Below are 71267 nucleotides of genomic sequence, written 5' to 3'. Positions count from 1 at the left end.
AGCACACCGTGGCGCAAGGATAGGGCGATGCGTGTTGCATCCTGTGGCGTAAGGGGCGACGCATTGCTGGAGTTGTGTCGCAAGCGCGACGTGGCTCCAGCAATGCTCGGGGTGCCTCTATGCCTAACATACTGTGTCACTCCTTACCCCTGCTTCAAGCAGGCACAGGGTTTGGACGGAGCATGGACCTAAAAGTGACCGAGTGAAATCTTGTAGATTTCAGTACGTCACTTTTAGGAGGCGTTCCTGCGCCGTAACGCCCACATGAAACCTAACTCAGGTTTAATGTGGCGCAGGGCTTTACAGCGTGACGCATCTCCCTAGATGCGTCACGATGTAAATAAGGCGCAACGTGGCGTATGGTTTATGCAGCCGCTGCGTCACAGAAGTGACGCAACGGCGGCGTAAATGTGGCGCATGGGGCTTGTAAATTTGCCTCAAAATGTACTGATAAGTAACACAGAAACACTAACTGCCTCGAAGAGGCTCAGGGCTCCTGGCCAACTGACACTGGCCCAGACCCAGAGGCTGACACCATTCTTATGTAAGGACTCAAATAAAGCACAGCACAGATGACCACACCCCTTCCTCCTGAGAAAAGAAACAAACACACACACACCCTGGATGACACCACCCACTTCAAACACAGCACAGCACTCTTACACAGAGTCAACTCGCCTAGGGGACAGTTCCTTTCCCCTGTCACATCATAATCACCCCACCCACTGCTTCTGTCCCCAGAGACTCCAGAATGTTCTCTACTGTGAGATGCAATGTGGAGCCCGATAAGAGGCAAAGCTAGGTGTTTACCTGCACAGGCTGGGCGTGAGGGCGTCGGGAGTGGCCCACCGCCAGCGGACTGCACCAGGGACCCACCAGCAGGCACTAAAGACATGTCTACATGAAACATTCACCCCTGACCCGCTGGAACTTACCTGCTGTTTACGTCTAGTAACTTGTACCGTATGGGGTGGGGGGCACTACCCAGGTTCAACACTGCCACCTTGGGTAGCCCCCCCAAAAAACTCCTAGCAGCCATACAGATTCTCCAAGTGAACATGTACATTCTCCAAGATGGCACGTAGGTTCTACAAGTGGCCATGTAGATACTCGAAGAGAACATGTAGGTTTTCCAAGTGGCCATGTTGATTCTCCGAATGGGCATGATTTCATGAAAGACTCAGAGCTAGCATTATTGATATGTCTTTTATTGCTACCCCCCGCCAGCCATTAAAAGCAAAACCTCAAGAACACCCGATATTCCAGTGCATATCATCCTTCTGAAAACAGCTGGCTTTCCCTTTGCATCTGCTCTAAGACTTTCCAGGGAAACCACAAAACTTAAGAATTCAGGACCCCTTAAATTCCCAGAGTTCTTCATCGTCCAGAAAAAACAAAATTACTGAGGTTCTTCGAAAAGAAACAAAACATCAGAAAAATCCAAGTCCGATTGATGGCATCAGCGGCTCAAGGGTCTCAGCGGCTCAAGGGTCTCAGCGGCTCAAGGGTCTCAGCCGCATCACGCCATGGGGGGGGGGGCGAGAGAGCAGGATTATTTAGTTGTGATGAGAAGAAAGAGAGGTTGTGAGCCCTGGGGTCGGTGGGGGCAATTTGCAGAAATATCATAATCCAGAGGAAGGAAGGCAGAGGACGGGGGGGGGGGGACATGCAGAGGATGGGGGGCATGCAGAATATGGGGGCATGCAGAGGAGGGGGGCATGCAGAGGAGGGGGGGCATGCAGAGGAGGGGGGCATGCAGAGGAGGGGGGGCATGCAGAGGAGGGGTGCATGCAGAGGATGGGGGGGCATGCAGAGGATGGGGGCATGCAGAGGAGGGGGGGACATGCAGAATATGGGGGCATGCAGAGGATGGGGGCATGCAGAGGAGGGGGGCATGCAGAGGAGGGGGGCATGCAGAGGATGGGGACATGCAGAGGAGGGGGGCATGCAGAGGATGGGGGGGCATGCAGAGGATGGGGGCATGCAGAGGATGGGGGGGCATGCAGAGGAGGGGGGCATGCAGAGGATGGGGGCAGGCAGAGGAGGGGTGCCATGCAGTGGATGGGGGGCATGCAGAGGATGGGGGGGCATGCAGAGGATGGGGGCATGCAGAGGAGGGGGCATGCAGAGGATGGGGGGCATGCAAAGGAGGGGGGCATGCAGAGGAGGGGGGCATGCAGAGGATGGGGGCATGCAGAGGATGGGGGCATGCAGAGGAGGGGGCATGCAGAGGAGGGGGGCATGCAGAGGATGGGGGGCATGCAGAGGATGGGGGGGCATGCAGAGGATGGGGGGCATGCAGAGGATGGGGGCATGCAGAGGATGGGGGCATGCAGAGGAGGGGGCATGCAGAGGAGGGGGTGGCATGCAGAGGATGGGGGCAGGCAGAGGATGGGGCATGCAGAGGAGGGGGGCATGCAGAGGATGGGGGCATGCAGAGGAGGGGCATGCAGAGGATGGGGGGCATGCAGAGGATGGGGGGCATGCATAGGATGGGGGGCATGCAGAGGATGGGGGCATGCAGAGGATGGGGGGGCATGCAGAGGAGGGGGCATGCAGAGGATGGGGGGGGCATGCAGAGGAGGGGGGGCATGCAGAGGAGGGGGCATGCAGAGGATGGGGGGGGCATGCAGAGGAGGGGGTGGCATGCAGAGGATGGGGGGGCAGGCAGAGGATGGGGCATGCAGAGGAGGGGGTGGCATGCAGAGGATGGGGGGCATGAAGAGGATGGGGGCATGCAGAGGAGGGGGGGCATACAGAGGATGGGGGCATGCAGAGGATGGGGGCATGCAGAGGAGGGGGCATGCAGAGGATGGGGGGCATGCTGAGGAGGGGGGCATGCAGAGGAGGGGGGCATGCAGAGGATGGGGGGCATGCTGAGGAGGGGGGCATGCAGAGGATGGGGGCATGCAGAGGGTGGGGGGCATGCAGAGGATGGGGGCATGCAGAGGATGGGGGCATGCAGAGGAGGGGGCATGCAGAGGATGGGGGCATGCAGAGGATGGGGGGCATGCTGCGGATGGGGGGCATGCAGAGGATGGGGGCATGCAGAGGAGGGGTGCATGCAGAGGAAGTGGGGGAATGCAGAGGATGGGGGTATGCAGAGGATGGGAGGCATGCAGAGGAGGGGGGCATGCAGAGGATGAGACAGAGTCGAGCCAGAGTGAAAACAGAGCAGAGACAGAGCTGAGACAGAGCTGAGCTAGAGTGAAGACAAAGCCGAGACAGAGCTGAGCCAGAGTGAAGACAGAGCCGAGACAGGGCTGAGCCAGAGTGAAGATAGAGCAGAGACAGAGCTGTGTCAGTGTGAAGACAGAGCAGAGACAGAGCTGAGACAGAGCAGAGACAGAGCTGAGCCAGAGTGAAGACAGAGCAGAGACAGAGCTGCGCTAGAGGGAAGACAGAGCTGAGACAGAGCTGTGTCAGTGGGAAGACAGAGCAGAGACAGAGCTGAGACAGAGCAGAGACAGAGCTGAGCCAGAGTGAAGACAGAGCAGAGACAGAGCTGCGCTAGAGGGAAGACAGAGCTGAGACAGAGCTGAGACAGAGCTGAGCCAGAGTGAAGACAGAGCCGAGACAGAGCTGAGCCAGAGTGAAGACAGAGCTGAGACAGAACTGTGCTAGAGTGAAGACAGAGCTGAGACAGAGCTGAGCCAGAGTGGGGACAGAGCAGAGACAGAGCTGTGTCAGTGTGAAGACAGAGCAGAGACAGAGCTGAGACAGAGCTGAACCCGCGCCAAGACAGGGCATAAACAGAGCTCGGGCGGAGCAGGAACAGAGCTGGGGGGGTGGGTGTTGCTTGGCCTTCGAGCCAGATGCCAGCAGAGTGGAGTGAGCCCACAGCCTTGTCTCACCCCTATTCTAATGCTGGTTGAGTATGTATCCTTGGAAGCCTGGCTCTGTCTGCTGAGGCATGGCGTCACATCATCCCAGTGGCCCAGACTAACATGCACATCAGGTACTGAGGCACTTTAAGGGGGCTTTGGATGGAGGGCTGAAGAGTGTGAGGCCTCCTCAGTATGAAACGAGCCCTCACACCTGAGTATCATGACTGCTCGAGGGCAATGTGTGTGGCTCCTGTGATGCACCGAATGGGGTCCTTCTGCACTCAGAGGTGTCTCTTGTAATGCCTGTCCTAGACCCACATTATCAGTGTTTCCGAGGCCTGTCAAACCTGTCTGGGTGGAATGAACTGAAGTATTTTTGTTTTTTTCCAAGCCTAGATACAGTGTGCCCCCCCCCTGGCCGGAAGCGGTGGGGTGACTCAGAGCGTCTCCTGCGGTTAGGAAGGCCCTGAGTCACCCACCCTGTCACTTTGTGAAAGGAGACAGGGCAGGGGGGCACTGGGGAGAGCCCTCGGCTCCAGAGGGGGTTAAGGTGATTGACAGACATGAACTGGGGTGTGTACACCCCCTGAGAGCTGGGGGCGCGGCGCAGCAGCCCCCAGGGATGCACTTTACTTTATGAACCACAACAACCCTCAGCCCAATTACAAAAGGTGGGATCAGGGACTGAGCGGGGATTGGCTGAGAGTAGCTGCAAGCATCTCAAGCCTCAGGTGAGATTTATTTTAAAAGTTTTATATAGCGCTTGCTTAACCCGTAGGTATCAGAGCGCTTTACATATACCCTGTAAAAAAACAGACGGAAATTGCATCACATATTAGGCAGGCAGAAAGGAAGCAAACCAGGGATGAAAAAATACAGCATGAAAAGAAGGTGGTGTACACAGTCCGGTCACCAACTATCCTTGAATGTCCAGAGAGAGGAGTCAACTCGGATATTGAGGTCAAGGTAAGTTGACGTTGGTCATGAAAGTATTTGTTAAGGAGATAGAGTTTCAGGTCCCTTTGAAACAGGAGAAGGAGGGGTTGCATCTGAGGACTCCCGGGAGAGCGTTCCATATCTTGGGAGCGTTGCCCGAGAACGATCGGTACTGGGTGGTTTTCTTTTTCAGTTTCGGAGGAATGAGGAGGAGAGAGTTGGAGCTTCTCAGAGTTCTGGATTGACCTGCTCTTACCAGTTTGTTGTTCAGGTAGTTGGGGGAGTGAAGGGTTTTGTGAGTGATGCAGGCCAGCTTATAGATACACCTAGCCTCCATGGGAAGCCAGTTGAGGGAGTTGAGGGCGCTGGACAGGATCCAGATTTATAGAGAACAAGAAGGGTCGCTTTAGTTACCTGTGGTGATGGTACCTGAGAACCAAACATCCCCTGGACAGCAGATAGAGTCTGTGTCATAGGAGCGAAAACGTGCAGAATGCAAAGGCAGGGGCCTTATCTGCAGGGGATCAGGCGAGTTGTGAGCTCTTACCTGCAGGTGACTGGACAGACTGGAAGGACGAGTTCTCGTGTGCAGGTCGCAGGGGCGTTGCTTAGCCAGTAAGATTCGGGGATGTGAATCTCAGATTCACCAAGTACAGGGTGGAGGGCTGAGACTTCCAAGGAAGAGGCGGACTATTTCCATGAGGAATGGGGTTATGTTATGTCATGTTTTGTGTATTCGCCTGCAGCTGCTTATCACTCGTCAGGGTATCCGGGCGCTGGAGCAGGTGTGTAGGCGTGAGACTGAAGTTCTTGGGAGTCGGCCACCGTGAGTTATTCGCCGAGCCGAGTCTTCAGATTCTTGCGGGATTCAAGAATTGAGGAGGCGGCCCTGACGTGTTGACGGAGGTCTCAAGAAGTGAGGAGGCGGCCCTGACGTGTTGAGGGAGGTCTAAAGAAGTGAGGAGGCGGCCCTGACGTGTTGAGGGAGGTCTCAAGAAGTGAGGAGGCGGCCGGGACGTGTTGAGGGAGGTCTCAAGAAGTGAGGAGGAGGCTCTGATGTGTTGAGGGAGGTCTCAAGAAGTGAGGAGGCGGCCCTGACGTGTTGAGGGAGGTCTCAAGAAGTGAGGAGGCGGCCGGGACGTGTTGAGGGAGGTCTCAAGAAGTGAGGAGGCGGCCCTGACGTCTTGAGGGAGGTCTCAGGAAGTGAGGAGGCGGCCCTGACGTATTGAGGGAGGTCTGAAGAAGTGAGGAGGCGGCCCTGACGTGTTGAGGGAGGTCTCAAGAAGTGAGAAGGCGGCCCTGACGTGTTGAGGGAGGTCTGAAGAAGTGAAGAGACAACTCTGATGTGTTGAGGGAGGTCTGAAGAAGTGAAGAGGTTGCCCTGACCTGTTGAGGGAGATCTGAAGAAGTGAAGAGGCGGCCCTGACCTGTTGAGGGAGGTCTAAAGAAGTGAGGAGGCGGCCCTGACGTGTTGAGGGAGGTCTCAAGAAGTGAAGAGGCGGCCCTGACCTGTTGAGGGCGGTCTGAAGAAGTGAGGAGGCGGCTTTGATGTGTTGAGGGAGGTCTGAATAAGTGAGGAGGCAGCCCTGACGTGTTGAGGGAGGTCTCAAGAAGTGAGGAGGCGGCCCTGACGTGTTGAGGGGGGTCTCAAGAAGTGAGGAGGAGACTCTGATTTGTTGAGGGAGGTCTAAAGAAGTGAGGAGGCGGCCCTGATGTGTTGAGGGAGATCTGAAGAAGTGAGGAGGCGGCTCTGATGTGTTGAGGGAGGTCTGAAGACGTGAAGAGGCGGCCCTGACCTGGTGAGGGAGGTCTGAAGAAGTGAGGAGGCGGCCCTGACGTGTTGAGGGGGGTCTCAAGAAGTGAGGAGGAGACTCTGCTTTGTTGAGGGAGGTCTGAAGAAGGAAGTGAGGAGGCGGCCCTGATGTGTTGAGGGAGGTCTGAAGAAGTGAGGAGGCAGCCCTGACATGTTGAGGGAGGTCTCAAGAAGTGAGGAGGCAGCCCTGACATGTTGAGGCAGGTCTAAAGTTGTGAGGAGGTGGCCCTGACGTGTTGAGGGAGGTCTCAAGAAGTAAGGAGGCGGCCGGGACGTGTTGAGGGAGGTCTAAAGAAGTGAGGAGGCGGCCCTGACGTGTTGAGGGAGGTCTCAAGAAGTGAGAAGGCGGCCCTGACATGTTGAGGGAGGTCTGAAGAAGTGAAGAGACAACTCTGATGTGTTGAGGGAGGTCTGAAGAAGTGAAGAGGCGGCCCTGACCTGTTGAGGGAGGTCTGAAGAAGTGAAGAGGCGGCCCTGACCTGTTGAGGGAGGTCTAAAGAAGTGAGGAGGCGGCCCTGACGTGTTGAGGGAGGTCTCAAGAAGTGAGGAGGCGGCCCTGACGTGTTGAGGGAGGTCTGAAGAAGTGAAGAGTCGGCTCTGATGTGTTGAGGGAGGTCTGAAGAAGTGAAGAGGCGGCCCTGACCTGTTGAGGAAGGTCTGAACAAGTGAGGAGGCGGCCCTGACGTGTTGAGGGGGGTCTCAAGAAGTGAGGAGGAGACTCTGATTTGTTGAGGGAGGTCTAAAGAAGTGAGGAGGCGGCCCTGATGTGTTGAGGGAGATCTGAAGAAGTGAGGAGGCGGCTTTGATGTGTTGAGGGAGGTCTGAAGAAGTGAAGAGGTGGCCCTGACCTGTTGAGGGAGGTCTGAAGAAGTGAGGAGGTGGCTTTGATGTGTTGAGGGAGGTCTGAATAAGTGAGGAGGCAGCCCTGACGTGTTGAGGGAGGTCTCAAGAAGTGAGGAGGCGGCCCTGACGTGTTGAGGGAGGTCTGAAGAAGTGAGAGGCGGCTCTGATGTGTTGAGGGAGGTCTGAAGACGTGAAGAGGCGGCCCTGACCTGGTGAGGGAGGTCTGAAGAAGTGAGGAGGTGGCCCTGACGTGTTGAGGGGGGTCTCAAGAAGTGAGGAGGAGACTCTGCTTTGTTGAGGGAGGTCTGAAGAAGTGAGGAGGCGGCCCTGATGTGTTGAGGGAGGTCTGAAGAAGTGAGGAGGCAGCCCTGACGTGTTGAGGGAGGTCTCAAGAAGTGAGGAGGCAGCCCTGACATGTTGAGGCAGGTCTAAAGTTGTGAGGAGGTGGCCCTGACGTGTTGAGGGAGGTCTCAAGAAGTAAGGAGGCGGCCGGGACGTGTTGAGGGAGGTCTAAAGAAGTGAGGAGGCGGCCCTGACGTGTTGATGGAGGTCTAAAGAAGTGAGGAGGCATCTCTGACGTGTTGAGGGAGGTCTAAAGAAGTAAGGAGGCGGCTCTGACGTGTTCAGGGAGGTCTCAAGAAGTGAGGAGGCGTCCCTGATGTGTTGAGGGAGGCCGTTCTAGGTTTTGGGTACGATGTACGAGAATGCTCGACCTCCCGTTCTGCTTTTGTGGATGCGAGGGGTGTGTACAAATGAGAGTGAGGCTGAGCGCAGGCGTTTGGTGGGTTGGTGAAGTAAGGGCTGTTGTTTAGGTATGCTGGTCTGATGTTGAGCAGTACCTTGTATGTGTCAGCATCAACAGGGTCAGAACTGATTAGCATTAGGGGGTCTCTGTATACAGTGGCACATCTAGCAAAACATGATGGATTGGAATGCTACTCCAAGCAACGGCCACTGGTTAGACTATTGGCAAGCATCCGTCCCATCAGCATTTGGGTGTTTGATGCCAGTAGTATGGCTCAAAACCTGAGACCGACGCAGCTTGCCAAGCCTACTACTGCCAATGTTTGTGAACTCAAAACATAGTAAATGTTCATCTATTCAAAGAGTACTTCCATGGCGCAAGGAGTACTTCCATTAATGACAGGATTACTGCTATGTGTGCAAGGAGTACGCCACTGGGTACCAGGACAGAGTACTTCCTTGGGTGCAGGGAGTACTTCCTTGGGTGCCAGGAGTATTTCCATGGGTGCAGGGAGTACTTCCTTGGGTGCAGAGAGTACTTCTATGGGTGCAGGGAGTACTTCCTTGGGTGCAGGGAGTACTTCTATGGGTGCAGGGAGTACTTCCTTGGGTGCAGAGAGTACTTTTATGGGTGCAGGGAGTACTTCCTTGGGTGCAGGGAGTACTTCTATGGGTGCAGGGAGTACTTCCTTGGGTGCAGAGAGTACTTTTATGGGTGCAGGGAGTACTTCCTTGGGTGCAGGGAGTACTTCTATGGGTGCAGGGAGTACTTTTATGGGTGCAGGGAGTACTTCCAAGGGTGCCAGGAGTATTTCCTTGGGTGCAAGGAGTACTTCCAAGGGTGAAAGGAGTACTTCTATGGGTGCAGGGAGTACTTCCAAGGGTGCAGGGAGTATTTCCTTGGGTGCAGGGAGTACTTCCTTGGGTGCAAGCAGTACATTTGCGCTTCCAGGATTACTTCTATCAGTGTAAAAAGTACTTCTATGGATGTCAGGAGTCCTTCGGTGGGTGCCAGGAGTACTTCCATGGGTGAAAAGAGTACTTCTATGAGTGCAAGTTTGTCATGTATACTGTGCAGCAAACATAATGTAAGAATACGATACTGTGTCTTCAAAATTCCAAAAAGTGTCATTCTTTAATACTTGAAAATGTTTTACCTTAGTACATCAGATATGTCACTGCATCGACAGACATTTGTTAAAAGTGATCGTTTTTAAACATGAATTTAGAAACATTAATGGCTCACGTCCAACGATAATGCCATTAGCTGACTAATAAGCAAGTCAGAAGTCAGTGAAAAACCCTAAAAGTGGCCTAGATTCTTGTTACAGATGGGGCAACATTATAGTCTAATAAATCAAACAAGAGAAGTGCTTGTACAGCACACATCCTCACGTCCCATATGTGACAATGAAGAAAAAGTAGGCTCCGTGAAATGAAATGTTTGGAGCGATGACTCACTTTGGACAAGCACAGAATCTGGCATTGGTTCCAGGTCATCAGGTTTCAAATTTTGGATTTCAGACATCAGATGGCTGTCTCTGTCTCCCTCTTATTTTTCATCCAAGGTCAATGTTTTTTTTTCTTGGCGCACTACGAGAAAAACCGACAAAGACTTAGCAGGCCAAACTCAGAGGCCCCTTACCCACCTACCAGGCTAAGAATGCATTTATTTGGGGGTGTCACCCCCCAAATACCCCCTGTCACCAGAGGTATACCCCTGGCAGGTCGCATACTTGCCCAAAGACCCAATTGAGGTGGGAGACTCAAGATTTTTAAAGCCAAAAATGTCTTTCTTTGCTCTCTCTCCCACCTAAAATGGACTCTATTTTAATGGTAATCAATGGGTAATATCGTCTTCTGATTTTTTTCTTTCACTTTCTCCCTCTTTCCTGGCATGCATGAGGTAGCTATGACACCTTTCAAAGAAAACATCCTGTGCACCTGTTTACGTTATGCAGCCACCAGCTGGTAAGTGAAAAAATAATTCATTTAAAATAGTCATGATTAGTGTTCCCTCTAAGGTGCGCGCATGTGCGCGTGCGCACTCTAACTTCCCCGAACTGGGAAGCGCACACACTTTACAATTCACACAAGAGGGAGTTTTGTAGCTGCTTTTAATAACATGAGCTGTATTAAAAACGGTCACTTGCATGTTGGTAAAGCACAGGAAGAAGCAGAGGCGATATAGTGTGGAGAAGGAGTTCACTGTGGAAGAGGCAGCGGGTGCGGGAGAGGGCTGCAGAGGGTCACAACTCACAAGGAGGGCTGGCCGTAATCGATTGACTGGGACTGTGCCCTGGGCTGAAAGAAACTTTGAGGTTTGTTGTGGGGAGAGGGATCGTTGCAATGTGCCGTAGAGAGGTGTGAGGAAGATGGGAGGAGGCTGGGGGTAGATGGAGTCTTAAGAATTACTCTGAAGTACATTAAGGGCTGCTCTCAATCTGCGCACATGCCACTTGTTTAATAAGTTTTGCTGAAACTGGCGGCGGCTACAGGGATATAGAGGTAGCAGTGGAGTCTCTGATTAATGTATTTTTTCACTGCCATGCATCAATCTGTATTTTTGAAAGGCCTGGTAATATATGAATGTGCTCTGTGCATTGTTCCTGTTTATGACGGGACAGCTGATGCTTGTGGATAAAGATCAGCCTGACAGTTCTTAGTATATCAGTGCACAGGCCTCTTTTACGAGCTGAGCCCTGAAATGCTTGCTATTAATCATGCAGCAAACATCACCGAAAATAATATATAGCCTCTTCAAAATAGAAATATGCACCTTTTTTTAAACACACTGAAGCTTTGGCATTAATATGTCACATTATATCAGTGCACAACGCTGATTAAAAGTACGTTTTTAAAAATAGAACCAATATTTCCCTTCCCCTGTAGCAATGTCATTTGTGAACCAAGGAAAGTGAGTTGTATGTGGCCCACATTCTTGTATAGAGAGGAACAACAACATAGCTAGTGGATGTGGCAAAACGTCTTGGGCGGTCGACCTGAAATCTGGAGAACTGGGTTCGAGTCTCGGCAGCGACGCTCAACATCCTGTGATTTTGGGCAAATCACTTAGGGACAGATGTAGGTGGCCCAATACCGGTCGGGAACGCCCGAAATGACCGAATTTCGGCCGTTACGACCGGTAATGGGCATTTGGGATGTAGGGGAGGATTCGGTAAATAACGGATCGGTATTTACCGATTCGTTATTTACCGAATCGGTAAATGACATGTAGGAAGCACTTTGAAGAGTGCTTCTGTGCTTTAAGGATTCGTTATTTACCACCAACTATTAGTTGGTGGTAAATAACAAATACCTCTGTAAATGCAAATCTGTGCATTTACACCTGTGCCATGTGACAGACATACATGCCCTTAGGGCATGTATGTGTGCCACATGTGCACACAAGCACTATTCGGGGGTGCAACAGGGTCTCAATGTGACACCCTGCCACCCTTGACTCTTTCCCTAAATACCGAATCTTAACGATTCGGTAATTTTTACCGAATTATTACCTACATAGCATTTACCGATTCTAAAATACCGAATCGGTAAAATTCGGTATTTTAGAATCGGTAAATCCTATTTACCTACATCAAGCCCTTAATCTCCCCGTGCCTAACATAAATGAATGTGTCCGTCTATAACGCAACTGATGCTCATGTAAAGCGCTCTGATACCTTCGGGTCGAGTTTGCGCTATTTAAAATTCAGAAGAAAAAATAAGTCTAAACAATATATCTGTACGCCTCTTATGCTGAACGCACCTATTTACAGCACGGCATTTTGCTGAAATAAACTATTGGCCTAAGGCCACACAATTTGGTTATGTGAGAAAGCCAGAATCAATCCCATGTTTTCTAGTTTCACTTTGTACAAATCAGACACTAAATGGGTGTTTGGCCTGTGAAATGCAGCAATAATCAGCATTCAGTGGGCCCCTCTGGCACTGTGCCCCGGTGTCATTGCACCTGCTGCACCAATGGAAGCTAGAGATCTGCACAACACTAATTGCAGCATTTTCTTTTAGAGAAACCAGCTCACTGTTTCCATGTAGTGGACATGCACCGATGTCAGTACCAGAGAAGTAGCTACCATTGGTGCAGTAGGTGCAGTGGCACCGGGGACCATTAACCCATGTAAAGTTTTGTATTTTCATATCCCAACAAGAGTCAGAAGGGCCATTTCCCTTGCTTGCTCCAGAGCGCATGGCATCCTTTCTATGCTTCTGGCTACCTGGGCCTTCCAAAATATGCATAAACCATAGCTCCGTGCCACTACTAGCAAAGATGGAGGGCTGTCGTTTTTGACAGGAAAGTGGATGTGCTCAGAACCTCACGCAAATAACAGTAACGTTATTACCTGTACCTGCAGCACTACTGTCTGAGCAGGTGTGAAACCTGTGCCTGCCTCTTCTTGGATCATTCAGGCTTCCCTTCAACCTGAAATAAAGCTTTCCATTTGTTTCATTTACAAACACAGCCTGCCTTTATAGAAGTAGAAGTAATAATAATCACTGCACAATAAATCCATGTTTTGGAAATGCACAGCACACACATTCTTACATCAACAGGCACTCCGTTACCAGCCCATTTTACACAAATTACGCTGAGATGCACGGATGCTTCATGTATTATTTCATGGTGCATTACCTGAGAGGATGAGGTTTTACAAACATTGTCTATTTGCATTTTATTATGCACTATATGACAGTGCATACTGTGAACAGAGCTTCAGCCATGTGTGCTTAATTGAGTAGAAACGGTGGGTGCCTGATTATGATAGGACATGATTTAGAGCTTTGTAGTTAAGGCAGAATGCAGTGCCTGTTTCTCACAGTGCCTGTCAGTGAGTTCTAAAGCTGTTCCGAGTACATGCACCTCCAATCCTGGCTCATGTACAAACCGCAGAGAGTGATGGTCATATATATATTTTAATTGTAAAAATTTGAAAATGGATGGAAGACTTACACAACTTTCCAACTAAGACATCACCAAAGAGAAACATAACCTAGCACTTGCAGCAGGTGAGTGGGTGTGTGATGTTTGGGTGAGTGTGGGGTTATGTGTGTGGTGTTTCTGTGTATGTGTGTGTGTTTTTTGAAGGTGTTGAAGTAGAGGAGGTGAAATGAAGTATGTTCAGGAGAGAGTGAAAAAATGGTGCACAAGAAGAAAGAGATGCATGTGAGATAAGCATATTAAAGATTTCAGAAAGCTGTGTGGACAAAAAGGATATGTGTTAAAAGTGGATATTTTCATTTCACATTTTCTTAACAAAATCATTGCTACTCATGTGTTTGATACTCCTAATACACATTGGCAAAACTAATAGGTCTGGCTTGTTTCAGTCTCAGATCCCAATGTTGTTTTTTGCCTGATGTAGTAACTGAAACATCCCATTGCTATTGTATGTTGAACCTGAGGTGACATTGAAGAATGGCTCTTGGGGTTGCAATCTGATGCTGTATATTCAGTGTCGGGCTGTGGGGTTGTGGCAGTCTGCGGTGTCAAAGTGTGTCATCCTCATTTTGCTGTGCTGTCATCTATTGTGCTACGAATACATACAAATTCAGCTGTTCACAAATCAATCTCTCTTTAATTTGAAAGTCTTTGTTATATGTTTCTTGCATGCCACTGCTGTATCATTTCATGTGGGATATTCTGAAGGATTGCGTCTGGCTCAACCCTCGGAATGAGTTTCCAGTCTTGCATGGCTCTACCTCTCGCGCAGCACGAATGCCAGGGAAAAGCTGCATCACTGAAGGACTAACACACAATGTGGGTTTATAAACCTGTTTAGCATAACAAATGCTAATAAAGAAACCTGTGAGTTCATGCCTGTTTGGCCTAAAGTGGAAATCAGGGTCACTCATGCATGCATGGTCAGTTTCTCGCCGCACATTGCCCTGGCTGCAGTGCGCAGAGACGTTACATTGCCGCACACAGAGGAAATAAATTAGAGGGAACATTGGTCAGGATACTTTTGTAACATGGCAGTTATCCCTAACTTTGCTCTAATGTTCACTCTGTAACAATTTAGACAACCCTCAAATACTTTTAATCTGATTTATTTATATGTGGGTTGTTTTAGGTATAAGTTCTAGGATGGAAACTTTCCCCAATACTTTTAATGGCCTAGACTTAAAAATACAGCCTGCCCAATAAAATACAAGTCACCAGGTGCAACTTTATGTGCAGGAGATGGGGCTGGCACAAAGGGTAACGAGGATTTCAGCAAAATTCCCACAATCTCTCCACAGCAGATTTTTTTTCCGTTTGAGCTGTACAATGACAATGGGAACACCGCGCGGCTCCAGCGAGCGAGCCGGTGAGTGTGAGTGAGATTTTGTGTCCCCTAGCGTGATTGGAACAACAGGGGTAACCCCTGACCCCCTGATTTTCTTTGTGCTCGTGCTCCTTCCATATCATGCTACTATTTTTTTCCTTTATCCTCCCCTTTTTCCTGCTCCAGCTGTGTTCTCTACTCTTTCTTATCCTTTTCTCCCTCGGTAACTCTTACAATCGTATGCCCTAACTATATGTATCTGTTTTTTGACTTACTGGCTTATTTTTCTACTGCAAGCACATCTCTTTTTTATCCACTTTCATTTTTTTCTTCTCTCTTGCTTCACGTCTTCTCCTTATTTTATTTCACTCAACCTCAGCTCACACGATGCTTTGCTCTATTTTGTGGGTGGCGGGTGGGGGGCTCTGACTTGAATTACTTTGTATTTACTTTTCAAGACTGTTAAATAAAAAATTTTAAAAACAAAAATTTAAAAAAACAATGACAATGGGAACAACGCGCGGCTCCAGCGAGCGAGCCGGTGAGTGTGAGTGAGGGGTTGTGTCCCCTAGCGTGATTTCCGGTCACTAGGAAGCCTTCCAGAGTAACTTTATAACACAAGCGGTGGTCATGGTCAGAGGACTGCTTCGTGGGTAGGATTTTCTACTCACGCGGCAGCAGAATCAGCACGAATGGCCGACCCATGAATAAACCGTTCACCGAAAGTGCTTTGGCGGCGGATGATGCGGTGGAACTCACCCCCTATACCTGGCGAGGCCGATGTCAGTGACACTGTGTTGGTGCCTTTAGACATCTCTTCCAGCTTCTTCCTTGCTCGGTTCCAGCTCCGAGAGGACCTGAGCATGACTGAGAACGCGACCCGTGTCGAGTTCCTCTGAGCTATGTTACCCCCGAAGGCACTTTATTTATATTAAATGTTTTTTTTCTCATATTGACAGTAACCTGCACACACATAGATGCATACATAGGTTGTGATTACATCTCATGCTTGGATTGACCACAGCTAATGTAGGCCTGTATTTCAAAATGGCGGGCATCTGGGTGCCATCTTGTTCCATATGTTCTTTATTTTTTACAAGGTCCTGACTCCGCATTTGCAAATATGAATGTGTCCTTGTCTTCGTTCTCATGTGAAATGTTTCCTTTACGTGATAACTGTAGAAGGTGTTCACTCATTTCAACAAGTGCGCCTGCGAGCGCAAGCTCTGATGGACCATGTGCTGGTGCCGATCACTATCAGTGTGAAGGACGCTTAGAGAAGCCTTAGACACTACTGAGCTTAGCTTATCTTCGTGTTCTTTAACCTGATTGGAGGATTTCATGGCACAAGTGGTAGAATTCTGTGATATAAGCTAGCGCAGTGTAACAAAGACTCTTTGGGGCAGATTTACGTTTCCTGGGGCATCCCTGCAAATCAGCAGGGATTCGCCAGGGAACATGCAACACGCAATGCCATAGTTGCTCCACCACGGATGCACCGCATTTAAAATGCGGCGCACCATGGCGCAAGGCTAGGCAGATGCATGTCGTATCTGCCGGCATAAGGATGGCGCAGTGCTGGAGTTGTGGCGCGGGCGGGGTGCAACTCCAGCACTGTTCCAACCTGGCCTATCTTCCACATGGTGCGTCATGCCTTACCGCTGCTTCAAGCAGGCGCAAGGTGTTGACGCAGCGGAGTCGGAAAATTGTAGATTTCACTCAGGCACTTTTAGGGGGCGTTCCTACACCAGAACGCCCCCCCCCCCCCCCTTTGCGCTGAAACTCCCACAGTAAAACCTGATGCAGGGCTTTACAATGCGACACATCTCCCTAAATGCGTCACATTGTAAATCCCCTGCAGCATGGCAAAAGTGACGCAATGGCGGCGCAAAAGTGGTGCACAGGGCTTGTAAATCTGCCCCGTATTCTATTGTGAAGCACTTTGGACTCTTCCCTCTGACATACTGTAGAGATGCTTCGAGACAACTTGGAGTAGGGTGCGCAGGCTGTGCTCTCCAGGGAGAACTGGCTTTAATTAATCTTTTTTCTTTTGAGCTGATTTTATAATGATTTTTCGTTTGTTTTATGATTTCAATTGAGTTGAACTTCCTAACTCTGTAATGCATTCATATATTTCTTATTGATTGATACTAACTTGATGATTTTAGATTTGTAAACATTTAGGGGCAGATTTACTACTTCTGGCGCATCTCTGCTAATCAGCAGGGTTGCACCCGAAGAGTTACGATGCATCTCCCCACCCGTACGCCACCACTGATACGCCACATTTACAATGTGGAGCACCGTGGGGAACGGATAGGCAGATGCGTGTCGCATCCCCCGTCGGAAAGGCGGCACATTGCTGGAATTGCGGCGCAAGCGCAACGCAGCTCCAGCAGGGCTCAGGGGTGCCCTATCCATAAAATGCTGCATCGATCCTTACGCCTGCTTCAAGCAGGCACAGGGTCTTGACGCAGCCTGGCCTTAAAAGTGACTGAGTGAAATCTTGTAGATTTCACTGCATCACATTTAGGAGGCTTTCCTGCACCGGAACGCCCCCCCCCCCTGCGCCGGAACGCCTATGTTTGGCGCAGGGCTTCACAACGTGACGCATCTCCCAGATGCGTCACGTTGTAAATACCCCGCAGCTTGGCGCTGGCTTTGCGCCACCACTGTGGCGTAAAAGAGGCGCAAGGGGCTTGGAAATCTTGGTTTTAATCTTTAATAATTCTTTATAGTTTCAAAACTTAACCACACTCTGTCTTCCTTGCGGAGCCCAACATGCTTCAGTTTATTGGAATGAAGATTCATCAGAAAGTGCTTTATAGGCCTCGAATCTGCGCGGAGCAAAGTCCTTCACCAATCCGTATGTACTGCGGGGTGGATTTACAAGCCCCTTGCGCCATGCTACGTGGTATTTACAACGTGACATTGTAAAGCCCTGAGCCACAAGTAGAGGTTCCGGTGCAAGGGGGGGGGGGGGCCTTCCGGCACAGGAACGCATCCTAAAAGTGGCTGAGTGAAATCTACAAGATTTCTCCCAGCCAGTTTTAAGGCCATACTGCGTCAAAACTCTGCGCCTGCTTGAAGCAGGCGTAAGGATTGACGCAGCATTTTAAGGATGGGGCACCCCGAGCCTTGCTGGAGCTGCTTCGTGCTTGCGATGCAACTCCAGCAATGCGCCGCCTTTACGGCACAGATGCGTCACGCATCTTTCCATTTTTGCCCCATGGTGCGCGCATTGTAAATGCGGCGTATCCATGGTGGCGCAGCCCTGATGCACAATAACTGGAGCATCCCTGCTGATATACAGGGATGCGCCAGTTATTGTAAATCTGCCCCTGCAGGACTAGGCTTGCGCTTGTGAACGTAGATGTGACTTTGGGTCAGACACCCCAATGGAGTTGCCTTCGTCACATGTACAATTATGTCCGACTGTGGCAGAAGTCAGTTTTGGTTGCCAACTGGTTTTCGATCCTGAAGGTTTTGCCCCTGAAACCCTGAGCCACTAACTTGACTCGATGCTCCTGTCGATGTGCAGGGAGTCGACCTGCTTTACAAGTGCCCAAGCCCCACCCCCTACAGGTGAGAGCCACAGTCCGAAAGCAGCATCCGCAGGGCTCTGACGCGAACAAGCAACAGGTGGGACGTTGGACATTTGTGGGTTGCAAAGAGCAAGAGCAGGGCTGCTGGACAAACTCAGGACCTGGTTCACAATCTGCACTTTGGAGTAAGTTAAACACTTTTCAGTATTCACAAACTGTACTTTTGTAGTAACTTACACTTTGAACACTACACATTCCCAACCACCGGTACCTCCCATAGAAAATAATGAAGGTAGGGAATCAAAATAAAAACCTAGAGGAAATAATGTTAAATTGCATTATTTAAATACTTCAACTACATATTGATTATATGAAATAATGAAATAATATATATAAATGGCGCATCTATATTGTAATAAATCCAGAGTCACAGAGAAAGTAAAAAAATCATTTAGACAGGAAGCACGCAGAGGGAAGGGAAAAAACAAAGGTGCGACGTGAGAACACCAACGTGAGTGAGCTGAAAGGAGCTGAAAGGAGCGGGAACTTTACAGCAGAGCAAGTTGAGAGGCACAGAGTGATTGCGCTGCTGCCATGTTAGATGAACAGAAAGTTCACGCCGTATCCCTTGTCCGCGGAGGGCGTCCCTGATTGGCTCTTGGTTTCAGGTTGTCCCGCCACTTTCTTCTCCTCGGTCCCAGCATAGGCCAATCCTCCTCTTCTTCCATTCTCCCCCATTCTGTATTGTGCTAAGATCTTTTTCTGAGTGAGTCCTTCTCTTTTTCTAACCTCGACACCCTGGTGATGCGTTTTCTGACTATCGACCAGCAGCTCAGTCGGTGAGCGCCATAGTGTGAGCGCGTAACCGTCCAGGGCAGTTTGGGAAGTCATTGGCTAGTGAGTCAACTCACGTGTTTTCACTGAGTGACATTGGGCATCTCCTCCATTTCAGAGGTTATTAGAGCTTTTCTTTGCGTTTGGTTTGCGGGAATATCTCCATGTGTCACATTTCGCCTATTCTTTTATTTTACGGCTATTTCTTGGTCTTTATTTTAGGTACATATTATAGTATTTGTCCTAGGACAACTGAAATTCCCATTGTACATATGGCATTACCCAGTGTGTGATAACATGGGATCCCCCTTAAGCTTCAATAAGTTAAGTCTTTTCTACTCCTTATTAGTTTGTGAAGAACGCGTTGTCCGCTAGCACATTATTGCTCTGATAGAGTCTGTATAGTGTGTTTGTCTTGTTTTGTGTGCTTCACTGTATGTTTGTTGTGCACATGTTTGTGAGGCCTGGACTCTTCCTTTGATTAAACAATATCAACTCGCTGCTTGTATCAGTGTTCACTTTAGGATTCAATCTGTCAAACAAACTGATTGGAACATCTGTGAATCGGATAACTCGCTCGAAAAGAAACTATGGCAGAGCCGGGAACCATCAGGCTGTAGGCTAAGAAGTGTAAGAAACAAAAAACAAGACAGCAAGCCTTTTACATATGTGCACCCAGGATCTGGTACAACATCCCCGTATCCATCACCCCCCCCCCCACTAACAGTGATCCTTTTTAGGATCACAAACCAGCATATACGAGCCACCACCTGAACCTCCACCAACCATCCATAAACCTTCGCTCCGCCTCCCTCACGCAGACACCGCACATCCACCGTAGCCGCAGCGGGGGTGCTCCTTCTCCCACCGCCAAGTCCTGGAACGCCCTCTCCCTCCACATCTGAACATCACTCTCGCTGACGGACGTCAGGAAGAGACACTGGACCTGGCGTTTGACTGAGCCCACTAAGCCAGCGCCTGGATATCCTCACAGGTGATACGTCGTACTCTAAAAGTACTGAACTGAGTGATGGATAGGAAAGCATTGAAGACTCAGCTCTATAAAGAGCGCTACATCGCAGTGCAGTAACCGTGCACAACCAGCTACCTCTCCCGTCACTCGTCAACTTAAAGCCTGTCTTTGACCATGTTCAGTGCTCCACTGCCTTTTGGCTAGGTTCGCGATATAGACATACCATATACTTCCGTACAGAGCTAAAGTTAATGGAATCAGACATTGCATTTATACAAGAAGCTCGTGTGAGTAATACAATAGTAAAAAAAGCTCAAACGCAGTGGAAGAGCACTGTGATTCCTAATGCTTTCTCTGAAAATGCTCGATCAGTCACAGTTTTGTTTTCGATAAGTTGATGACTAGCAGAGACCATTAACGTGTGGTAGATAGTAGGTGTACTGAGAAATGAAATGAAATGAAATGAAAATGAAATGAAAAATTCCATTTATATAGCGCATAACCACCCGGAGGCCTCGCAGCGCTTGGAATGGGGAATGAGGGAATGTTCACTCCTTTACTAGGGCACACTAGTTCTATGTGCTTGTTTCTAGCTGTGACACAGAGTAGTGAACTCTACTCTACACTGTGTACACAGCACTGAAACCGCCCTCATCGCTGCCATTGATGACATCAGGGCCCTGCTGGACAAAGGCGAAACCGCGGTCCTCATCCTCCTGGACCTCTCGGCCGCCTTCGACACCGTCTTCCACCACATCCTATGCACACGCCTACATGACGCAGGGATACGCGACAAAACCCCGGACTGGACCACCTCCTTCCTCACTGACAGAACCCAGAGGGTCTGCCTCCCCCATTCCGTCTGAAGCCACCAAGATCATCTGCCACGTGTCCCAAGGATCATCCCTCAGCCCTACCCTTTTCAAAGTCTATATGGCACTGCTCGCCATATCATCCGCTCGCACAGACTCAACATCGTCTCCTACGCCGACGACACTCAGCTGATCCTCTCATTCACCAAGAACCCCGCCAACGCCAAAACCAACCTCCACGAATTAATGAAGGCCGTCGCCAGCTGGATGCAGACCAGCCGCCTGAAAATTAACTCAAACAAGATGGAGGTCCTCATCCTCGGCTCCGCCCCCTCCACCTGGGATGACTCTTGGTGGCCAGCTGCCCTGGGAGCCGCACCCACACCTACCGACCATGCACGCAACCTGGGGTTCATCCTGGACTCATCTCTCTCAATGACCAAGCAAGTCAACGCCGTCTCCTCCTCCTGCTTCAACACCCTCTGCATGCTCCACAAGATCTACAGATGGATCCCCACCGGAACCAGAAGGACGGTCACGGATGGGATGAGAGTAATTTGCAGAAGGCTGGTCTTTACCTGGAGTGGTATAATAGGCAAAACAATGGACTGGAATGTCGCCGTCTGTACTTTGTGACTGTGAGATGCATCCAAGTGTTGCACCCTTGGTTTATTCCTGTCCACAGTAGATTCTATAAGACAGAAACTGCACCCTATTGTGTTTTCTTGTCAGTCCTGGTGGTCCCTGGGAATTGTAGTCTGGTGATGTTTCTTTACCGCTGAGACTTCAATAATCAAAGCTATGCTAAAGAGGAAGCCTCCGGCCTTCTGATTCAATCAAGCCAATTCTGTCACATTATCTTACATTTAACAAAATCTCATCTACATTCTGAAGATCGTGAAACCTAAATGGGTGGCTGGGAAGCGTGCCAGGAAGAAATGACTGCAATCAGGCTGTGCGTTAACCACCGTGGAGCCTGGAGGGGCGTCACTGGACCGCGTGTGCCCTACATACTACTGCGATGAGAAGAGCCGGCGACCTCCCTGGTGTAACCTGTCTTCATGTCTGCCTGTCTGCCCGTCTGTCCGTCTGCCCGTCTGCTGCCTGGTCTGGTGTAAACTGCTACAATGGTATCAGACTGTATTCATTTTACTGATGTTTGAGTAGAGCTGGCAGGCTGCCTCAGAACACTCAACGAGTGAGAGGGTGGTGGTGGCGATAGAAAATCATTGTGAAGATTACCCTAAATCCAAATCAAAGGATGGAAGAACTGATGCTTGAGACTTTGGAAGACCTTCCTGTACTCAGCAATCAGATGAAGGGGCTGAGACGTAGAGAGGGTAGAGCCATGGGTGGGTTGAGACCTTCCTCTCAATCTGTTTACCTCGAAAGGAAAGGCTAAGCATATCGGGGAAGGGGACTCCATGCGTGTGGCGGGCGGCAGGGGACCACCAGCTTCATCATACATGGCTGTGAATCTCTTTGCACAGGTCCTTCTGGAGACAGCTGAGAATTACCAAACCAGTATGCTTGGCTGTCACTGCTGAGACATCAGCTCTGAAGAGACATGCCAGGTCTCTCTTACCACAAATACCACCAGGGCTGAAAAATTGGGCACTCTTTCAAGCTTGCATGGAATTTTGGCCAGAAGCCCAAGTAAATTCCATTGACCGGTGCAAGAGAGGGTCAGAGCTATCACCCAGGAGATGTGACGATGGGTCGGCAGAAGACGAAGAATGCCTCGGATGCACCCAGGTGAGTCTAAGTCACTCGAAATGATATCGCTGAATTCAGTAATGCATGATGGAGTCGGAGGTAACTCTTAGGGTTCTGAACATTTTAACGGGAGTCGGTTCAACTCCAGGAACACCCGCTGGTAGTCTGGAGATTGGTCTGCAGTCAAATGGGGTTCTGGATCAGCATTGGCCTTTTTAAGACGTCAGATCATGACAATCTGGGTCCTCCTAGACTATCTACACAGTATACTTCATTTTAGTGCACCATATAGAGAGCCCGTGTCCCTCACTCGGGAAGGTGGATACGCGCTAAAAGCAAGTGGTAGAACGAGGCATTGAGGGCAGTGTCAGCCCTCTCAGCCCCATGGGTCTCCATGGGATGTACAGTCAGGTGTTTGTGCTGTACGAGCCCACAGAACTCTGTGGAGGGGGCCTGTCTCTACAAGGTGACCCAGGAGACCTACCGGAGACATTTGTATGGTTGGCCAGATGAGAATGGTTCCAGTACCAGGATAGTCAGGAGTTATCCTGCGTTCTTTTAGTGGAAGTTTTGTACTTCCAAGCGGAGTGCGTTCCTGCATCCCTCTTTGGACTTGCTAAGCCCTAGAGGGCTGGCCATTGGCACAGTAGAGGACATGCAGAGAACATAACCAGTCTGGCCTACACATGTGCCCGCTACCTGCAGCATTGCCTTTTATTTAACCAGAATAAGACGTCATGGGAAAAACCCACAACGCCTCCATCACAGGTGTGCCCCATCTCCACATGTCAAACAGATGCAACGCTACACACCTCTCCAATCTGAAGGGAAAGTTGTGATAAAATAAACATCATGGAAGAGGTGGAAGACTGAGGACAAGTCTTTCACTTGACACGCAAAGTATCAGTTTCTCAGCGAGGGCACTGAATGAGCCTTCGGTTGCATCTTTCCTGCACTGAATGACCAGGCATTAGGGATGAGTTGGACTCACACGTGTCTTCTGGAGACCCTCGCCGATAGGGCTGTTACGCCTCTTGATACTCTTAGAGGTAGAAGTATAAACCAGCTCAAGAATGTACATAAAGGTGGCCCTGGAAAAGGCCAATAATAAGGGCGATTCCCCCAGACTCAGACAAGTTTACTCATCACAAGCAAGCTCATCTTGGTCATTTTTGGGACTGAGCAGCTCCCTGGGCTGAAGGACCCTTTAGGTGACAATGTCCCTGACTCTTTGGACTGGTACAAGAGTTCCTTTGTGTTAGACGGGGACCGGGAGGGTCGGCCGAGGACAAGGGGAGAGGCCTCCGGTGAGGGCCGTCTCCAGCGATCGTACAGACAAGTAACTTCTCCCCCACAGATGGACACCACACAAGGATAAGGTTCACGTGTTTTATAAGCAATTCTTGAGGTACGGTGATACGATACAATGGAAGCAGGACACGAGGATCCTCTTAATTCTAGTCTCTTGACAGGGAAAGGGGTAGCGGGACAGTCTTGGTTACCAATCTGGTACTGCAATGCGATGATGGTAGCTCACAATCCTCGAGCTCGGCGTTCGAGAGGGACGGGCCGCGGCAGCCCCAGCAGGTCCCGAGGTGGTCGTAGATAGGAACGGGCCGCGGCAGCGCCAGCAGGTCCCGGCGAGGACGAAGGTTGCAAGAAGGCCGCGGCAGCGCCAGCAGGTCCAACGAGGATGAAGGTTGCAGAAGGCTGCGGCAGCGCCAGCAGGCAGGACGACAGTTCACAAGGCAGGGCTGTGGCAGCGCCAGCAGTCCGTCAAGGATGAGTTCTTCACGGTGTCTCCCGAATCCAAGATACAACTGCCTTCCTGCTCTGGAGCTGCCTCAGTTATAGGTCTGGCCCCCTTTGATGTCCGGACCCTCGCACTTGGAGGTCGGGAGGTCCGGGATGAGGGAGTCCAGACACCCAGCAGGGGGGTGGAGCCAGCGCCCGGGGAGGCTGGGGGCGATCGGCACCTGGCGGGGGAGAGCCATCGACACTTCTTCCTCCCATTGACCTGCCAAGTGGTCCGTTCACCTCCTGGGTGGATGGTGGTGCCGGGATGTCGGGGCCTGGCCAGGCCCAGGGTTGGGGTCGAGCTGAGGCCATGCGGCCTCGTGGTGCAATGTCTAAGATGGCGGCTGGGCCGGGCAAGGGTGCTGACGGTGGCCCGGGCCAGTGATACAGAGATGTCCGGGAGCAGGAGTCTCGTAGGGGACGGTTTGCGGGTTGCTTCTGTGGGTAGCACCTGGAGAGCCGGTGTCCGGGCCCTGTCATGCGGGGAGGGAGCGAGCCCTTCATGTGGCCTGTCCAACATGCGTCCCCCCCAGCTGAAGGCGGGGAGAGTCACCCATCCTCTTGGGGACTTTCCTCGTCGAGGCGGAAAAAGCGTGACAGGCCATCCGCGTTGGCGTGATCCTGGCCAGGGCGGTGCTCCACAGTGAAGTCCATCCCCTGCAGGGAGATGGACCATCGCAATAGCTTGGGATTTCCCCCCCGCATCTGCATTAGCCATTGCAGGGGGCGATGATCTGTTTGCACCCGAAAGTGGGTACCGAAGAGGTAGGGCCGGAGCTTCTTTAGGGCCCACACTACTGCGAAGGCCTCCCTCTCGATGGTGCTCCAGCGCTGTTCCCGGGCCACTGGTTGGTCGATTCCCTCGGGGTTCAGTTGGGAGAGGACGGCCCCAATGCCATGGTCGGAGGCATCAGTCTGGACGATGAACTCCCGGCTGTAGTCGGGGGCCTGGAGCACAGGGGCGGTGCACATGGCGGCCTTCAGCTTCTCGAAGGCCGCTTGACAGTCGGGAGTCCAGTCGACTCTTTTTGGCTGGTTTTTGGATGTAAGTGCCGTGAGGGGCCCCACAAGGCTGCCATAGTCCTTCACAAACCGCCGGTAGTATCCGGTGAGCCCCAAGAAGGCTCGGACCTCGGTTTGGGTTACGGGGGGCTGCCAGGACTGGATGGCAGCGATCTTGAGCTGAAGGGGGGCCACCAGACCGCTTCCCACTTGGTGTCCGAGGTAGGTCACGGACCCCTGGCCAATCTGGCATTTGCTGGCCTTGATTGTGAGGCCGGCTTGTTGGAGGGCCTGCAGGACCTCCCGGAGGTGGCGGAGGTGGTCTGACCCGTGGCGGCTATACACAGCAATATCGTCCAGGTAGGCGGCGCTGAACTCTTCGAGGCCCGCCAATACCTGGTTCACAAGTCGTTGAAAGGTTGCTGGAGCGTTTTTCATGCCGAATGGCATCACTTTGAAATGGTAGTGGCCATCCGGGGTGGAGAAAGCGGATCGTTCTTGGGCCCTGGGGGTGAGGCCGATCTGCCAGTAGCCCGCTGTCAGGTCGAAGATGCTGAGGTAGCGGGCAGCCCCCATGCGGTCGATCAGTTCATCTGCTCGGGGAATGGGGTGAGCGTTGGTTCGGGTGACAGTGTTCAGACCCCGATAGTCGACGCAGAATCGTAGCTCAGGGGTGGTGCCGGGGGCAGCAGCCTTGGGGACCAGCACGACTGGGCTGGCCCAGGGGCTGTCCGAGGGTTCGATGACTCCGAGTGTGAGCATTTTCGACACTTCTTCTTGGATGCAGGCACGTACCCGATCTGGTACGCGGTACGCCCGATGTCTGATAGGGGGACTGTCCCCAGTGTCCACGTCATGCAAGCACCAGGGGGTGACCCCTGGGGTGAGGGAAAATAGGGTTGCAAATTGCAGCAGGAGGGCCCGACAGTCTTGGTGCTTCTCCGGGGTTAGGGCATCTGAGAGTCGGACCCCGTCTACTGAGCCATCTTTTTCACGGGTCCTCAGTAGGTCAGGGAGGGGCTCGGAGTCTTCTTCCGCCCCACTGTCCGTAGCCATCAGTAGGCTGAGCTCCGAGCGCACAAAGTGGGGTTTGAGTCTGTTGGCGTGGAGGACCCGGAGGGGGTTCCGGGGAGATTCCATGTCGATGAGATAGGTGACGGGCTCTTGCGCTCGACCACTTTGAAGGGCCCCGTCCACTTGTCCTGCAAGGCACAAGGTTCGGTGGGGGACATCACCCATACCTGCTGGCCGGGTTCGAACTCTATGGAGGAGGCGTTCTGATCGTACCATTTCTTCATGTCCTCCTGACTGGCCTCAAGGTTGGCTTTGGCGATCTCTCTGAATCGTCTGGTCTGATTGCGTAGGGTCAGGAGGTACTTGTAGACGTCTGGAGGGGTTTTCAGGGGGGCCATCTCCCAACCTTCTTTGACTAGGCTGAGGGGCCCTCGAACAGGGTGTCCGTACAAGAGTTCGAATGGGCTGAAGCCGAGGGACTTCTGGGGGACTTCTCGGTAGGCGAAGAAGAGGCATGGGAGTAGCACATCCCACTGGCGGCGGAGGGGCTCTTCCAACCCCATAATCATTCCCTTGAGTGTGAGGTTGAACCGCTCAACCAGTCCGTTTCCTTGCGGGTGGTAGGGGGTTGTGAATCGGTAGGTGACCCCGCACTGCTGCCAGAGGGATTTCATATATTTTGAAATAAAGTTTGTGCCTCTGTCGCTGACGACTTCCCGGGGGAAGCCCACCCGGGAGAAGATCCCCATTAAGGCTCGGCCGACCACCGGTGCTGTTACAGTTCGAAGGGGGACGGCCTCGGGATAGCGGGTGGCGTGGTCCACCAGTACCAGGATGAATCGATGCCCTTGTGCTGTTCGGGGGTCCAGGGGCCTCACAATGTCTATTCCCACCTTTTCGAACGGGGTGGTAACAACCGGGAAGGGTTGCAGGGGGGCCTTGAGTTTGCGGCCGCTCTTCCCGCTGGCCTGACAAGTGGGGCAGGACCGGCAGTGGTTGAGGACGTCATTTCTCATTTTTGGCCAGTAAAAGTGGGTCACCAGGCGGTTGTAGGTTTTGTCCTGTCCCAAGTGTCCAGCCAGGGGGACATCGTGGGCCAAGTTCAACAGGAAGTCTCTAAAGCGGAGGGGCACCACCAACACTCGACTGGCCCCCAACTCCGCGATTCTTTGTTCGCTGTACAATAGGTCATTGTCCCAATAGATCCAGTGGGCCCCGGCGGTATCTCCCTCGCTCTGGGCGAGGGCTTGCTGTCGTAGTCCCTCGAGGGAGGGACAGGTCTTTTGCTCTTGACGGAATTGTTCCTGGGTGGGTCCCCCCTCTTGACGCCACTGAGCCAGGTCTGGAAGGTCCTGGGGCTGAGCGAGCCCTTCTTGGGTTTGTCCCGGGGGGTCGGCGGGGTCGGCGTCCCCCACTGGAGCGATCGGAGGAGGAGGTGCTGGCCATTCGGGTTCTTCGGGTTGGGGGATGGCGCGGGCTGCCATGGACCGGGTGGTTACGCACGCCCAGTCTGGGAGGCCCAACATCCCCAGGTGCTCTCTTATTTCCACGGCGGCCCACGGGGAACTCTCGAGATCGTTCCCCAGGAGACAGTCCACGGGGGCATCATCGCGGACCGTCACCTTCAGCATGCCGGATACTCCTCCCCATTCGAATGGGACGCAGGCCATCCGACACAGGCTCTCGGAATTGTCGGCTGAACGGACGGGGCAGAGAACGTTCGGTAGGATTTGCTCCGGGGTCACCAGGTGACAGCGGACGGCCGTCACACTGGCCCCCGTGTCACGTAGGGCTTCAGCCTTGCGCCCATTTATGTTCACCCACTGACTGTATTTTCTGGTGTTGGCGGGTAGGGGAGCCCGCGGGATCATGTCTCTTCCCCCTAGGCACGCCAGGACCATGGCGGCCGGTTCCCACTCTTGTTGCTCCTGTTCGTATTCTTCATGCTCTTCGGAGACTTGCTCTTCTCCTAGGGCGGCGGCAGCTACCTGGCGGGGTCCCGGAGTCTGGTTCTTTGGGCAGTTCGGGTCATTGGCGTAGTGGCCGACACGCTGGCATCGGTGACAAGTGACATTGGCTCTGAATCCCGGGCGCATCGGGGGGTTGCCCCGGCCGGCCGGGGGCGGGGTGCTGGTAGCGGGAGCGGCCGGGACGGCGTCTTTCCCCCGGCCCTGGCCTCCTCCTCCTCCTCGGGGACGGTGATGACCTTGGTTGTTCCTGTTCTGCTCGTTCGGCCCACCCCGGCCCACTCGGGTGCTTTCCCATCGGTCAGCCTCGGCGGCGAGCTGCCGTGGATCAGTCAATTTACTGTTGAGGAGGTGCTGCCTGAGCTCGACGAAGCAGTTGTTGGAGAGGTGCTCCCACACGATGAGGTTAAAAAGCTGCTCGTAGGTCGTTCCGCGGCTCCCCTTTATCCATCCCTCGAAGGCTCGGCTGAAATAGTTTACATATTCTACCCAAGTTGTACCCGGGATTCGGGTGCAGTCGCGGAACCTCTGGCGGTACATTTCGGGTGTCAGCCCATATTGAGTGAGGAGGGCGGCCTTCATGTGGTCATAGGACGTCATTTGATGGTCCGGGAGCTGTAACAGGGCATCGCGGCCTTCATTGACAAACCTCCCCCATAGACCGGCTCACCAGTCACTTCGATCGATCCGGTGGGAGGTCATGGCGATCTCGTAGGCCTTGAACCACTGTTGTATGTCGTCGTTTCGGTAATACTCTCGGACGACATCTTTGGGAATGTGGACCTTTGGTTCTGTAGCTCCTGGGGTGCGCGGTGGCTCGGGCACCCCCAGGTCTTTGTTTTGCTTCCGTAGTTCTATCTCTGCCAGTTTGCGCTCGTGTTCGTATGCCAGTCTTTTTTCTTCGAGCTCTCTTTGTCTTTGCTTTTCTTCCCGCTCTTCTCGGAGCCGTAAGTGTTCTAGGTTCATTTTTTGTTCCGCTAGTTTTAGTTCTCCATCCAACTTGAGCCGTGCCAACTCTAATTCGTGCAGTCTGCTTTTTTCTCGCTCTTGGATCTCTTCCTGGGAGAGACCCGCTCTCCTTTCTTCGGAAGGAGCGGTGCTCGTCTCCGGTGCTTCGATGTGTTGGTCCCGGGGACCGGCGGTATTTGCTTCCGCCCACGATTCTAGGGCGTGTTTAAAGCCATCTTTTGTGCTCAGACCGGTGGTAGCAATGCCCAGTTCCATACAAAATTGTTTTAATTCTCGATGGCTGTACTCCTCCAGTTTTTCCATCTGGAATTTCTCTGTAGATCCGCTCTCTTGGGTCGACATTGTGGTTTAGTCGTGGGGTGAGTTGCTTTCTGTACGATTACGCGTTGGTTCGGATCGCGCCGCTGGCCACCAATGTTAGACGGGGACCGGGAGGGTCGGCCGAGGACAAGGGGAGAGGCCTCCGGTGAGGGCCGTCTTCAGCGATCGTACAGACAAGTAACTTCCCCCCCACAGATGGACACCACACAAGGATAAGGTTCACGTTCTTTATAAGCAATTCTTGAGGTACGGTGATACGATACAATGGAAGCAGGACACGAGGATCCTCTTAATTCTAGTCTCTTGACAGGGAAAGGGGTAGCGGGACAGTCTTGGTTACCAATCTGGTACTGCGATGCGATGATGGTAGCTCACAATCCTCGAGCTCGGCGTTCGAGAGGGACGGGCCGCGGCAGCGCCAGCAGGTCCCGAGGTGGTCGTAGATAGGAACGGGCCGCGGCAGCGCCAGCAGGTCCCGGCGAGGACGAAGGTTGCAAGAAGGCCGCGGCAGCGCCAGCAGGTCCAACGAGGATGAAGGTTGCAGAAGGCTGCGGCAGCGCCAGCAGGCAGGACGACAGTTCACAAGGCAGGGCTGTGGCAGCGCCAGCAGTCCGTCAAGGATGAGTTCTTCACGGTGTCTCCCGACTCCAAGATACAACTGCCTTCCTGCTCTGGAGCTGCCTCAGTTATAGGTCTGGCCCCCTTTGATGTCCGGACCCTCGCACTTGGAGGTCGGGAGGTCCGGGATGAGGGAGTCCAGACACCCAGCAGGGGGGTGGAGCCAGCGCCCGGGGAGGCTGGGGGCGATCGGCACCTGGCGGGGGAGAGCCATCGACACTTCTTCCTCCCATTGACCTGCCAAGTGGTCCGTTCACCTCCTGGGTGGATGGTGGTGCCGGGATGTCGGGGCCTGGCCAGGCCCAGGGTTGGGGTCGAGCTGAGGCCATGCGGCCTCGTGGTGCAATGTCTAAGATGGCGGCTGGGCCGGGCAAGGGTGCTGACGGTGGCCCGGGCCAGTGATACAGAGATGTCCGGGAGCAGGAGTCCCATAGGGGACGGTTTGCGGGTTGCTTCTGTGGGTAGCACCTGGAGAGCCGGTGTCCGGGCCCTGTCATGCGGGGAGGGAGCGAGCCCTTCATGTGGCCTGTCCAACACTTTGATAACAGACACAGACCAGATTTGAGGTTAAAAAAAGAAGCCTGAACTTTCTCCAAGGGTACCTTTCCTTAACTAGGGGTGTGTGGCAAACTCCCCTCCACCAGCAGAGTTCGCAGAGTTTTGCCCTCTCTGCACTCCGCTTGGAGCACGGAGTTCGGTAAACAACTCCGCCATCCACCAGCGGAGCGGAGTTTGCCTCTGCATCCCCAGGTCTGACGCTCAAGGAGGCGTGACCAGCATAAAACGTGTCACAAAATGAGGCTTGAAGGTCTGGAAGTCCGCTTCCCGATGGGGAAAAAGAAAGTGACTTTCACTCTGTCTTAGACATACAGCATTTTCAGCAGTAAGCCCAGACACAAGCAGATGTGTCTTGGACAGCTGCTAGAAAGAGCCCGGTTATCCAGTGGTTTTACTTCCAATAAGGGGGATCTGCCTGCACTGATCCATGTCTGCTGATGACGAGGTGGTGAATTCAGGAGCTCACCGCCCGGGGCGGCTTGCCATGATCACACGAGTCGGGAGACATCACGTTAGTGACGAGACTGACGGCAGATTGTGGGCCGGAGGAGGACATCATAATATATATTTCACTGTAGGGGTGCGTGCAAGGTGGCTGGAATGAACGGCGGGTGGCAGGGGGGCAGCGTTCTCTTGCCGTTTGAGCAGTGTCAGGGTGAACCTCGTTGTTCCCAGTATCTGCCTCACTGCCTCAGCAAAACAGTGATAACAGCCTCACTTGCCAATTACAAAATACATGGAGGATATTTCAGAATTTCAGCCAAGAATATGTTTTGCAGTTTCTGACGGCGCGTCTCAATTGGATCATTTTGAGTTACGCACTGTGGTGAGAGGAAACCCTGTGTTTGTTTTCTTTCATTGCCACTCATTGGTGACACGTTTTGAGCTGAGATTCTTTGAAAAAGGAATAGTAAAATAAATAGACTCTAAAAGATCTGCAATGACGCAATCCATTCCAGGAAAAACAAGCATTGGAAATGCAATAGGTCTCGCATTAGAAAAGTTGGAGCTATTGGTCTTGTAAATGACAAATATTTTATTTCTTTGTTGGTTTTTAAAATAGCTAAATTGATAGCTTTGTCATTTACAACGCCAATAGTTATAACTTTCGCGAATGTGACACCTATAGCATTTGGAATGCAACATGTTTTGTATTTACGTGACTTAGATGGCAGCTCTGGTTGTTAGGCCACATCTCTAGAGAGCAGGGGAGTGCAGCAGGGGAGAGAAGCACAGCAATGCAATAGGTCTCACATTAGGAAAGTTTGAGCTATTGGTATTGTAAAGGACACATTTTTTTTATTTATGTGCTTGTTTTGAAAATAGAGAAATTAATAGCTTTGTTATTTACAATGCCAATAGTTTTATCTTTTGCAAATGTGACACCTATTGTAACACAATATGTGTTGTAGCACTGAGTGGTGTGAGGGTGAGGGGTGTGAGGGTGAGGGGGTGTGAGGGTGAGGGGGTGTGAGGGTGAGTGGGTGTGTGAGGGTGTGAGGGTGAGGGTGAGTGAGGGGGTGTGAGGGTGAGGGTGTGTGAGGGTGAGGTGTGTGAGGGTGAGTGAGGGTGTGTGAGGGTGAGTGAGGGTGTGTGAGGGGGTGAGGGTGAGGGTTAGGGGGTGTGAGGGTGAGGGTGTGAGGGTGACTGAGGGTGTGTGAGGGTGAGGTGATGAGGGTAAGGGTGTGTGAGGGTGAGGGGGTGATGGTGAGAGGGTGCGAGGGTGAGGGGGGTGAGGGTGTGTGAGGGTGTGTGAGGGTGAGGTGTGTGAGGGTGAGTGAGGGTGTGTGAGGGTGAGTGAGGGTGTGTGAGGGGGTGAGGGTGAGGGTTAGGGGGTGTGAGGGTGAGGGTGTGTGGGTGACTGAGGGTGTGTGAGGGTGAGGTGATGAGGGTAAGGGTGTGTGAGGGTGAGGGGGTGATGGTGAGAGGGTGCGAGGGTGAGGGGGGTGAGGGTGTGTGAGGGTGTGTGAGGGTGAGGGCGTGTGAGGCTGAGGGTGTGAGGCTGAGTGAGGGTGAGAGGGTTGTGAGGGGGTTTGAGGGTGAGTGAGGGTGTGTGAGGATAAGGGGGTGAGGTGAGTGAGGGTGTGTGAGGGTGGGTGAGGGTGTGTGAGGGTGAGGGGGATGAGGGTGAGGAGGTGTGTGGGTGAGGAGGTGTGAGGGTGATGGAGTGAGATGGTGTGAGGGTGAGGGGGTGTGTGAGGGTGAGGGGCTGTAGAAGCAGAAAAGGCAGAATAAAGACTGCTGTTAAAGCAATGCATGCTTTTAACCACTTGACTCTCATGGCGCAACTGAACATTATTTATCAAACATGTGCTGTACACATAAACTGAATAATCTCAAGGCATTTGAGTACTAACACGAAGGTTGGGAGAGTGTAATAAATACTGCAGTTCATGGTGGCTGCAACAGGATTGTCCAGAGACTCGAGGCGTTTACTAACACTGTTTCATTCATAATTGGGGGACTCGTGTGGGTGAATCAAATTTCAAATCCTCTGTTCTGGTGCAAAGTCAAGGTAAGCTCAATCATGGCAGCTTGTACTGCTTAATGAGATTTGTGCATTGGGAAGAGGAATGTGCTGAATACTCTTCTGAAAGACATGAAGGGAAGACTTGCTTTAATCTGGGTCGGTAGCTTGTTCCATGGTTCGGGCAGCTATGTCATAGACTGATTTGAGTGTGACTTGAAAGGTTGCGACTGGCTGTTCAGAGAGGCCTGAATGGTTTTTAGAGACCTATCATGTTTCTAAGTTATGATTGGTGAACGTGGCTGCCCTGCAATTTTAGGTTAGGTGAAGTATTATCAACTTGATATTGATGCTCTCACTTTGAAGTCGCAGAAAGAAGAGTAAACACCAAGCTTCCTCGGAAGCCTGAGATGACATTTATTTTTTATTTTATTTTATTTACTCAGTTTTATATAGCCCTGGCTGGACCCGGAGGTATCAGAGCGCTTTACATCAGGAACAACAGCAAGTAACTACAATAATCATTAAGACATCTTACACAAAAATTTCGAAGTGAATGCCAAATCATCGGAGGTAGAGAGGGAGAAGGGGGGATAAGAATAAGATTAGAAGGATAGGTGGGGGAGGGAACCTGAGTGGGGAGGGGGTAAAGGTAGAACAGGAAGAAAGAGAAAGACGTTCAACTCAAGAGAAAAGAAAAACATAGATAAAAACATAAGGTCAGGGTACAGTAATTTAGAGACAGAGTTGCAAGACGTTAACAAGGATAGTGGAAAAATTCAAAGGGGGGAGAGAAGGTAGAAGGGGACAAAAGTGGTGTTATGAAAGCATGTGCGGGGATAGGAGGGAGCGGGGGGGATGGGGTAAGGCAGACCAGAAGGAAGGGGAAATACGTTTGAGGAGCGCCGGGGTGAGAGCGGAGGGAAGGGGGGTGGGACATAAGTACAGCAAGATGGTGGGTCCAGGTCCGGGATATCTACAATGGTCAGCTACACAATGGCTGGCGGTTCAAAAGTCAGAGGGACAAAAGTCCACGATGCGAACCAGGGAGTAAGAATTAAGTACATAAGAGAAAGAAGTCAATGGAGGTTACGCAGTTCCAGAGTCAAAGGCAAGAGGCAGGGAGAAGAGACGTGCAGAGGCCCCGGACCTCAGGGGCATCGTTGATGATAATCCGGGCTTCACTCCAGCATCCCCCATACCTGAAAAGGACTCTCAGGTCACAGAAGACGGGATCACGGCGGAGTACCTCTGATTAGATGGCCAGCATAGGGAGGCAGCGAGGCAGCAGCCAGAACTGGGCGAGCGAGTTGTCTCCAGGTCAGCAGACTGCATGCGGGAAAGCAGGTACATCGGAGAAAACAGCGCCGTGGCACTCACCTTCGCCCCAGAAAACACTGACGGTGATAAAGCGTTGGGGCAAGCAGGTAATTGCGACCCAGAGGGTAGAGGGACGGTACGGAAGAGTGGAATCGTGTCCCTGTTCAGTTCGCCGCCATCTGGAACCTTCCAGTGATGTAAGAGCTGTGCCGAGAAAAATAGGGGTATATATTTCCCCACTGACTCCTATTAAAACAGTTAATTTTAGTCGGGAGAGAGCATAAATAAAGCCATTGTTTGCTTTGAAACTCGGGAATAACCTGTCTGACCCGGGTCTGTTGAACGGTGCTCCTTTTGCAAGATAAGGGTGCATGGGTAGGAAGTGACTTGCCCAGAATCACAGTTTAGTGTAGAGGGAAGCAGAGATTACAACTCTTCTCACATAGCTCAGAGTATGTGTCGAATCGACTGTAGGCGCATCTGGAATCTATAGCCCGATCCCACCACCCCGGATTTGGGATCACGCGGCACTGCCATTAAATGTGAGCAGTAAACCGGATCGGCTTCCTGGAGTTGTTTACCTAGACGAGTGTGTGCGACAAGCATAGTAAATGCACAAGCGGGTATTGTAATAACGGGTTGCTTGTTAATGTTATCAGCACGGGGACAGGGCTGTGCAGTGAACAGAAGGGATACTGGGGTGTATTCACTTTGAGGTTGGTTGTAGGCTGTGGAGACTGTCTGTCGGAGATATGGAGAGGTTTGTAAATTGGGGCTTTGAGCGAGTAGCCTTCATTTTGGAGAGATTTCTGTTCATGTTCCAGCGCCTGGAGGTGCTTCACGGATCGGAGCGGCGATGAGGGTGTGAAGCAGCAGGGGCCTTTGAAGTGAAGCTAAGCTTCACTTTAAAGGTGTGGGAGGAATGCTGCTAAGGCAGAGCGCACGCTGGGGGAAGCTTGTGGGGCGGAGCAGGAAGAGCTGCTGGGGAACAGATGGCTGGCGATTTGATGCTGTGCACGCGCATTTTAGGTCAATGCGCTTGCGCATTGACCTAAAAACGCACGGGCACAGCACCAAATCGCCAGTTGGGTAAAGTCTGTTTAAGTCCCTATAGTCTTGCTCCGCTCAATGCGCATGCGCATTGAGAGGCGAGACCTAAAAAGTATGGGGGTCTTTCAAGCTACTTCTAAAATCAAAACAATCCTAATACAGAAACCTCTTCTGCAGTGGAGGATGGGGCAAGGCCTCGTGTCTATCTTTATGTTAAAGTGAAGCCCAGTGGTGCATTTTGGTCAGTCTCTCTCTATATAAACATATATGTATATTGCAGTTTTATATGGCTCAAATACAGTCCAAGGGCCTTAGAGCACTGTATATGAGCACCAGCCTATATTTCACAGTGCCAGATTCATTTTATTATAATCACAGGCGATTAAGTGATTTGCCCAGAATCAAAGGACGTTCTGCCAACATCGGACTTGAACCTGGTGCTCCAGATCGAAAGTCGCAGCTGTGGCTATTCGGCCTCATCCGTATTTCTGAATGTATGTGTGAAGTGATATATTTGTGTATGATCGCATGTAGGGAGCACATTCTCTGTTGAAGTGACTTTGGGAAGTAAACACACAGCAGCAACAAACACTGGAACTTTTATCCAGAGGCTTTTTTGGGGATACTTCATTGCAAGGGTTTGTTTTAACACTGGACTTAGGGATATAGTTCGCTACCTTTGAACTTCTGCACATTCAGGGCTAATGATCTCTTACATATAGACAAGGAATTTTGCGACCCACCAAAAATCAGCTTGTGACCCACCAGTGGGTTCCAACCCATGGTTTGGGAAAGACTAGCCTAGGTTGACGTCCGAAGCACGCTCCGGATGGCCGTGTTTTTTTTTGCATCAACGGTGTTAGTCAGTGGCTGCATCCCGTGTAGGGTGATGTGGTACAGGGTCAGATAATGTCCTTCCAATGGAGAGTCTGGGCATCCAGTGGTAAAGTCGGGAGGTGTTCTGGTACTCCCTCGAGAAACAAAACAGTGTGCATTCAGAATTGTGTCCAGAGGCATGGATTATGTAAACGAATGTGTTCAGAGCGCGCATACATCTTTTTCCTCCACATTGGCATTGAGGATTGACCTTCCTTTATTTTGAGTGGTTTTAAGTTGCCTGCAGATTCTTAGCTCAGAAATAGGGGCCTGTTGTCTGTGTGAAGCTTGCTGGTGAGTAGCAAGAACCTTCTACAGATTTGGAATTACTTCCTCTGCCAACATGGTTGATGCTATCTTAAATTCAGGATATGTGAAGTAGTCATCAATAAAATCGATGAAATGGCTACCATCTGGAAGACAGGTGATCTGCACTGGCCATGACCCAATGGTGAAATGGGTTGTCTTCTCTGATTGCAGTGGCCGGGGTGTCTGGTGGCTTAGCAAACCACATACTCCTCCATTGTAGCCTACAGCAGTTTCTGACGTCACTTCACACCAGTGCACCCGGCTTCCCTGCTGTAGGTATCCTGGTTCCTGGGGTATCCACATGTGGGGTGACTCTCCACCCTTTTGTCTTCCACTGGGTTTCTCCAGGGTCCACCGGGAACGGTCCTTCTTCTTAAAAACTGAAACTGTGACTTTCCCATTGACTTGCATTGAGTACGCGGCTGTGTTTCCACTCTGCATACAGCCTCCATAGAGTTCCTGGGTACTTACCTTGGGTGGTCCCTTGTTTCGATGCCTCTTCCGAGTCTTCTGATCCAAGTCCCGACTTTGGTCGCAGTTCGCATTCCACTTCTTTAGTATATGTTTTGGTCTCCCCCTGGAGACCACTGTGTATTTGTGTTTACTCACCTGTTTACATTTGAAGTATTGTGTGTATTGTGTTGATATCTCTGGATAGGAGACAATGTGTTAGTGAGTGTGTATAATAAATATACTTTTTTTTATAACTACACTGTGTGGTTCTTTTTCATTTAACCTACACTGTATGACAAGTTTTGGTAAAAAAAAAATTGCTTAACACTCCTTCTGGACTAAACCCGAAGGCTGCTCTCCACATCCACCACTTAGAGAGCTTTCTATGGTTGGCTTAGATAGACCATCAAAATCACCATAAGAGTTGTCTGGATTAGTGCAAGGTGCTTCACTTGAATAAGTGTGCACCATATACTAAGCCAGCCTCCTACATTGGTGTGCAGCGGTTGAGATTTAAGTCTGCACTGTTTTACCAGCTAATCTAGGCGTGGTTAGATGAAAAACCATCACTAGCATTAGGCACATAAAACTATTTTTGTAACAGCCAGTTCTACTTACCTTTTAGATGTGTTGTTAAGTGCTTAGCACAACCCTTTCTCCAATGTTTGGAAGTTTTGTTTTTCTAGGGTAGGTAGGCACAACACCACACTACACCTAGTCACTATGTCTTTAATGGGGGATCCCAGTGGGTCCCAATCCCCTAGATACCAGGGTCTAAGGTTCCAGAAACGATGGACCCTGTGTGCCTCTAGAAGACTAACGACAGGTAGCAACCCCAACACTCAGCAACTCCTAGAGCTGCTTCTGCGGGATGATCTCCAGAATCCTGCAAGGTCAGAGGGCAGGACAAAGTGGGTGTGGATGCTCCAGAACATGGGTCACCAGGGGTTCCCCCTAGTGACATTAATTCTGAATATGACCAGAAGGAGTCTAATGACTCCACAATGGTGAACTCTGACCCCCCAGGAAATAGTACAGAAGGTACAGAGGAAGGTCCTAGAGGGAGGCCCCCTTTATTCCGCCTGGGAGGGTGCAGAGAACGACGGGGAGGTCTAGATCCTCCTCTGTCAATCCCAATGCCTCTAACGATGCCATAGGGGCCTCCATCTCTAGGGAGGGGGGCTCCTTAGAGAGGGAGTACCACCTACTCATTCTTGAGAGAGCCAAGCTCAAGCAAGAACCCCTGGCCCTTGACATGGAGACCCTGGATGTTCAGAGGGCTAGGAAGAATTTGGGACTAGAGTCCCCTGGTGGCAGCACTACTGTCCCTTGGGTCAGGGAGCAATCTTTTGATGCTCGGAACCTGAGCAGGATAGTCCCTCCTTACCAGGAGGGGGAGGATATCCATGAATGGATCCCTGCTTTAGAGAGGCCTGTAAAGTACAGAAGGTCACTCAAGGGCAGAGGGCAGCTAACCTGTGGCTTTCCTTTGCTAACAAAGGTAGAGACAAGCTCCTCACTGTTAGTGAAGAGGATGCGGATACTTACTCAGTCCTGAAGAGTGCCCTCGTAGATGGTTTTGGCTTCACTAGTGAACAGTACAGAGTTAAATTTAGGGACACACAGAAGCACACACCCAAGACTTGGTAGATTCTGTAGACAGTGCTATTAAGGCTCTGTGACTTGCGTGGTAAAAGTAGCGTGGTAACGGTACGCGTTGTAAAAGTACACGTGGTACCGTCATACATCCGGGCTAGTTTTACCATTGTAACAGAAAACCTTGTGCCCCCCCCCCCCTTCAGCTTCTACCTGCATACATTTACCAGATGACCAACGCGGATGGTAAAAGAACAGATCACTCCAAGGCAATAGTTAATCTCAGCTGGGGAGGGGCAATTGGCCCTAAAAGGGTTGCAGTACCCCCACCCCAACCTGCCTGTAGATTGCCTCCAGGGCAATTATGTAAAGATTTTAGCCTCGGCTGTAGTAGAACTCATGACCCATCTAAAGATGGCAGGCCTCCCTGAGCAGGTTGGTGCGACCCCTAGGGCACAAGTCCAGCCATGGGGAAACCCTGGAGCAGTGGAGCCTGAAAGAATGGCCCACCCAGCTCCAACAGAGAGCACAAGGGAGGAAGAAAAGTCCTCCTCCCTCAGACTGAAGGTGAGGGTCAGCCTCCTCAGGGAACCGATCCTACCCCTTGTGAAGGAACTGCCCCGCAGGTGTTCAGGTCTGTCCTGGCAGGGCCCCTGAGGGCAGGGGAGTCTTCCAAGGAGGTACCGTCTGAAGCAGGTATGCTGCCCCTCTGTGCCAAGCCTCAGCCCGCCAGGAGCTGCAGAGGCCAGGGATGTTAGTGGACCCCACAGGGCCCACTGCCAAGAGGAATCATCCCCTCTTCCACAGATGAGGGACCCCCAGCCTCGCAGTACTAGTCTGGTGTATATCCCTCAACAATCTGAGGGATCACTCTCATCTTCATCAAGTGGCGCCCCCATATGGACTCTGTTGGGCAAAGCAAGACCTGGGACAAGGCTGTCCCAAACCTTCACTGGCCCCACATAGTTTCAGACCACTGGCTCCACCAAAAGCTGCAATCAGCAAAGAGTTGACTCCTTGGGATGGTACAAGTCAGCCATGGAGAGAAGGGCCTCGGCTGTGGCCTGGGCTCTGAGGACGGTCAGACCAACCCTTTTAGGTCCTCACTTCCCTAGTAAGACACCCCACAAGCCTCTCTCTTTGCTTACACAGCTGACAGGGAGACCCCCCCAACGTTTGAGAAGATCCCAGCCCCTAAAGGGGAGAAACTCCTCAGTGGAGCAAAACAAGGAGCATCCGTGCCAGCGCAGGGGCCCGTCCTTGTGCGGCCACTTGGGAAATAAAGGCTCCTCTGGGCAAGGTTAGCCTCAGCTCCTTTCATTTGGGCGTGTGGGAGGGGGGTTATGTAGGAGGGTAGCATCCCTCTAGTATGGTCACCCCCACTGTTTGCTGGTGTCAGTGTGCTTTGGACTTGTCTGACTGGGGTCCTGCTGATCAGGACCCAGTCACTGTGTTTCTCCCTAAATTGGACATGGTGAGTACTTTTGGTACCTACACAATTGGCTCCTGGTGTACCCATGTGAGTCCCTAGTATATGGTCCTTAGGAACCCAGGGCATAGGTACACCAGGGGTCTCCCATCGGCTGCAGCATGTATTGTGCCACCCATGGGAGACCGCTCACCCTGTGACGACTGGCCTGCCACCGCAGCCTGTGTAAGCAGGCTCTAGCACCTCTCACCACAGATAAAAGTGTCCTTTTATCTGAGGTCATTGCACTTAAAACTTATAAGTCACCCATAAGGTAGGCCTTTCAATCCTGCAGGCAGGGTGCTAGGTTATAAGTGGGAGGGTGCCCTCCTCGAGCAGGACGTCCCCTACAAACCCCAGAGTTGATTCTCTGAGCTTTGTAAGTGTGGTCAGCCATAGAATGCATGTAGTGGACATCAGTCATTACGAGATGTCTAACTATACATTGGCTGCACCGTTGCCGGTCATGTTTGATATCAAACATGTTGGAATCCAACCCCAACGCTGATTCCAGTGTATGATGTGGGATCCTGTGTACTTGGGGGTTTGATATCTCTGGATAGGAGATGCACCAATGTGTTTGGGAGTGTGCATAATAAATATACCTATGTTTATAACTACACAGTGTGGTTCTTTTTCATTTGACCCACACTATATGATTCGTTCTGGTAAAACAAGTGGCTTCGCTCCTTCTGGACTAAGCCTGAAGGCTGCTCTGCACAGCTACCACTTAAAGAGTTTTCTTTTTTATGTTTGAAGAGCTTTATTAATATAATAAAAGTTAGGACTGACAAAAGGAAGGGAGATACACAATATATGGGAAAGTAAAAAAGCATAACATTCCTAATGTCAAAATTAGAGCACAAAAAAAAACACTTTATGTAATTTTAAAGGGAAAGAGAGGGGGAAGAAAGAGAGAAAGAGGGAGAAAGCAAAGTGGAGAAAGAAAGAAAAAAAATCATAAAGGCAATAAAGGAGGTAAAGGCAATAGAGGCAATCTGCAAAAACTGTAGAACATCCCAATAAACATTGGGAGAAACCAAGAAAGATAATAAACATCTTCAAAAGATAAATACAATGAGATATAAATACAACAGAGAGTAAATCATTTAATGGGGTTTAAAATTCTCAGAATTGATTCATAACGGTTTCAGTTTTGTAGTTAAACGATCTAAATAAACAGTGAGGGGAATCCAATAAAGTTCAACATTACGAGGAGGTTTACAGGAGGAGGCAAAGGAGACATCGAGTCTACGAAAGTGACAAATAGAATTCCATCAATGTTGCATGGAGACATTAGCAAGGGCTTTCCAATTGGAAGAGATATGTTGAAAAGCGAGTGCAAGCATTAGGTCAAAGAGACCACAAGAGTGTGGCCGTAAAGTAAATGCATCTGAGAGACTACCTAGGAAAAGAATAGAGGCTGAGTATTGAACTGAAAGTGAGAAAATCTGAGAAATGCAAGAAAAAAAAAGAGTTTTCTAAGGTTGTCTAAGACTAAAATCACCCTAAGGATTGTCTGGACTAGTGCATGGTGCTCACTTACATATGTGTGCACCATACACTAAGCCAGCCTCCTACAATGTGTTTCTGGTTGCCCACGTCCATGGCACAGACCCCGTCCATGGCTCATGTTTTCAGTTGCATCAACAGACCCTGTCCATGACACAGACCGACAGACCCTGTCCATGACACAGACCGACAGACCCTGTCCATGGCTCCCACCACTCCAGGGCACGTGCTCCCCCTAGAGAGGGACCCCCTCTCTTCCGCCCCTGGCCCAGCCCTGCCTCTCTGCTCGCGCCCTGTGTTCCTTGGCACCCCTGCGCCTGCTGTGCCCAGCTGTGCCCGCCGCCGCTGCCAGCGCACCTATTTGTTTTACAACTTCCCCTGAGCCTGAGGTCACTGCGCCCACGGATGAGAGCCTCTTTCCTCCCGCGGGGGCGGTGATGTCAGGGCCAGGCGTGCGGGGCCCTTCCCAGGCCGCCTCGCATAGAAAGGGGCCTCTGTGCCTCGGCGCAGCCCTCCGAGCCCCGTGTTATCCTTGGCAGCTCCGAGGCGCACCGAATGATTCATCAAAGCTGGAAAACCTGAGAAAACAGAAAGACGCGTCCAGCTCTGCGCCTGCTTCATGTTTTCACTAAAAGCCATATGGTGTGGAACTGGCGCGCGAACTTGGACGCGTCATCGCCTGCACGTGAGGTGGGTGAAGACAGACAGGTGTCAATCAACGTGAGCTCTGCCCTCTGACCCAGGATGAACTGCATTTAATGCCACTTCCGCCTTTCAATGGCAGCAAAGAGGGTGTCCACGGGGATGAACCTTTCATGCCAGGAAAGGATTTCTTTATAGAAACTCTGTTCACGCAATCAAAAGCACGAAGAAATAAAACCGTCCAAAAACGACCCCCCCACCCCCACCTCACATTCCCTCGGGAGCCAACTAACAGCAGGCCAAGGGCCCTCTGGGCAGGGCATTCCCCAGGGTCAGACCATGTTGGTTTTCTGCCTCGCTCGTGTCCACCCTCACACACTGGCACTCTGTTGCCAAAGTCATACACACGCTTCTGTCTGAGGTGGGCGTCAGACTCTTTATAGTATCGGATTCATCTTCTTTCAGAATTTAGGGGCACATTATGATGGAGGATTTTCCGCATCCCCCGGGACGGCGGAAGCCACCGCCGGCCCGGCGGATGCGGAACATCCTCTGCGGACCCACCAAAGACCCACCGCCACATTAGGATGGCCGGTGAGTCCTGGTTTAGATCCGATGCTTTTCCGCCGCGGTTGCCTTACAACCGCGGCGGAAAAGGACTAATATGGTGGCGGTGTCTCTCAGACACCGCCAGCCATATTAGGATGTCTGAATTTCAATGCCTTTACACGGCGGCATGTCCGCCGTGCAAAGGCATACAGATTCTTGTTTGGGGGCCAGTTGTGGGCCCCCAGGGGTGCAGGGTGGGTGGGGGGTGGACATGGGGGGTACCTATGGTACCCCCCTGCATTTGCGTGCACAGAGCGGCAGGCACCGCGCGGTGCCTGCCGCTTTGTGCATGCAAATACACAGCTTTCATTTTTAACATTGCGGCGGGTGCTGCTTGAAGCAGCACCTGCCGCAATGTTAAAAATAGAGGATGTGACCGCCAGGGTGGCGGTCAGATCCTAATTGCACAGGAGGGAACTCCGCAGGCCATGCGGAGTTTCCCTCCTCCTCTATGGTCGTGGACGAACTCAAGTCCGTCCGCGGTCATAATGACCCCCTCAATCTTAACTGAGGATTGCTTCCGCAATCATTTATCTCTATCAATATGATGTCATTTGGACGATAGGACCACCATTTTTCCACTTCCCCATGCTTTTGGTTAGCGCTCTAGTCTTCCGATCCAGCCCCAATCTCAGGTGCCTCACATTAGTATCCCGCCGAATGGTATTTATGGAAGCCTAGTATCTCTGGTTCCATTGCTACCCTGGCTTTGGACGTATGCGGAGGCTGCCCGCTGTTGGACCGATGTACCCCATGCGCTTTTTGATTCAAAAGGTAATTGATTCTTTCACTCGATATATTTCGCTCTTTCTGACCAAGTCCATACTTGTTAGTTTTTATTCTAAACCATACCATTCTCTGCTTTGTCTCTCTATCGTCCTGTAGGACACAGGGGTCCTCCTAGACTCATTTATTTTTAAAGGTTTCTCATTTCGGGACTCTCATATTCATATTGAGATCCCCCCATCCCTTCCCCCCCACCCTCCTTCCCCCCCTCCATTAGTATGAATGATGTAAGCACATATGCTGTTATTATGTATGTTTGTATACTGCCTTGCTTCCTGATGTGACCTGGAACTGTTGTCCATTGTTTTTAGATATATTTTCATCCCTTTCTCCCTTTTTCACCCACAGATATGCTCTGCCAGCCCATAATTGAGATTGTGAACTAACTTTTATACCGACTTTGTTCTATGAATCTGGATCTTACAAGACCGCGCAGATCCATGGATTGAATACATGCGCCCTGATGAAGGACTTTCTTAAATAACTTTCTTTCTCCGAAACGCGCGGCGGCGCTTTTCCCTTACTGTATGACGTTTTGATGCTTTGATTGAGTGTGAATACATGGTTTGTGTGATAGAGCGCTTGTGGATGATTGACAGGATGGATGAACGGTGTGCTATGTTTTTATTGTCTTATTAGTAATTGGGCTGATGTTCATTTATGACTATATAATTTAATTAATTTTTGTGTACAAGAAGCTGACCTACATTAATCATGGTTTAAATAATCTTATCAAAAATGATCAACTAAAAATTCATTTTTCTATAATATTTCAGCTGTTCTTTGGGTATTCTTGGTTGATTTCAATTGTATGGTCCTTTATCCTTTGGGGAAGCTCCCTTTCATGTTTTTCTAGTAGTGGGCGTCAGACTCTGCCATCCTCCCCCTGGCAGACCAAAGTCTCACACAGGCTAGAGGGGCACCCAAGCCTGTCCAGGAAGGGCCTTAGACCGTCCTCCTGGTACTAGGGGACGCCTGTTAGTTACCCTAACCACACTCGGCCTTGCACAGGAGGACGTGATGCCACAGGGCCATGTACCCAGGTGCCACTCACTTTACTAATGTTGGTTCTATATAAAGGGGGCGATTCTTTTAGGAGAACAGGGGCTTGAATCAGATATGATGACGGAGACGCCGAAGACACGAAGGCGACAAGTTCCGTGAGGCGAGCTAAGAAGGAGCAGTCTGGATAGTTACGCGACCCCCAGCAGAAGTGAAAAGATACAAAACGAGATAATCAATCCACGGGCATGTTAAGCACGAAGAAATACATCCCAGGTTCCCCTCACAGTGAACCATAAAGAAGCACTGAGGGTTAGAATAGAGATATACCCACCGTCAGCTACAAGGCGGATTGAAAATTGGTCCTACAATCTATTAAATACAGCCCTGAAGAAGACCTTGACAAAAACAAGAGTGAAGGTCCCACATCGACAAGGTCGAAACGCGTCGGCGATATAACATTGGTCATACATATACAATTGAATGTTAAAAAGTGTTATTAATATCTGGTGAAAAAAAGACTCAATCTCTGATATATGTACTGAGAACTAAAATAATAAGAGATATTTGTTGACCGCATCTTTTGAGGACCACTAATTATATATGTGGATATGATCAAGAAAATGTGAGATCTTGACAACCTTAATTAAGTAGGACTTTTGTATATGAATAGAGTTACTTTACACATCAAAACTGTGATAATAAACGTATGTATATAGGTGTACAGTACGAGAAAAATGTTGTACATATTGTAAATGTATTATATATAAGGTAAAAAAGGAAAGTTGGTGTGTGATAAAAGAATACAAAAAAGAAAAGAATATATTTGAATACACAGAGTCAATAAAAGGGACTTCTGTAAGAAAAATAATTGTCTAATCCATGGTGTCAGGGGTACCCATTTTTGTGATAACTCACTTTACTAATGTCACATGCGTTGTGTAGGCATCCCCTCTCCCTACAGGGGGCCTCGGCCCTTCTCGCTACGGGGGGGGGGAGGCGGCCCCTCTCCCTACAGGGAGGGCTCCGGACACTCTCCCTACAAGGGGGGGCAGGCCCTTTCCCTACAGGGGGGCCCCGGCCACTCTCCCTGCAGGGAGAGCCCCGCCCCTCTCGCTACAGGGAGGGCCCCTCAGGGCCCCTCCCTAACAGACATCCATGCTTTGAGGAAGAAGCAGCTCTGCCCTGTGTTGACTCTGACATCTGGAGAGCTGTCCCCTTCTGCTAGAGACCTGCTCTACCCCGTCCACGCATGACTTGACCCTTCCTCCGCCCAGAGATGGACCCGGCGTGCGCCCTCGAGGGGCCACTGTCCCCAGAGACACTGGACACCTTCCGCCTTAGTAAATAAAGCAGTGGCAGCAGGCACGTGAAAGTTTGCGGGTCGACCGACTTGTCCCCGCAGAGGACCCTCATGAGAGGGTGGCCCCCTTAGTGCCACAAGATGCCACGCGGGACAGCCCAGTGTTTAAGGTCATCCCTTCAGAGAAGGCACGTCACTTCCGTCCGGGGTGGGGGGCAGGGTGGAAGTATAAAATGCTCCCCCTCCCTGCTGGCGGCCTCTTTGGTCTTTCACCTGACGATGTTTAGACGTGCCCAGGAGTGCTGCTAAGAAGCGTAAGACATACCCCCCCTCATGCTCGCTCCCCCCCTTCTGGGGGTCGCAGCTGGGCTGGGCGACCTGCGTAGTAGCGGGCCACTGTGGAGGGGGTAAACCTGGCTGATTTCAGTAATAAGGGGGGTATTATCTGGCAGCCCCGGTCCTGGGTTCTGGCCGGGCAAGGACCCTCCGTTGGATGTTGTTAGGCTGGGGGGGGGTGGTCTTTGTCCTCCGGTGCCGGGTAGAGCTTGGTGGAGGGCCTCGGGGGGCAGCAGTTGGCTGGTCGGGATGCGCTGCTTGTGCATCCGTAGGTCAGGTTGCGGGTTTTCTCCCAGCGGTGCGAGGCCGGATCCCTGAGTTTGGTTAGTGCGAGACCTTGTGTGCTTTGGGTGGCACTCCCTACTTATTGGGGCACTCATGGGTCACTCCGCGTCTCCTCGTGGGCGTTTTGCGGCAGAACTTCGTCATCCCTTGGTGGCTGGGGGGGATGGCGTCGAGTGCCTGCTGTTGGGGGGGCTGGCAGCGGGCGTGATGGCTTTCCTCCCCCTGTCCTCACCCCTCTGCTGTTCTCGCCTCGGGACTGGGCCAGACGGGTAGCCAACTGGCTTGTGCGCGGGGGGCCCACCTGCTTGGGGGGCACGGAGCGGGGCTGGCGTGTTGGGGAAATGGTGCCCACTTGCAGAGGCCTACCCTTTTCCCCCCGGACCTGTGAGAGACGTCGGGGCTCGGCTTCCAGCATCTCTTGTCGCAGGGAGGCCGGCTTGCCGGAGGTAGGATACCTGGCAGGGTGTTGCCTGCTGGAAGGGGTTGGGCGCTCAAGGAATTTGGAGTTCTTTCGTGGGGCACCAGTACGTGGTCGCCCGGCATGTTTTACGTGCTTGAAATGAAATGAAATGAAAAGTAGATTTATAGAGCGCGATTGCTGCCCGGGGGCGTCCAAGCGCTAGGAACCAACAGAGGTGGGCCCGATCGATGTTCCCGCGGGGTTGTAAGCCCGCTTTGCATTGCCGGATGCATCTTAGGTGGTGTGAGCCTTTAGTTTTGTCTTAATTTATGTTCTGCCTGCGTTGTCCCCTCCACGCGTTCGAGAAGCAGGATCTTCGTTACTCCACAGGGTTTTCTTGTATCTTAGTGGCATCATGCTGATTTAACCAGTTTGGCCTCTAACCGAGGGATTACCAGTACGTGGGGTACCCTGAGGGCCCTATTGTGCGCACCTCAATACCGCCTTTCCCCTCGCTTCGTGCTTTGGGGAGGGACGGCTAGGTCAGCTGAACACCGGTGCAGGCAATTCTTTTACCTCACCTTCTTGGTTATAGGCCGGGTGGTCAGGCCCACTGGGTTAGTAGCTTGGGGGTTCAATCCGGGGGGCCGCTCCAGGTAAGGATGTGTAGGGCTGTGAATGTGTGGCCTGCGTCAGCAGCCGCCTTGGGGCACAGGCGGGACACGAGGCGAGGCCGGTTCGGGGGGCGACGAGTCCGCAACTGCGGTCGTCTTTTGCCGCATGTTAGGGAGCTGTTTTGCCATTGTCTCTCTGCACCATGCTGTTGGGGGTATGCGAGGCTGCTTGGTGTGCAGGAACCTGTGTTCTCTTGGTGTGGGGAACTGATGTAAGCCTATCCATAGCATTTATAGCGATATATGGGAATTACGCCACTGGCGGGAGAGTGCACTATGCCAATGTTGTTCGTGTTGGAAATGTGCTGGTCTAACATTTGTGTACTTGCAGGAGGTGTACCTTACATGGCTACGCTGGAGGACGGGCCAAAGCAAAGCCGTACAGGGGCAGGGTGCCAATGACACCGGAAGTAAAGGAACAAGGACCGGAGGCACAGGGCGCAACAGAAGGGGGGGAAAGTTGTTAAAAGTTTTCATTTATATTACAGGTGGCAGACACAACACCCTGAGTGGAAACGAATGGTCAACCGTGCCTTTGAGCAGAGCATAGAGGAGTTGATAGCAGGTATATGGCAGGGTACAGTGACTTGGGGGGAGCAAGGGATTGCGCTGGCCCGCTCCGGGCGCCATAGAACCAACAGAGTTTTTGCCAGGAGGATCATTCACACACATAGGTTTCCCTGCTAATGTTTGCATTTTCTCTTCCTAGCCCCCCTTCATCCTCGCTCGCTGAGGATCACCCACAACGTGCGCATTTCTCTCGATACGTCACGTAAACCGCCTTATGACATGTAAGTATGTAGGGGATGGAGGGCATACATCCTCGTCGGAGCGGGGGATGGATAGATCGGTCGCTGGTTTGCACTTTGTACCCTGTGGCTGATCCATCTTTTTATCCCCAGATTGTCGTGCCGTGTGACAGCAGAAGTGAGCATGGACAGCCCGTGTCCCCACCCCCTTTTCCCGGAGACTTCACAGGTGGAGGACTCGTCGCCGGGTACCTCCCAAGATGGGCAATGGGCGGACTTTATCGAGATGGCCTAGCGTGGGCACACAGTGTGATGCATGCCCCCGAGCCAGATGACTCTGGAATTGCCGGCGATTCGCCCCCGTCGGAACTACAGCCCAGCGCTGATGCGGTCCTATCCAGACCAAAGCGGGTTCGCAAGCCCACTGTCAGGGATTTCCCTAAATAACCTTTACCGCCACCTAGAAGCAGAACTGTGACGACCCCCAGGGAGGTCATTTCCCAGGTGGCGGTTCCCCTGCCCCCGGTACCTGTAATTGTGAAAGATAGCCTCGCTGCCCAAGGTAATTACGCGACTAGGGATGACTTGGCAAAAATGATGGACACTATGAACTCTTTCATGTTGCGCTTCCAAGCAGGGTCAGTAGTTGCAAGCCCGACACAGGTGGGCTCCAATGTTATTGATAATGTGAGTGCCACACCTTCAGCGACAAGTGTTTGGTCCACTGGTCAGACAGTGGGTCAAGGGGGGACCACGCCGGCGGTGAGCATTCCGGCATTCAGCAGTGCTGTGATGCCTAGTGCGGTGCCTCCTCCGGTCGCTCCACCTCTGGTGTACGGTCCGGTCCCGCCCGCTGCAAGCAGTAGCGCAGGGGTCCCTCCGGCTAGGACCGCCGCGCACACACCATCTCCCCCCCCCCCCTCCCCCCCCTGGTTCAAATAGTTACTACCGCCCGCTGCTGTCCGGGCGATGCTCCTTGGCCTGGCAAATGCTGCAGGCTGCCAAAGAAGGGATCTGGAGGCGGGAGTTCATAGACATTTTCACGCTGCTTATGTTAGGGCAGGGGGGCATGGACGCCAGAAAGATAGGGGCTAAGGAGGATGAGAAAAAGGTCAAGTACCAACCCTGGCCAGAAAAGAACATTGCCAACTGGCTGGAGGCATTTTCTATTCTAGCTTCCGTCACCATGGAGAAATTCCCAGAGCAGGGCCCTGGGTTGGTGCAGAACTCTCGGACCATTCACAAGGAGGCCATCAAATGGGGAGGAATTGGGTGGGTAAACTACGACAGGGAATTTAGGAGAAAGATGTCGCAATGCCCAGAGATGAGATGGGATCAGAAAGAGGTGCAGCTCTGGATGGAGCATATGGGTGCCCGCGCACACCAGTACTCTGGCCCTCAGGTTAACCATCCCGGGGGGGGCAGCCTTCTCATGGGGGTCCTTTCAGTCAGGGGCTAAGAGCAAACATGCCTTTTGCGGAGCTCGCAGAGGGGGGGGACACAGAGGGGGCTTCAAGAGATCCCCCCCAGGGACGTGTCGCCTGTTTAACAACGGGTCATGCTCCTGGAGTAAGACATGCAAATTCCTGCACGCATGTCACGCATGTGGGGGGCCTCACCCAGCGTCTTCTTGCCAATCCAAGCAAGGCTCACCAGCAGGGAGAGGTGGGCACCAAGTTTGAGGCAGTCAGCACGCCTCTATCTAAGGTTACACCCCCCACTCCCTTTTCACGCACCTGCGCAGCACCTGGCCGGTGGCGGCGTCCCATGTCAACCTGCAGTTATGTCCTCATTGGTACCTTCTTCCTCCCATGGGTGGGCTGCGTTAGGTTGTTCTCCTGTTATCCTGGACAACATTACCCCTTTGCTTAGACGTTATCCCATTGGGACGGACAGTCGTTTGTTGTTGCTTGGGTTCCATGAAGGCTTCAGGATCCCTTACGTCGGTGCCCTGGGCAGAAGAGAAGCCGACAACCTCGGATCAGCGAAAGAACAACCAGAGGTAGTCCGGGCAAAAGTAGAGAAGGAGAGATCGTTGGGCCGGGTGGGGGGACCTTTCTTGTACCCCCGCTTGAAAACTTTGTTGTCTCGCCCCTGGGGGTGGTACCCAAGAAAGAACCAGGTGCTTTCAGATTAATTTATCACCTCTCGTACCCAGATGGTGCTTATGTAATCCATGGTTTGGGGGAAGGCACATGCTCTGTGTCGTATTGTACGCTGGACGTGGCATTGGACCTAGTCAGGCGGGCGGGCAGAGGGGCCTGGTTGGCCAAGGCAGACATTGAATCTGCTTTTCGCCTACTACCAGTCCACCCGAGCAGCTATCACCTACTGGGCTTCAAGCTAGGCGGCAAGTACTATTGTGACAAATGCATGCCCATGGGCTGCGCTGTGTCCTGTGCCTACTTCGAAGCGTTCAGTTGTTTTTTGCAATGGGCCCTCCAAGACACCTACGGGTGGAAGGGGTGACTTATTACCTTGACGACTTCTTGTTCATTGGGAGCGATGGGACACAGCACTGTTCACAGGCCCTTGCAGACTTTGTACAACTAACTGGGAATTTGGGGGTCCCCCTCGCCCCAGGTAAGACAGTGGGGCCAACGCAGGTGTTAACGTTCCTAGGAATAGAGATTGATACCATTGCAAGGAGTCAAGATTACCAGCAGACAAAGTGCGCGACCTTGCGATTCAAATTCAATCGTTAGCTGGACTAGACAGGGCCTCCCTGGGGTCCATTCAAGGCATCTTAGGTAAACTCAACTTCTCAGCTAGAATCATCGCAGTGGGTAGGGTGTTTGCCAGGAGACTCGCCAGGACCACTGCCAAAGTCACTAAGAAGCACCACATGGTGAAGCTGAGTAAAGGCATGCAACATGACCTGGCCATGTGGGCAGAGTTCCTGGCCAATTTCAACGGTTCAGTGATTTGTAGGGCACCCAGGGCTGGCAGCCCTGACCTTGCGCTGTACACTGATGCTTCTGGTAGGCATGGGTTTGGGGCCATTTTGGACAGAGAATGGTGTGCAGAAAAATGGCCCACCGCTTGGCACAAGAAAAAGGTTACAGCTAAGATCACAGTGCTAGAGTTGTTCTCCATTGTTGTGGCTTTTCACTTGTGGCCTGCAGTGCTGTCATCCGAAAGGGTCCTGTTATGGTCAGACAACCTGGCAGTGGTTCAGGCCATAAACTCTCATTCTGCTAGTTGCTTCCTGGTCTTTTGCCTCCTAAGAGAACTGGTGCGGGCGTGTCTGTTCAATAATGTTGAATGCAGGGCGCGTCACATTCAAGGTACCCAGAACATTGCGGCTGACTCTCTCTCGTTTTCAGTGGCGCCGGTTCCGGGAAGCATGACCGAGAGAGGAAGCAACCCCCTTCCCGGCACATCTCTGGTACCTGTTGAAGTGGAAAAGTGAATAAGGGGCCTGGGAGAGCTGTCATTAGCACCAAAGACTAACAATAGATACAGGGCATGCATTCAAAAATGTTGTGCTACAGTGGGAGCTTGGGAGGACTGTGGGGCATCCTTAGTCTTTTATCCTGTGGGCTAGGGACAGCAGGAAGAGCCATTCCTGGATATCAGGCCACCTAGCAGCCATCAGCCACCACACCAAGCTTAGGGGGCAAGCAGACCGAACCAAGGCCTTCGTGATTAGGGCAGCTTTAAAAGGGTGGACTAGGAGTGTACCAAAGGCACCAGACACTAGATCACCCATAGACTTGCAGACACTACAAGGGATGATCGACTGGCTGCACGAGGCAACTAGCTCAGATTTTGAGGCGGCGCTGTTTGCAACTACTTTCAGCCTGGCTTTCTTTGGTGCGTTCAGGATTAGCGAGTTGGTTGCTAGATCTCAGAACGATACGTTGGGGTGGCTCTGAAGTTGCAGGATGTGATACTCTCTGGTGATGCACTCAAAATCACGCTACGGCAATGTAAGACTGATCAGCGGAGGGGAAGTAAAGTGTTTTGGTTGCACAGCTTGGGATTAAGCAAATATTGCCCAGTCAGTCTAGTAGTCGCTTACCTGGCCGTACGCCCAACATCGGACGGCTACTTTCTCATCCATGCAGACAGCACCCCCCTCACCAAATATCAGGTGGAACATGTTATGCATGCATGTCTGGCGCTGTCTGGCGGGAACACCCGGGCAAGCGTTTTTGCACTCATTCCTTTCGCATAGGCGCAGCCACTACAGCATTTATAGAAGGTTTGCCAGCGGAAGGCATCAAGCAGGTGGAGCGGTGGCAATCTCACTATTTCAAAAGATACATTAGACCATGAGTGCATTAAAGAATTGTCAGGCCGACAACAGTCCCTAGGAGGGCCATTACAAAAAGGTGTTAGGGGGCATGTAATTCTAATGCAAGATGGCTTGTGGCCACTAAGTTATTGAGCTGCCAGTACACGGCCTCCGGCTGGCAGCAGTGTGTTGTGTGATGTATTTGTTGCAGTGGTTTAAGTTGTGTTTAATAAAACAAGTTTGATATATCACATCTCTTTATTTACCAGGAACAAAGGTCAGGGTGATGGGCCACGCGGGTGTCTCCAGATTGGCACAGTGGTCTGAAAGCAGGAAGTGGAACCAGGGTTTTTCAACACTGAAATTATTTGGCTGGGATCACCGGGCATGCGTTGGAATGGGTTGTTGTGCACGCTGCAGCGAGAACTGGGTAGGATCCCCCCTCCTCCGGATGTGTTAGTCATACACCTTGGGGGGAACGACCTACCGGCACTGGGCAAAAGGACTTTGGGCAAAAGGACTTTGCTGAGGGACATGAAGGCGACCCTGTTCAAGATAAGCAGCATGTTAGGGACCTGTGGTGGTCAGAGATCACCCCACGCCTGGTGTGGCATGGGGCACGCTCGGGTCAAGCTTTGGAGGTGGCGCGCAGGAGGGTTAACTGCGCAATGCGTAAATTTACTGATCAAATGGGTTTTGGTTTCATAAGACATGGGGAGCTGCACGCCAAATCCACAGGATGCTTTGAGGAGAAAGGAGTTCACCTTTCCGAAGTGGGCATGGATCTGTTACTCTTAGACCTCGAAGAAGCACTATTAGTAGCAGGCTGCAAGTAGGAGGGCGGGCTCAGGTGGGGGGCCCTGGTTGCGACGGTCGCCACTCCCAGGGCTGTGACTGAGTTACAGGATGATCCAGAGATGAAAGGTACTCAGGAGTACCCTATCCAGGAGCACAAAGGGCGCTGAGGCCTATTATCCCCGGGAGATCGGTGCGGTGGACCCTGGGGTGGGACTGCACCCCGTTTATCCTACGGGCGGTTGGAAACCTATACAACCGGGGGTCGCTTGAACGCTCCGCCCCTCGTAGGGGGGGTGTGAGCAAGCGGGCGGACCAATTGTTCACTGGATATGGAAGGGGCTATCCGCTCACCACAACCGCTAAGCACCGCCTGGCCAAGGCAGCAATGCAACTTGGCCCATCAGGTGGTGGGCCACGAGGGGCGGCTTGCCTTTGGATCGTTTGTAAGATAACCCACCATGTTATGCTAATAAACCTGCAGCAACGTTTTCCCATCAACAAGTTGTCTGGTCTGTTTATTTATGGGATATGTACATTGCTGTGAGGGGGTTGGGGTGCGGGCCGATATTGCCACTATGTGTGTCGACATAAGTAGAGGTGTGCAGGCGCACCGCCCGTGCATAGGTGGGAAATCAAAAAACTCTTGGGAGATTGTGTATGATTTCCCACAATTATTTAATGTGCAGCTAAACAAAAGTGCCCCGTCTTCAAATTCATTATCGGCCCAGGTGGAACATTCTGGAACGGGAAGTATGAGGAGGGCAGGCAGCCCCCCCCATGAACACCGGTAGCGGGCACATGAAGGGTGCTCAGGTCTCCCTGTTAACCTCCCCCACTTTGAACCCACCCCGGGTGTGCCCTTAAGACTGGGTACCAGTGTCTGGGTCCATTGTCCAGGTACCAGTATCCGGTACCAGTGTCCGGTACCAGTGTCTGATTCCAGTGTCCGGGTACCAGTGTCCAGGTACCAGTGCCCGGTACCGGTGTCTGGCTCGGTATCAGTGTCCAAGTACCTGTATCTAGGTACCAGTGTCAAGGTACCAGTATCTGGGTACCAGTATGCCGCTACCAGTTTCTGGTACCAGTGTCCGGGTACCAGTGTCCGGGTAGCAGTGTCCAGTACCAGTGTCCAGTACCAGTGTCTGGCCAGGTACTAGTGTCCAAGTACCAGTGTCTGGGTACCAGTGCCCAGGTATCAGTATCCGGGTACCAGTATCCGGGTACCAGTGTCCGGTACCAGCAGCCGGGTACCAGTGTCCGGGTACCAGTGTCCAGGTACCAGTATCCGGGTACCAGTATCCAGGTACTAGTGTCCGGTACCAGCAGCCAGGTACCAGTATCAGGGTACCAGTGTCCGGGTACCAATGTCCGGTACCAGTGTCCGTGTACCAGTGTCCAAGTACCAGTGTCCAGGTATTCCAAGACCTCTTGAATGCAGCTTTTTCTACCCAGGAATTATATCAAAATGTACTCTTGTCCCACGCAGCAGGGAAGCAGCAAGAAATGTAAAACACTCCTGTTGGACTTGGCCCTTCTGGCAGGTTCACCCCTAAACTTTTTGCTTTTAATTGTGACCTGGTGTTAGTTATTTTTGGCTTCTACGCACTTTAACACTGTGTTCCAGTGTAAAGTGCATGCGCACTCTGAGTGCGTGTGGTGAGATTGGCCTGCCCTCCCATAGGAATGCATGGGGAATGTATGTGTCCATGTTAGTTCCTGATGTGTGGGGATTGCAGGGTCTGTGTAATAAAGGTGCAGTGACTGTCTGGCTTGTGATTGGCTGGAGCTGGCTGGTGAGCCTGGCTCCAGGAGTCAGGATCGGTCTGCCCCGGTGGTGAATAGAGAGATTGACAGGCAGATGGGTGGGAGGAGTGCACCTGGGACCTGAATAGGGCTGGGCCTTCCCTACACAATGCTGCCTCCGCCCCCTGTGGTGCGACTGATGACCCTAGCCTGCCCTCTGAATGGAGAGGGGGGCTGAACACAACAGAGTGCTCCAAAACCAGTTGCATCTGGTTTGTCCCTAACCCTGTGCTACCAGACAAAGGATTTATGTGTATAAAAAGGGGTTGTGACCCCTTGCAAAATGTTCTGTTCCTGATCCAACCTTGAGGGGGGCCTGCTGCTGCTGCTGGGCGCCAGGAGGACCGCCACTGGGGACTGCCTCCCTGCCTGGAGGGCCCTGTGAGCTGGCCCCTGGGCCCAGCCTTTGCCCCCCCCCTGCCTTCCTAAGGACTGCTCCTGAACTTCTGCCTGCCAAGTGCCTGGGGAGCGCTTTATTTACACTGTCCACCGAGCGCTTTAGTTGTCCTTTTCAAGGGGCCCTGTGTTTCTGACCCCCAGAAGAAGTGGAGTGTGAGGGGGCTTTTGCTGCGCTGTGCTGCCTTTCCTCGAGAGGGAATCCCGGGCGTAGGGATTCCCCCCTCCTCTCGTACCTCACGGGTGCCCACCCCGCTCCTTGCCGTAGTTTGTGTCCCCAGCGGGTGCCCACCCCGCAGGGACCTTGTGCCAGCGTTCTTACCCTAGCGGGTGCCCACCCAGCCCGGGACTGTGCTTCAACGGGTACCTACCCCGTGTTTTTGCCCGGGAAGATCCCTGCCGTGGGCCCCGGCCAGCCCACAGGAAGTCAGGCAGGGCGAAGCCTGACGTAGGGCTTGACTTCTGCTTCCTGAGGGAAGCCCCACGATGTCATCCGGAGAAGAAGCAGGAAGCGTTCTGTCTCCTCAGCGAGGCTCTCCCGAGTAAGAGACCTCGCCCGCCGCCTGGGAGAAAACCTGCCCCCACCTCCCCAGGAGCAGGACCGGGTGAGAAGGAATCCCGGCAGTGGGGAGACGCCGCAGGGAGGCAGCGCCAAAGAGGAGCCCCCGCCCCAGGTCCCGGTGAGTGGGGGCCGTATGTGTTGACTTGGAGAGATGGGAGGCGTCGGGGCACATTGCCAGTGCCCGCCCCCCCTAGTAGTGCTATATTCGTTTTGGGGCCATTATCTCTCGAGTCCCCCCGAGTGGGACTCCAACGAAGGGGGTAGTTGTTCAGAGCCCCGTGGCTCCAACGGAAGTGGCGGCATTGTTGCTCGAGCCCGAGAGGCTCCACCAGTTTGGAGGCATTTCTGAGGGTAGAGCGGCCCCGGTTGGCAGCAGGTTGCTCCCCCAGTGGGCAGCATTTTCGTCCAGCCCACGAGGGTCCAAGGGGGCCATATTTGTTTATCGAGCACTCGAGGCTCAAAGGGGGCATTTTGTTTTTAGAGCCACGAGGCTCCTGAGGGCGCAGTTATTTTATCCCCAGAGCCTGCCAGGCTCCCACGTTGTTCTTGGGCACAGTTATTTACCGAGAGCCCCCGTAGAAGAGCCTGCAATGCTTTATGCCTATACTTCTACATGTATGTTTATGCTTAGGAGGTTGTTTTTCCTAATATAGGTTCTACTAGTGAGTTCATGGTTCCCTGCGTGATATTTGCCTAAGGTGTATAGGATTGCGTAGGGTGTACTTACCTTTTACCAGTGGTTATTGGCTGTGTGCCACAGTTGCTATTTGGTGCTACAATTATTCTATGTTCTAAGTGCTATTCCTACAAAGTGCTATTTCTACTAAGTGCTAGTTCTACCAAGTGCTTATTCCTGACAGTGGTCCCTGTGGCCCTGTCCTGTGTATATAATCCCCTGTTCATTCTGCCGGTGCCGGTGGCACATTGTAAAGTGTATGTTTACTATCTAATGTGTTTGGTAATACAAAGGCTATTTTTATATATAACCTTGTGTGGAGTTTCCTTTGTGGTGGGCCTTGGGTGTTCTCGCTGGGTGCGCGCGCAAACGCTTTACATCTTGCCTCCGGGATAAGCCTGACTGCTCGTGCCAAGCTACCAAGAGGGTGAGCAGGGGTTATTTTGGGCGGGTGACTTCCTTGCCCTGACGTAGAATGGTGGTTTCTGCCTGGCTTTGGCGCAAGCCTCAGCCAACCGTATCTTGCCATTTCTAACAACTCCACACTGCCATCGTCCATCCATCCTTTCACCCAGCCATTGATATGATCATCCATCCATCCACTCTCCCATCCGTCCATCCATCCATCCATCCATCCACTCACCTGTCCGTATGTTCATCTATCATTCCATCCATCAATCAATCAATCAGTCATACATTTGTAAAGCGTGCTACTCACCCTTGAGGGTCTCAAGGCGCTGGGGAGGGGGTGGGGGAGGTGGAACAGCTACTGATCAAACAGCCAGATCTGCCATCATCCTTCCATCCATCCAACTATCTGTGCATCCATCCATGCATCCACCCACTCATCCACCGTCCATGCAACCTCCACCTATCCAACCATGCATCCATCCATCCAACCATTTATCCATCCATGCACCCATCCACCATCCATCGACCTATGCAACCACCCACATGTCCGTCCATCCATCCATCCATCCATCTTCTTCCAGGGTGGCAAAAGGGGGTAGCCCCACCCCAACTCCCCGTCTTGGAGAGCCCGTTCCTCGCTGGGACACGTGTCCTCCGACGAGAGCGAGCGGTTCTCGCTTCTCTCAGGCACGTCTCTGCCATGGGGGGTGCGGGCCTCAGAGACCCTCCCAGCCGCAGCTGTAAGGCTGGTGTGGGTGTGTGGACGTCTGACGTCAGGTCTGGGTGAAGCCGGGCTTCAGTGACCGCCCCCCTCTCCATCACCCCCCCTCCCGCAGTGACTTGAAATGTCCTTAACTGAAAAGCTCGGGGACATGGCCCGCCTGTCATCGATAGCAGAGGATGCTGACACAGCGCCTCGGCGTTTCATCAATGCAGTGGAGGCGCTGTGCGCGGATTGGCCGAGCAGTGAATCACGCACTGGGGGGAGGGCTCTCCACGTGCAGTCATTCATGGAAAGCGCTGCGCATCAACAGACCTCGAGGAGCATGAATGGCGCCTCTGCCTTTTCATTCACCCACCTCACCCCCATTCAAGGGGTCTCCTCATTCGAGAGAGGAGGAGGCCGCCTCGAGGCGCCTGAGAGACCCAGCGCACGGGCCCTCCGCGGGCTAGACACTGCGCCCTCACACACTGCTGCACCATCACACACTGCTGCACCATCACACAACGCTGCACCGTCACACAATACCATCACACAACGCTGCATCACCACACAATACCATCACACAACGCTGCGCCTGCACCATCACACAATACCATCACACAGCCCTGCAGGATCGAACAATACCATCACACAAAGCTGCAGCATCACACAACACCATCACACAAAGCTGCAGCATCGCACAATACTATCACACACTGCTGCAGCGTCGCACAATACCATCACACAGCACTGCACCATTGCACACCATTACACAGCGCTGCAGCATCGCACAATACCATCACACAAAGCTGCACCATCACACAGCGCCGCAGCATCGCACAATACCAACACCCAGCACTGCAGCATCGCTCAATACCATCACACAGAACTGCAGCATTGCACAATACCATCACACACTGCTGCACCATCACACAATAACATCACACACTGGTGCACCATCACACAATACCATCACACAATACCATCACTCCACCAACATTCTCCACCTAAAACTTGTCTTGAAAGGTTTTTGCTTTGATTTATACTGGGTGTTCCTCTGTGTCTGGACAAAACTATGGGCATATTATCAAGGGCCATATCGGCGCTTTAGCTGGATTTTTTCCTGCTAAATCAGCAATATTTCTATCGCCCTATAAGCAAGCTGTCGCTAACAGCCGTTAGCGACAGCTTTCAGGCGATAGCTAAAGGTTTGGGGCCCGCTTTGCATGTCAGCGATATTTATCTCTAATGACATGCAAAGTGGGCGTACAAAAAACTGTTAGCGGCTGAAAATAGTCGCTAACACAGCTATTGCCTATTAACAAGGCAGGCAAAGCGATAAAAAAAATGGCGCTAAGCGCAATTATTGCTATAACCTAACGCCTGCTAAAAGGTTGACTTACCTGTATAGTCAATGGGGGAGGATTATCAGATTGAGCCCCCATTGCCGTTAATGCGGGAATATCGCTGCTTTTCCAGCGATATTCACGCATTTAGCCGCTATAGGCCGCCGGCGATAGGCGGTGTTAAAACAAAATGCGCTAAGCGCATTTAGCGATAAATATCGCTATTTGTTGCTAATAGGCCCCCATCATGTCTCTCTGGCAGCTCTAATAAGAGCGAAACACGTGTCAGGGGTTGCTTTTATTCATTCCAGGGTTGCTTGGGTGGTATTTCACCAATCCAAAGCTGTAATACTGAGCCTGGAGTGGTGATAGGCTTTTATCATTTTCAGCTCAGCGTGGATGGCACTAGCTAACCCTGTGCTCAGAGACTGTGCTGCAAAAATGACAAAGGAGTTTGTAATTGTTCTAGCTCCGCGTGCACGGCGCCGCGCTCATCCTATGCATTCAAGCTCTGCTAGAAAAGCAGATATTTGAGGTGAGCCGTTTTAGAGTGTGGGTGGTGTTGCCGAGTTCTCCATGTGAAAGAGCTGCTCTCCACCTAAACTTAGGAACTACCCAGAGTTCCCTACTTCCTTTTTTACATATATATATATATATATACACACACACACAGACACACTTACATACATACAAAGGTTAAAAGGGATGTTATAGTTAGGTGAATGTGCCAATTAAAACATAGTGTTCCAAACAAACAAAGCCACTGAAATACTGAAATGAATGAGTTTATACTTAGCCAAAGTGATTACAACAAATGTCCAAAAGTACCTATAACTTGTGCCCTAAAATAACTATAACCAGCGCCCCTGCCTTGCACAGTGTTGTCATCAATGATGTCATTTCAGATGCTGCCGAGATGTTGTCAATGGTGCGACAGAACCTGAGTGATGTCATATGGGAGGTCATTTAGGGGCCGAGTCCTGTTTACTTGAGAGTGCTATAACAGGTGAATTTTGACTTTTTCACCTAAATACAACGTTCCTTTAACCTTTGTAAATTTTAAATTTGTTTTGGTACCTGCTATTTTGGTGGGGTAGCTGTTATTCGAACTTGTTGCAGGGCCTTCCTTTAGGAAATTCTTAAGAGGGCTACTCAATTCATCTAGTTGTTTTTCTAATCGAGCAAGCCTATTTTCAATTGGGGATAGATAAATACTTAATAGTTCCCCCAGTCTTTCCAGCAGGGGGTCATATGCCTTATCTGTGTTAGTGTTCATTGTTCTGCCCTGCTGAACAATTTCGCTATCGTCCCTCTGAGATATTACCGTGACCCTAGGTGTGTTATGGTTGGTGTTAGGGACAGAGTTTGTGTTTTTCCCAGATTTCCTTTGTGCTCGGCCATATTTCCTGACCATGGTGACCCGGGGCTTGGGTGCATGTAACTTCAATTTTTGAACTGCCCCCTCTCGCCTACCTCTCGCTTGCCTGGTGTTATCAGCAGATTTCACTTTGGGAGAGGGATTAATGAGTAGGTCAGGGGTTTTTTCCAGGTCTGTGCTAATATCAGTGTCTGAATCTAGCAGGGGAATGGTGGCTGAAAGGTTAACCTCGCTGGGGATGGTATGGATGTCAGCGCAAACATCAAGTAGTGGTCTGATGTTATTAGGCATAGCTTGTGCAGGTGTGGTGGCGGTAGCAATAAGGCCAAGTGAGGAACGTTTGGCATGCGCCAGATCTTGAGATACCCTGCGTTCTAAAAGGCTAATGCCCTGATTGATGGCGTCATTGGCCTACGTTATAAAAAGGTCAATGGGGCCAGTCACAGCAGCAGCTGTTCTGCTGCGGGTGCCTCTTGGGGACATGCTGACAATTACTAGCCCCTATACTGCGATTTGGGTTACTACGCGGAACAACAGACACAAATGTCAATAACACCTGGCAAAAAGGCAGATAGTCCCAACAATAATTTCTGTAACCACAGTTCCCAAATGAAGGTTGGCCAGTGAAAAGTACCTTAGAGTAGAGACGAAATGGAGTGGCCCCGTCCCGTCCTCCTCGTGCCTCAGAGGGCCACAGAGGGCCCGCCCTTTGCCCGGGCTTCGCCCCGGGCACTCCCCGCGCGCGACTCGCGGGGCGAGAGGTGTTGCACTCCTTTAACGCGCCTCCGGGCGCTCTGCTCGCGTCACGGCCGCCGGGGCACCTGGGAATTGTGGTTCCCTGCCCGCTCGGCGCCGTCGGTCAGGAGATGGGTGGTCGTTGCGCCGTTTCCCTCACGGCGGTGCTGATGCACAGGACTGGCTGCCCAGAGATGGTGGGTTTGACAAGCCATTTCCCTCACGGCACTGCTCTCTGCCTGTAGATCAGTAAAAGTATAAGCCTCATTCGCACCAAAAAGGTCACCAACTGAGGTAATTCCTACAGAGTGCCATTTCTTTGCGATAGCATCGCTCCCTAGTTCGGGAAGAAGGTTAGAATGCCATAGGGGAGAATACCTGTTAAGCTTTGGGATGTGCATATATTTCGTAATCCTTAACCAGATTGTCCAGGCACTCGTGATAACTTTGAATTTATTTTTCTTGTAGTAGCTTCTCTCTACTTGTCTTAGAAAAAGACCTTTAGCTTTTTCCCCTAGGGATATCTCGTATATAGATGGAATAGGTGCATTCTCCATAGTATCTGAGCTAGGATTCTCATAAAGTAGAGGAGCCATCTGTTGGAGAAATGAAGCCCAGGGATATAGCAGAATGTTTGGAACAGCTAGTCCACCTTTGTTCTGTGGTAGTGACAAAAGCTTCAAGGATATTCTGGTTTTGCCCTGTTGCCACATAAATTTGGACATAAGAGAGTCTAGAATTTTGAGGACCTTTTCTTCGGGTATATATGGAATAGCCCGGAAAAGATAAAGCACCCTTGGCAAGATATTCATTTTTAAAAAGTTTCCTCTACCAATTATTGACAACTGTAGACTATTAACCCGATCTAGATCTTTCTTTACAGTGTTTAGTAATGGCTCATAATTGAGTTGAGAGATTCGTGTAACATCGGGGCTTATGTAACACCTAGGTATGTAGCATTATCAGTTTTCCTGTGATCATTACAAATAATATTATCCGTACATAGGATGATTGTTTTTTCTTTATTCAGAGAATATCCAGAGTAGCGTCCATAGACTTGCGTTACTGCCTCTATTTCTGATATGCCACGGAAGGATTAGGCGTTAGTACAGCAATATCATCTGCATAGGACAATACTTTGGTTTCAAATTTGTTAACAACTATAGGTGTGATTAGTGGGTTCTCTAAAAGTTTCAAAATTAAAGTGTTTATATACAGGGCAAATAATATCGGAGAACATGGACAGCCTTGGCGTGTGCCTCTGGATAATCTAATTATACTTGATTCAGAGCCCATTATTTGTAATTTTGCTATTGGTTTATTGGTTTAGCCATTATAGACTTGATAAATTTGGGGATGAAATTATACTGCGTCAGGGCTGCCCATAAAAAGTTCCAGGACACCCGGTCAAAGGCCTTCTCGGCATCCAGAAGGATCATCGACATCTGGCCTCCTGTTGCAGACATTACATCAAACAGGGAGATTACTCTTCGAGTATGGTCGGTCGTACCTTTGCCGGGAATAAACCCGTGCTGCCACGAGGAGACCAGATGTTCGACGACCCGTCCAAGCCGGATGGCCATTATTTTAGCGTATAATTTGGAATCCGAATTGATTAGGGAAATTGGAAGATATGATGATAATTGATCCTGAGGTTTGCCCTTTTTTGGAAAGATAATTTTATGTGTTTCTCTCCATGAGGTGGGTGGGATACCACTCCATTGGATCCCTAAAAATAGATCATATATTAGTGGGCCCAGGGTATGACTGAGAATTTTATATTGAATTGAATTGAAAATTCCATTTATATAGCGCATACCCACCCGAAGGCCTCGCAGCGCTATAGTTCCAGAGGTATTTTATCGGGGCCTGCCGCCTTCCCAGAAGCCAGTGAAGACAAAGCAAGCTGGACTTCTATAAGGGTAATTTCTTTTTCAAGTTCTTCTCCGGAATTATCATCTAAAGTCTTGTTTACCTCTGGTTGATCAAGAAGATCTTTCAAGAATAAGTCTGCGTCAGCCCTGCTGGTTTTTTTATCATCCTGGTAGAGGGTCTGATAGTATTGTTGAATTATTTCTGGTGTTTATGTGAACGTCTGCCCTTGTGATTGTATCTTTGTGATGGCATTATGGGACATTTGCTGGCGTGTATGTAGTGCGAGATGTTTGCCAACTTTCTCCCCGTTCTCGTACACTTCTTTCCGGTGTGTTTTATATGTCTCAGCAGCTTTCTGAATCAGGCCAGAGTTAAGCTCGGTTTTTAACACTAGCAGACGGTGCATAGCTAGTTTCCCATTTTCGCCTTGAGCTATTTGTGCCATGTGCTCTTCCTCGACTCTGGTCAAATCAGCCAATTGTTGATGATATCCCATATTGTTTTGCTTCTGTATTCTAGCTTGATAGCTCGTAGTTTCGCCTCTTAGAGCTGCTTTAAAGCTATCCCATACAACAACCCTAGAGGCACTATATCTGTTTATATAAAAAAACTCTTGGGCCCAGCTAGTAATGTGAGTAATATAATCTTTGTTGGCTAGCAGCTTCCTATCAAATGTCCAGATTTTACGATCCCTTTTAATGGATCCAAGTTTAATAGTAAGAGTTAGAGCATTATGGTCCGAGATAATTTTAGATTCCTTTAAATTGTAGCATTGTCAGCCAAATCACTAGTAGCAAATAGATAGCCAATCCTGACATATTTGCTATGGGGGAAGGAATAATAAGTGTAGCCAGGGTCCGGATAGTTTTTTAGGTCCCATACATCGCTTAACCCAAAGCTATCACAAAGTCTGCTAAGAGCTTTAAAGACTCGTGGCTTACGGCCAATATAGTGAAGATGTGTATGACTACTGAATCAAGGGCCTATTGATATGTTTAGATCGCCACATAATATAAGTGGGCCCTGTATAGGTGCTAGCTCGAGCTCAAGTGTCTCAAATATAGTCGGATCATCCTGATTAGATCCATAGTTAGAACAGATAGTGATACCAATGCCTAGTTTGATAATTACCCATCTGCCATGAGTGTCTACTATTTTATGAGTGGCCTGTCCCAAAAAAGTTTTAGCAAGCACTGCTACCCCCCTAATATTGGAGGTTTGTGTGGTACATGCTAATAAATTATATCCTCTGATTTAAAGAAGGTGTCTTTTCAGCCAGGGCAGGTGTGTCTCTTGAAGGCAGATGATATCTGCTGGGTTTCGGTAGATTATCTCTCCCAGCCGTTGTCGTTTATCACTATCTAAGAGTCCTGAAACATTCCAAGTTCGTATAGTTAACTTCCCCATGGTCCTATGTTTAGCGAGCCATAATCAGCCAGTGCCCTCAGCTCATATTGATAGTGTGTTTGATCTGATTTGATTTTGATTGCCCTATTCCGTAAGAGTAATATTGATTGAAAATAAAAAGGAAGACTTGGATTGACTCTGGTTCTGTTTTTTAAGTTTCTTTTAACTGCTTCCCCCCTCCCCCACTTTTCTCCCTCCGCCTCCCCTCCCCTCCCCCTACCCCCCCCTCTCCCTGCGAGACGTCCTGGGTCATAGGGCGCCCAGGTGTGGCCGTCGGCAGGGACTGAACATCCCAGCTCGCATGCACCGTGGCCTGATCAAGAATATATACATTTTGGGTACATAGAATACATGTAAGTTACTTCACTTTGTTGTCATCCTAACCCAAATTTTTACAGAATTGAGATGCTCTCCTTCTTTATCTTTGTCCTTTCTTTTTGATTATTTTCGTATATTTATTTATTTATTTATTTCCTCCAATGAACTGCCGGTGTGTAATCCGCTGGCGTATATGTTCAATAAATTGTAATGCTGTGATGGTTAAAACCGTTACAGAATGCCTTTTGTTATTTTCCAGTGTTCTGCTTGCTTTTCTCAGTAATTTCTTTTAGATAGGCCTCAGCCTGGATCTCACTTGTGAAAGTTTTAATTGTTCCTTTATAGATGATTTTCAGACGCGCCGGGTTTTGTAGGTATACTGTTGCTCCAGTTTGTTCAAATGGGGTGAATAGTTGCCTCATTCGCCATCTGCGTTCTACTGTCCCGTGAGCGAAGTCGGGCACACAAAGAAAGTAAATCCCTTGAATTCTGTTTTATTTGACGGTCTGGCAATATCATACATTTTTTCCCTTAAGATGAAATTTCCAAAGTTGACTAACATGGCACTCGGGTACTGTGGGGTTTGATGGTTACGTTTTGGGAGTACCAGGGGGAAGCGATGAGCGCGTTGGATCTCTTTATTCAGGTTCCAAGTTTGGAGTTCGGGAAAAGATGTTTTCAGAAGATCAGCCATGAAGCCCCTTGGATCATTTCCTTCTGTGCCCTCGGGAATGCCGAGAAAGCGCAGATTGTTTCTCCTGCCTCTGTTCTCAAGGTCTTCAACCTTTTGCATCAGGTCTTTAATTACACCTTCATGTTCTTTTTCCTGAGTTTGGAGTTTTGTGACATCGAGCTCGAGATTTTCAGTACGGGTTTCGACGGAGGCCATTCGGTTAGATATTTCGGAGCAAGTTTGATCTACTTTTTGTATAGCATCTTGGAGTTTTTGTATAGCTGCATGATTCCTGTTGCTGTCCATTTTGACATCCTTATGGAAGAGTTAGATGGAATTGAGTACTTCGCTCAGAGATGGTTCATTTGTATTTTCATGTCTGTCGCTGTACTTTCCATTTTGTACTGAAGCCATTTCCAATGGAACCCGATTAGAACACATGTCTGATTCGGATTCTATGGGCTTTTTAAATAGTGAGTCGTTCTGGGTATGGTTAGGTCTTTCTTTAGCATGTTCCGTATTACTCCCGGGGTCAGTGGTTTCATCATATGATAGTTTACGGTGTCTTCTATGTCTAGTTCTTTTTTATTTTCCAGCTTCTTTTGGGAGTGGGATTTTGATTTCCTGCCCCTGATTTCCCTTCGCCTATGGTATCAGAGACCTTCAGCATTGCTTCTACTAGTTTGAGGCTTGAGCGTCTTTCAGTTGGATTATCTTCCTCTCCTGCCTCGCTTGAATCAGTTGTCGCACTAGAAATAGATCCTCCTGTCTCATAGATGTCCGAGTCAGAGTCCGCATCTATGGCGGATACTTTAGGCTCAGGGTATAGTTCGCCACCATCACTAGATGTTTGTACCAGGGGCCTTGCGGAAGAGTGTTCAACTTTCAGGGGTTCAGTTGAGAGTATAGGCAAAGATTCAGTCGCATCACTAGTATTTGCGGATGAGATAGTGTTTTTACTCGTATTTGCATTTGAGTTTGCTGTCAGTTTGTTCTGCCCTTCCTTGAATAGTGGCGTAAAAATATTAGCGATCCTGGGCTGGGAGTCTACCTGCTGACCTGTGTTTTTGGCTGCTGCTTTCAGGTTTTTTATATTTTGCAACCTCCTTGCCTTTTTGGCTATCAACTCCAGATTCTCATTGTCGTCGCTTTGTTCTTTTATTAGGATTACTCTGTCTTTTTCCTTTACTTTATCATGACCTTCATTTTTGTTCTTGTCTTTGTCGTTATCTTTATCAATGTTTTTTTCCGGTTTTTTATCAAAGGCCTTGTCTGTGTTTTTTTCCGTCGCTTTATTTTTGTTTTTGTCCTTATTTTTCTTTTTCTCCACATTGCTACTACTAGCGTTGCTTTTCTCATCGGGGTTTTCTTTAGCCTTGGACCCTCTGGTTTCAGGTCGTCGTTGCCCATCTTTTGGTTTTTGGACATTGTTGGTGTTATGTGTCTCTAAAGTGGCTTTTCTGGGTTCTTCTGGCACTTCTGGCCCTTCTGGCTCCGCTGGATTACCTTGTTGAGTGTTTGATTCGATTAACTGTTCAGATATTTTTTCGGATATTTGCTCCGATGCCTGTCCCTCTACCCGAGCAAGATCTGCCATGTTGTATATCCTCTGTGCCCGAGTCAGGCTTTGGCCCGCAGCTTGCCCGCTCAGCTGTGCCTGAGTTCGTTTGTGTGTTCTTAGGGCAAGAGTTATAGTAGCTATAATGGTTATAGTGGGGAATTTAGAGAGTTTTGACCCCTTTGCTGCCACTACCTCAGAGGCCACTGATACGGCTAATGCCCTTCCCTCATGTTTTAGAAATAGTTGTGGATCTAGCGCAGACCACCCTTTTATGGTATTCCTGTCACTTGGCATGCGGTGGAGGTAATACGGTGCGCATCTGCCTGGTTGGAGTTTGGCATACGCGTTTGGCTGACCTGTCTGTCTTTTAAACTTCACAGACACCCGAGTGCCCGTTCTTTGAGCCCCCACTGTCCCCCCAGTTTATCGAAGTGAGCCTGCACTCTAGCTCAACAAGCCTTTAAGAAGCCGCCCCACCGGTATCTCTGGTCTGGAGTTAACTGCTTAGCTTCTTTATTCTTCGTTGCTGGGGGTTTGGTTACTTAGTTGGTTGTTTAGTCTACCAGCCTTAACTGTTTTTAAGTTACTTTTAGGGTTGTCTTTCTTGCCTCTTTGCCAAGTCTACTATGCCCTGAGCCGTACCAAGTTAGATAGTCAATAGATAGTCAATTAGTCAATTAGCAGAGCAGCACTGTAGACCTTCAGAATAGCTCAGGAGCAGCGCAATGGTAGAGGCACATTGGCACATATACAGCACAAACACAGCACAATACGTGGCAGCAGATTAGCATTGATAGTATTTGAAAAAACTCATGCTGTGCAACTGCCCTTTACTTCTAGTTTGGCTATTTTCTCTCTCTTAACTGGCCTTGGTTCTATTTTGTTATTCAGCTTAACTTGTATCTGTTTTGTTTTACTTTTGTTCTTTGCTCTTTGCTCTTTGTCTGTCGCTCTGCCCAGTCTGTGTGACCTGTGTGGTCTCAGTTTTTTATCCTCCCCGGTTTTTCCCAGCTTTTTGCCACGTCGGCCTCGGCTAATTAGCAGTGAAACTCAGATCAATTAACAATTAACAATTAAAGAAGTAGCTGCTGAGAACGGAGGATGAGAGTGGAGATGCCACGAAAATGCCACTGAAAGCGCCTGGATTCCTGCCAAAGCCACTAAGTTTTTCGAAATTGAATGATAAATGAAGCAAAAAAGTCAGGGGCCCTTTAATCCTTAAAGCCCTTAAAGCACAGTGTCTCAGACTCTGCAGATGACGTGGAGAATCTGCCTGGAACTCTCGAGTAGTTGATGAGCTCCTCAGTGCGTATACAACGCAGGGAGCCACGGAGCCACGGAGCTACAGATGCTTAACCAGTGATTTAACGATTTAGTAAGCGCCTGGGGCCTTATTTATGAGGCCTTGCGTCAGTTTTGCGCCGCCGTTGCGTCACTTTTTGTGACGCACCAGCGGTGTAAAAAATGCGCCTCGTTGCGCCATATTTAAAAAGTGACGCATCTAGGTAGATGCGTCACTTTTTAAACCCCTGCGCCACATCATACCTGCGTCAGGTATAATGTATGCAAAGGGGGCGTTCCCCAGTAAAAAGCCTCATAATAGTGACGCAGTGAAATCTATGAGATTTCACTGCGTCACTTTTAGGACGCTGTTGGTCAAAATCTTGCGCCTGCCTCACAGCAGGCGTAAGACTGACGCAAGCCCTTTCACTTCGGGCTTGCCCCATGTGAAAGGACGCATTGCTGAAGTTGCGTCACTTTTGTGACACACTCAAGCAATGCGTCACTTTTGCGCTTACAGATACGTCAGAAATACTGACGTAGCTGTAACTCCTTGCGACATGATGCGTCATACATTAAATATGACGCATCATTGGTGTCGCAAGGAGTGCGCAGTGAAAAGTCACGCATCGCTGTTTTCACGCAGCGATGCGTCATTTTTCATAAATGAGGCCCCCGATTCCTTCACAAGGCCCCACGCTGCATGCCGTGTCCTTCCGACTTGCCGTGACCCTTCAGCCGCCCGCACCGCAGACAAGAAAGGTACATGTGAGAAGCTGGGTGAAAAAAGCAAGTGAAAATATAGAGCATTAGGAGGACAGCAATTCTATGTTTCCTAGGAGGATTCAAAAGGTTCTCCATCCAAAATTGTATTTAATATATATATATATAAGTATAAAACCAAAATTCTCCAGGAACTTGGCCAGCAAGTTTCAAGTTTTCCAGACATTTCATTGACGTTTTCTCGATAAAAATGAAGTAGTTGTTTGCAAATAAGTTCTACTATTACTACCGAAATCAATTCAATTATAAAAAAAAAAGTTCACTTCTGTCAGTCTCACAGCATGCGTTTCAAGCTCCTGAGAGAGCTCCAGCAGGAGGGGCCTGGACACCTGGACACAGAGGCCTCATTTATGAAAAGTGACGCATCGCTGCGTGAAAACAGCGATGCGTGACTTTTCACTGCGCACTCCTTACGACATTCCTGATGCGTCATATTTAATGTAGGACGCATCATGTCGCAAGGAGTTACAGATACGTCAGTATTTCTGACATATCTGTAAGCGCAAAAGTGACGCATTGCTGGAGTGTGTCACAAAAGTGACGCAACTCCAGCAATGCGTCCTTTCACATGGGGAAAGCCCCATGTGAAAGGGCCTGCGTCAGTCTTACGCCTGCTGTGAGGCAGGCGCAAGATTTTGACGCAACAGCATCCTAGAAGTAACGCAGTGAAATCTCATAGATTTCACTGCGTCACTATTACGAGGCTTTTTGCGGGGGAACGCCCCCTCTGCATACATTATACCTGACGCAGGTATAATGTGGCGCAGGGGTTTAAAAAGTGACGCATCTACCTAGATGCGTCACTTTTTAAATATGGCGCAACGAGGCGCATTTTTTACACCGCTGGTGCGTCACAAAAAGTGACGCAACGGCGGCGCAAAACTGATGCAAGGCCTTCATAAATAAGGCCCAGGGTTCGTGGTCAGAGTGGGGGCTGGGGCAGTCACTGGAAAGGCTTCAGTTTTGGGACGGCGGGCTCGAAGGCTGAGGTGCATTGGTGAAGCTGCAGCGGTCCAGGGTTGTAATAAATAAAGTCGCATCAGGTCAGGATGGAGGGGGGGGGGGGAGCGGTGCTACATTTCAGGGCTGAGGCGCATTCATGCAGGTGTTTGAGGTTACTGCTGTTATAATACCAGGGCGCCTCTGCAGGTCAGGGTTCAAGTGTCAGGAGGGTAAGTGCTGAAATTGAGGAAACTTAAGTCACAGGCGAGAAGGCCTGGCAAAGCTGCCTGTGCAGGGCTGGCGCTAGGCATGGGCAGCATGGGCAGCTGCCCAGGGCCCCTAGCTCAGCCCACCAACATGGGCCTCGCAAAAGTGTTTCTCGTCTTAGGCCTCGCACCTATGGTGCAGCGCTGCGAGGCCCAGGGGAGGGATGGAGACCCACTTCCACTGTGGCTGCTAAACCCTGGAGAGGGGCCCCTTCTCCCCTGAGCCTTGCAGCTCCAGACGTGTGAATGGAGATTCAGACCACTTTCTACTGAGAGGCAAAACGTGATGGCCATTATCACGCATTTTGGCGGCGGGCAGTTTTAACCATTTAAAAAAGACAAGCAACTCTCTCTCTTTCAGCCGCCGATGCTTGTCAGTGGCAGAGAGGACAGCATTGCAGCACAGGAGGGGGTCATGCTCCTTGTGGGGTCAGGAGCACCTTTGTAATTTAGATGCAAATAGCCTTGAGCGAGTAAACGTCCATTTCACGCATGAAGCCTGCTTCAAAGCGCTGCCGTATTGTCAAATCAGTGGATGAGGCGCAGGGAAAGAATTATTTGCTGAGGATCAAACAGTTGGTTAGATTAGACGACCCAGGACTGCATCGCACTCCTACTTGGAAAAAGATTATATATTTACCACTTATTGCATTTACCATGACTATGCCATGCGACTGGACACACTCTATTGTCCTGTGAA

At 50.8% G+C, this 71267-nt stretch overlaps 1 protein-coding gene across 1 annotated transcript; it reads left to right on the top strand.

Moving 5' to 3' along the window:
• The first annotated feature begins 22328 nt into the window (after positions 1-22328).
• On the top strand, positions 22329-54608 carry LOC147663801 (uncharacterized). The gene is made up of 4 exons (XM_086950194.1): positions 22329-22369; positions 49356-49815; positions 49874-50018; positions 54349-54608. The coding sequence occupies exons 1-4, from the start codon at positions 22329-22331 to the stop codon at positions 54606-54608; spliced, it is 906 nt and encodes a 301-aa protein (XP_086806320.1).
• The last annotated feature ends 16659 nt before the right edge of the window (positions 54609-71267 follow it).

This window comes from Lissotriton vulgaris, unplaced genomic scaffold (assembly GCF_964263255.1).
Source record: "Lissotriton vulgaris unplaced genomic scaffold, aLisVul1.2 SCAFFOLD_2555, whole genome shotgun sequence".
Classification (NCBI taxonomy): Eukaryota; Metazoa; Chordata; class Amphibia; order Caudata; family Salamandridae; genus Lissotriton; species Lissotriton vulgaris.
The sequence above is the reverse complement of the archived record's forward strand: the minus strand, read 5'-3'. Positions and strand labels throughout refer to the sequence as shown.

What these genes read in the sequence shown, in the direction of transcription:
- LOC147663801 (XM_086950194.1), top strand. Translation starts at nt 22,329, where the DNA reads ATGGGTCGGCAGAAGACGAAGAATGCCTCGGATGCACCCAG. An exon ending in AATGCCTCGGATGCACCCAG is followed by an intron (nt 22,370 to 49,355) that starts GTGAGTCTAAGT and finishes TGGTTCAAATAG; the next exon opens with TTACTACCGCCCGCTGCTGT. An exon ending in ACCAGTACTCTGGCCCTCAG is followed by an intron (nt 49,816 to 49,873) that starts GTTAACCATCCC and finishes TCAGGGGCTAAG; the next exon opens with AGCAAACATGCCTTTTGCGG.